This window comes from Bos indicus, chromosome 15 (assembly GCF_029378745.1).
Source record: "Bos indicus isolate NIAB-ARS_2022 breed Sahiwal x Tharparkar chromosome 15, NIAB-ARS_B.indTharparkar_mat_pri_1.0, whole genome shotgun sequence".
NCBI classification, from domain to species: Eukaryota; Metazoa; Chordata; class Mammalia; order Artiodactyla; family Bovidae; genus Bos; species Bos indicus.
In genome coordinates this window covers 51,357,961-51,429,639 of record NC_091774.1, presented here as the reverse complement: position 1 = coordinate 51,429,639, position 71,679 = coordinate 51,357,961, and the positions used below count along the sequence as shown (strand labels likewise).

At 42.7% G+C, this 71,679-nt stretch overlaps 4 protein-coding genes and 2 pseudogenes across 4 annotated transcripts; 3 read left to right on the top strand and 3 right to left on the bottom strand.

Moving 5' to 3' along the window:
* The first annotated feature begins 13,583 nt into the window (after positions 1-13,583).
* Positions 13,584-14,848, top strand: LOC139187175 (olfactory receptor 52B4-like; annotated as a pseudogene).
* A 10,491-nt stretch (positions 14,849-25,339) lies between these two features.
* Positions 25,340-25,924, bottom strand: LOC109569563 (RNA polymerase II subunit A C-terminal domain phosphatase SSU72 like protein 3-like). Its single transcript, XM_070803183.1, has one exon. The coding sequence runs from the start codon at positions 25,922-25,924 to the stop codon at positions 25,340-25,342; it is 585 nt and encodes a 194-aa protein (XP_070659284.1).
* Positions 25,925-31,238: 5,314 nt separating this feature from the next.
* Positions 31,239-31,862, bottom strand: LOC139187173 (RNA polymerase II subunit A C-terminal domain phosphatase SSU72 like protein 3-like). Its single transcript, XM_070803182.1, has 2 exons — positions 31,839-31,862; positions 31,239-31,799 (listed from the first exon to the last, which is right to left on the bottom strand). The coding sequence occupies exons 1-2, from the start codon at positions 31,860-31,862 to the stop codon at positions 31,239-31,241; spliced, it is 585 nt and encodes a 194-aa protein (XP_070659283.1).
* Positions 31,863-48,530: 16,668 nt separating this feature from the next.
* Positions 48,531-50,737, bottom strand: LOC109569895 (FAS-associated factor 1 pseudogene; annotated as a pseudogene).
* Positions 50,738-62,643: 11,906 nt separating this feature from the next.
* Positions 62,644-63,228, top strand: LOC139187172 (RNA polymerase II subunit A C-terminal domain phosphatase SSU72 like protein 3-like). The gene has a single exon (XM_070803181.1). It carries the CDS (start codon positions 62,644-62,646, stop codon positions 63,226-63,228), a length of 585 nt encoding a protein of 194 aa, XP_070659282.1.
* A 5,220-nt stretch (positions 63,229-68,448) lies between these two features.
* Positions 68,449-69,033, top strand: LOC139187171 (RNA polymerase II subunit A C-terminal domain phosphatase SSU72 like protein 3-like). The gene has a single exon (XM_070803180.1). It carries the CDS (start codon positions 68,449-68,451, stop codon positions 69,031-69,033), a length of 585 nt encoding a protein of 194 aa, XP_070659281.1.
* The last annotated feature ends 2,646 nt before the right edge of the window (positions 69,034-71,679 follow it).

Below are 71,679 nucleotides of genomic sequence, written 5' to 3'. Positions count from 1 at the left end.
TTGACCTGAGATCAAACTATGGTGGAGGTAATGGAGATAATGGCAACCTCCTTCAAAAGGTCCCATGCACACACTGCCACACTCAGTGCTCCCGACTCTGCAGAGGGTCACAACTGATCCACACTTCCAGCAGAAACTCTTGGACACTCACAGGCAAGTCAGGGTCAGTCTCTGTGGGGTCATAGCTCCTTTCCCCTGGGTCCTGGTGCACACAAGGCTTTGTTTGTGCCCTCCAAGAGTCTGTTTGCCCAGTCCTGTGTAAGTTCTGGGGGCTCTATGTTGGGGTTAATGGCGACCTCCTCCAAGAGAGCTTATGCCATACCCAGGTCTGCTACACCCAGAGCCCCTGCCCCTGTGGCAGGCCACTGCAGGAGACAAACACTCAAAGGCAGGTCTGGCTCAGCCTCTGTGGGTTCTCCTGGTTGCACAAGGTTTTGTTTGAGCCCTCCAAGGATCTCTGGTGGGTATGGGATTTGAGTCTAAATGGGATTTTGCCCCTCCTACTGTCTTGTTGGGGCTTCTCCCTTGCCCTTGGATGTGGGGTATCTTTTTTGGTGGGATCCAACATTCTCCTGTAAATGGTTATTCAGAAGTGAGCTGTAATTTTCAAGTTCTCACAGGAGAAGATGAGTGCAAGTGGGCCCAAAAGCCCACTTTTAGTCAACAAAAGAGTCTGAAATGTAGGACTTGGATGCAATCCCCAAAATGACAGTGTGATCTCCGTTTGTTTCCAAGGCAAACTGTTCAATATCACAGTGATCTAAGTCTATGCCTCAACCAGGAATGCTGAAGAAGTTGAAGTTGAACGGTTTTATGAAGATCTACAAGACCTTCTAGAACTAACCCCCAAAAGATGTCCTTTTCATTATAGGGGACTGGAATGCAAAAGTAGGTAGTCAAGAGATACCTGGAGTAACAGGCAAATTTGGCCTTGGAGTACAAAATGAAGCAGGGCAAAGGTTAATAGAGTTTTCCCAAGAGAACACACTGATCATAGCAAAGCAAAGATGTTCTCCCCTCCTCACTTGTTCTTTGATTATAAAACTATAGGCCAGTAAGTTTCAGGGTTGTGGATTTTTGAGTTTTACCAAGAGAATGCACTGGTTATAGCAAACATCCTCTTCCAACAACACAAGAGAAGACTCTACACATGGTCATTACCAGATGCTCAATACTGAAATCAGATTGATTGTATTCTTCACAGCCGACTCTGGGGAAGCTCTATACAGTCAGCAAAAACAAGACTGGGAGCGGACTGTGGCTCAGATCATGAACTCCTTATTGTCAAATTCAGACTTAAACTGAAGTAGGGAAAACCAAAAGACCATTCTGGTATGACCTGAATCAAATCCCTTATGATTATACAGTGGAAGTGACAAATAGATTCAAGGGATTAGATATGATAGACGGAGCACCTGAAGAATTATGGACAGAGGTTTGTGACATTGTACAGGAGGCAGTGATCAAGACCATTGCCAGGAAAAAGAAATGCAAAAGGGCAAAATGGTGTTCTGAGGAAGCCTTACAAATAACTGAGAAAAGAAGAGAAGCTAAAGGCAAAGGAGAAAGGAAAGATATACCCATTTGAATGCATAGTTCCAAAGAATAGCAAGGAGAGATAAGAAAGCTTTCCTCAGTTATCAATGCAAAGAAATAGAGGAAAACAATAAAATGGGAAAGACTAGAGATTTCTTCAAGAAAACTAAAGATACCAAGGGAACATTTCATGCAAAGATGGGCACAATAAAGGACAGAAATGGTATGAACCTAACAGAAGCAGAAGATATTAAGAAGAATTGGCAATAATACACAGAAGAACTATCCAAAAAAGATCTTCGCAACCCAGATAATGAAAATTAAATAGAAAATGCAAAATTCTAAAACTCCTAAATGACAACAGAAGAGAAAATCCAGATGACGTTGGATTTGGTAGTAACTTTTGTGATAAGACAATATCATAATCACTGTAGAACTGAACACTAAAACAACAATGAGATGCCATTGCACACCTAATGAGATGGAGAAAATCCAAAACGTTGACAGCAGCAAATGCCAGCATGGGTGTATAGTAACAGGAATTCTCATTCATTGCTGGTGGGAATTCAAAATGGTACAACCACTTAGGAAGATAAGCAGTTTCTTACAAAACTAAGCATACTCTTACCATACAGTCTAGCAGTTGCACATCCTGGTATTTACCACATGAACTAAAATGTATATACACAAAAAAACTGGTTCATGGTTATTTATAGCAGCTTTAGTTATAACTGCCAAAACTTTGAAGCAATCAAGTTGTCCTTCACCGAGTGAATGGAAAATACACTATTAAAAATGAAATAAAAGATATTCAGGTTGGAAAAGGACACTTAAACCACTATTTCAGTTCAGTCGCTCAGTCACGTCTGACTCTTTGGGACCCCAGTGACCACACTGGGGTGTGGCCTCCCTGTCCATCACCAACCCCTGGAGTTTACTCAAATCCATGTCCATTGAGTCAGTGATGCCATTCAACCATCTCATCCTCTGTTGTCCCCTTCTCCTCCTGCCTTCAATCTTTCCCAACATGGAGATCTTTTCAAATGAGTCAGTTCTTCGCATCAGGTGGCCCAAGTATTGGAGTTTCAGCTTCAGCATCAGTCCTTCCAATGAATATTCAGGATTGAGTTCTTTAGGATGGACTGGTTGGATCTCCTTGCAGTCCAAAGGACTCTCAAGAGTCTTCTCCAACACCACAGTTCAAAATCATCACTTCTTTGGCGCTCACTATTAATAAGCCACTATTTGTTAATAGATTATTAACAGATAGAATGATTGAGTATATAGAAAATGCTAACAATCCATACAACACTGAAACAGATTTAGCAAGGTTTTAGGATAAAAGTTTAGAAAACAAACTATATTTTTAAATACTAGTAGCAAATAGTTTCGGAGAAGGCAATGGCAACCCACTCCAGTACTCTTGCCTGGAAAATCCCATGGACAGAGGAGCCTAGTAGGCTGCAATCCATGGGGTCGCTAAGAGTCGGACAAGACTGAGCGACTTCACTTTCACGCATTGGAGAAGGAAATAGCAACCCACTCCAGTGTTCTTGCCTGGAGAATCCCAGGGACGGGGGAGCCTGGTGGGCTGCTGTCTATGGGGTCGCACTGAGTCGTACACGACTGAATCGACTTAGCAGCAGCAGCAGCAGCAAATAGTTTAAAGCAAAATTATAAACCATTTCATTTATTATAGCACAAAAGTAAAGATGATTTCCAAAAGAAACTCTACAAGCCAGAAGAAAATGGCACGATATATTTAAAGTGAAGAAAGGGAAGAAGTACAACCAAGAATACTCTACCCGGCAAGACTCACATTCAGGTTTGGTGGAGAAATTAAAATCTTTCCAGACAAGCAAAAGTTAAGAGAATTCAGCACCACCCAACCAGCTTTACAACAAGTACTAAAGGAACTTCTCTAGGCAAGAAACACAAGAGAAGGAAAAGACCTACACAAAATAAACCCAAAGCAATTAAGAAAATGGTAGTGGGATTATACATATTGAAGTGAGTGAAGTCACTCAGTCGGTCCGACTCTTTGCGACCCCATGGACTGTAGCCCACCAGGCTTCTCCACCCATGGAATTTTCTAGGCAAGAGTACTGGAGTGGGTTGCCATTTCCTTCTCCAGAGGCTCTTCCCGACCCGGGGTCTCCCGCATTGCAGGCAGACGCTTTACCGTCTGAGCCACCAGGGAATCCCATACATATTGATAATCACCTTAATTGTAAATGGATTAAATGCACCAACCAACAGACAGATTGGCTGGGCAGTTGAAAACATGTGCATGTATGCACTTCCACATACCACATCACTCCATTTCACTCCCCAAACTGTATGTATTTATTTTATACTGTTAGATTAATCATGTTTCCATTATGGCTTGCAACTGTAATTATCTTCTTTTTTTTTGTTTTGGTCTGGCTATTGATTGTGAAAACTGATAAACATCTTTACTATTGTGATTATGCAACTATTATTCACTTAATATCATTGTATCATGATTGGTCAACAGAAAATAATACAATTCTATTTCACTAAAACTACCATTTAATAGAAAAACTCGTAATCATTTTTTAAAGTCCAGATGCATATCAGGATTATCTTGAAATATTTTGAAAAATACCGATGTCCAGGTACTGCTACTCTTCTACAAAACACCAGATGTGTTTCTAATAAGCAAGAATGTTTAAAAACAAGTGGACTATATGATGATCTTTTACTATTATCTAGTTTGTTTCACTTTTTTTATTTCATATTCAGTCCTCCCATTTCATTTAGTTTGTTTTCCAATTTCTCTGTCTCTTTTTGATGTTATTGTTCTTTCTTAAGCCTTTATCAAGCATAGTAAGGCAGCTTTATATGCTATATATATGGGTATACATACATATATATATACATACATATACCCATACATATACATACATATACCCATATATATAGCATATGTAATATATATATTTTAGAAAATTTATGAATTTTGCCTAGCTAAAAAATTTATGACATTTCGATTCCAACTTGTTCGACTTAGTATAAATAGAATGTTAGATTTCTAATTTATATTCGTTCAAACCCTTATAGTTCCATGTATTTTGGCATCTAGTATTACTGTTAACATTCTAGAAAATTTATTATCTTCAGTTCAGTTCAGTCACTCAGTCTAGTCTGACTCTTTGCGACCCCATGAATTGCAGCATGCCAGGCCTTTCTGTCCATCACCAACTCCCGGAGTTCACTAAAACTTATGTCCATCGAGTCAGTGATGCCATTCAGCCATCGCATCCTCTATCGTCCCCTATTCCTCCTGCCCCCAATCTCTCCTAGTATCAGAGTCTTTTCCAATGAGTCAACTCTTCGCACGAGGTGGCCAAAGTACTGGAGTTTCAGCTTTAGCATCATTCCTTCCAAAGAACTCCCAGGGCTGATCTCCTTTAGAATGGACTGGTTGGATCTCCTTGCAGTCCAAGGGACTCTCAAGAGTCTTCTCCAACACCACAGTCCAAAGGCATCAATTCTTCAGCACTCAGCTTTCTTCACAGTCCAACTTTCACATCCATACATGACCACAGGAAAAACCATAGCCTTAACTAGACACACTTTTGTTGGCAAAGTAATGTCTCTGCTTTTGAATATGCTATCTAGGTTGATCATAACTTTCCTTCCAAGGAGTAAGCGTCTTTTAATTTCATGGCTGCAATCACCATCTGCAGTGATTTTGGAGCCCCCAAAAATAAAGTCTGACATTGTTTCCACTGTTTCCCCACCTATTTCCCATGAAATGATGGGATCACATGCCATCATCTTCGTTTTCTGAATGTTGAGCTTTAAGCCAACTTTTTCACTCTCCACTTTCACTTTCATCAAGAGGCTTTTGAGTTCCTCTTCACTTTCTGCCATAAGGGTGGTGTCGTCTGCATATCTGAGGTTATTGATATTTCTCCTGGCAATCTTGATTCCAGCTTGTGCTTCTTTCATTCCAGCATTTCTCATGATGTATTCTGCATAGAAGTTAAATAAGCAGAGTGACAATATACAGCCTTGACGTACTCCTTTTCCTATTTGGAACCAGTCTGTTTTTCCATGTCCAGTTCTAACTGTTGCTTCCTGACCTGCATATAGATTTGTCAAGAGGCAGGTCAGGTGGTCTGGTATTCCCATCTCTTAGTGATTAAAAAAAAAAACAAACTTGAATGAGGCTTCAAAATTAACCCAATATTGAGAATATAAAGAAATACTTTGCTGTTAAAGAAAACAGGAAATTAACAAGTGATATAGTATTATTAACTGAAGTACAGATTTTTTGTTCATCAAATTTTGTACATCTTCCCTCATAGCTCAGTCGGTAAGATTCTGCCTGCAATGTAGGAGACCTGGGTTCAATTCCTGGGTTGGGAAGATCCTCTGGAAAAGGAAATGGCAACCCACTCCAGTGTTCTTGCCTGGAAAATCCCATTGACAGAGGAGCCTGGCAGGCTACAGTCCATGGGGTCACAAGAGTTGGACATGACTTAGCAACTAAACCACCACCACTACTACAGATTTGATTCAAATTTCACAAAATTTTATGATACTGTCCATTATTTGTTTTCATATTAAATTGCACTGAGCAGCTTCAGCCTCATGAAACAAAGTCTGTCAAATTCTGTTTTCACTTTTATTCTATTACAAATAATTTCTAATTTTCCTTGTTATGGCCCTCTTAGGTACACCCATCGTTTAAAAGTGGACATTTAATTTCTAAATACAAGGGATCTTATTTAAGTTATCTTTAATATTAATTTCTCATTTTGATTCTAGTTTCTCATTTAAATGCTTTCTTCGTTGCAATCACCCTTGGTGCCTTTTTCAGTCTAACTTACCGAGGCTTTCGAAGGCTAAGTTCAAAGTCTCTCTTGGTATATGTCACATTGCACTTGAAAATATGTGGGTTATTTTCAAATATCTTTTAATGTTGATTTCTAACGTAATTTCACAGTGATAAGAGAACAGATTCTGTATGATTTCAATACCTTTAGAACATAAAAGTTTTGCACCTTGCTTTATGTCCCTACATATTTTCCAGGGCCTTCTAGTTTACAGTCTATAGGGACTTGAATAGAATTTGTATGCTACTGCTGTGTGAAAATTGTATAAATTTCAAATATGTTGAATTGGTTCACAGTGCCTTTCAGGTCTACTATATCCTTCTCCTTCTCTGTATATTCATTCTATTAATTTTTGAGAGTTTGATATTGAAACTCCAACTAAAATCTTAATTTACCTACTTAAAAAAATAAGCACAATATATAGAGGAACTACATGTATTTCCCAAGTCTCCTGTAAATGTTATCATACTTTCATAATTAAAAAAAAAATAAAAATTTTAAAAAATAAATATATCGCAGTAAAGTCATTTTGAAAGGTAGACATGATAAATTACCCCAAAACTTATACAAGTTAATAGCTGTATGTGGTCAAGAAAAGGACATGGTCCAGTTGGAAGGGTGGTCAACTGAGCAGAAAGCAGCTTTGAAAGAGCAAAAAGTCTAATGACCCTGAAGAGCACTGGGAAGTGTTAATAGACGTGGGGTACTTCTGCAGCCTGTCAATGAGTCTCAGGGATTGCTAACAGAATGTTTACAAAACCTACTGAGTTCTATGATTTTTCCGGTAGTCATGTACAGATGGGAGAGTGGGACCATAAAGAAGGCTGAGCTTCGAAGAAGTGATGCTTTTGAACTGTGGTGCCGGAGAAGACTCTCGAGTGTCCCTTGGACAGCAAGGAAATCAGTCAATCCTAAAAGAAATCAACCCTGAATATTCTTGAAAGGACTGATGCTGAAGCTGAAGCTCCAATACTTTGGCCAGTTGATCTGAAGAGCTGACTCATTGGCAGACTCTGATGCTGGGGAGGATGGAGGGCAGGAGGAGAAGGGGGCGACAGAGGATGAGATGGTTGGATAGCATCACCGACACAATGGACACGAGTTTAAGCAAACTCTGGGAAATAGTGAAGGATAGGGAAGCCTGCAATGGTGTGGTCCATGGGCCACAAAGTGTTGGACATGACTTAGCGACTGAACAACAACAATCTTAAATTCAAGTCTATTTTAATAAGTCTGCATCCCCCCCCCCCCCCACACATTCATTTACTATTTGACATCATATTTTACATCTTTTTGTTTTATTTATTCCCTAACAAATTATTTGGATATACAAAATTTTACTCCTTTAGTCTTTTATTTGCCTTGGTTGCACTGGGTCTTTGTTGCTGCTCATGGACTTTCCCTAGTTGTGGAGAGCGGGGGCTACTCTTCATTTTAGTATGAGGGCTTCTCATTGCTGTGGCTTCTCTTGCTATACAGCATGCGCTCTCGGGCCTGGTGGCTCCTGCAGTTACTGGCTCACAGGTTTAGTTGCCATGCAACATGAGGTATTTTCCCAGACCAAGGATCCACTCTATGTCCCTGCATTGGTGGGCAGATTCACAACCACTGGACCAGCAGGGAAGTCTCTCCTTTTCTCTTTGTAACCTTCCTGTTAACTTTTTTTTTAATATAAATTTATTTTAATTGGAGGCTAATTACTTTACAATATTGTATTGGTTTTGCCATACATCAACATGAATCCACCACAGGTGTACCTGTTAGCTTTATAAATTGTTGATATACTACGTTACCTCATATTTGATGTACCATTGAGATTTTTCCTTTTGTAATTTTCACATTTCTAATTGCAATATTTTCTTTTCTACTTAAAGAAGTCCTTTTAACTTTTATTATAAAGCTGGTTTGCTGGAGCTGAACCTCTTTAGTTTTTGCTTGTTTGAAAAATTCTCTATCTCATCTTCAAATCTGAAAATAGCCTTGCCAGGTACAGTATTTTGGTTTTTTCCATTCATTACTTTGAATATTATTATGCCACACTCTCTTCTGACCTGCAAAGCTTCTGCTGAAGAGTCACCTGATGGTGTCATGGGAGTTCCCTTGTATGTAGCTATCAGTAGTTGTCTTTATCTTGCTGCTTTTAAGACTGTCTCTTTATCTTTAATTTTTTCCATTTTAATTAAAGTGTGCGTGGATGTGGACATCTTTGGGTGCATCTTGTTTGCAACTCTGTGCTTCAGGGACCTGGATGTTTGTTTCCTTCCCCAGGTTAGGAAAATTGTCAGCTATTATACCTTCAGATAAGTTCTTTCCCATCATTATCTCTCTTCTGATTCTGAGACTTCTATAATGCAAAAGTGTACTTGAGATTGTCCTAGAGGTCACTTAAAACTTCATTTTATTTTATGCTTTTTTTTTTGTTCATCTTAACTGATTTCCACTACTGTGTCTTCCAGCTCACTGATTACTTCCTTTTTTCAGTTCAGTTCAGTTGCTCAGTCCTGTCTGACCCTTTGCAACCCCACGAACTGCAGCACACCAGGCCTCCCTGTCCATCACTGCCTGGGACCAGCCCCGGCTGATCCAGGGTATTCGAAGTGGGGACAGTGTCGGTGACCTATTTATTTAAATATTTTATCAAAGATATAAAGAGTAATAGGATGAGGATAGCTCAGTAGGAAAATTCAGTGGAGAAAAGAGGCTGAGTAGCTTGGTTTATGTGGGAGACCAATAAAACTTCAAGACAAGAAGTTTGCACCACTTACGTAGGCCGCAGGTGTCCTTACATTCTCCGGAAGGAGAGGAGACACTGAGGCCTCCCCGGTCGGATCTTAGAAGCCCAGGCATAATTAGTAAGCATGGCGGGTTCCGCGCTCCAGATGGAGACTCAGCCAGAATTTGGGAGAGAGAGAGACATGGGGAGACCAAGTTTCGGTGAACAAGGCCCGCACCTTATTTTCCAAAGTAGTTTTTATACCTTAAGTTGTGCATAGAGGATAATGAGGGAAGGGGTGGAGTCATGCAAGGACAGCAGTTCCTGGTCCTAATCGAAGCCAGGCTTTCAAACTTATCATATGCAAAAGTTCAGGTGAATTACATCATCTTCTGGCCAGGAGGCCTGTTAACATTTTAAGAAACTTATCTTTCTCTAAAGGTGATTATTCCAAAGTCAGGCACCAGCCTCCAAAAAAGCACTGGACAAAGCTGTATTCCTATAGGGCAAAGGTGAGGTGGGCTCAATCAAGAAAAGAATTAACTCAAGGGCCCAAGGTTACAAACATTGAGGCTACTACTTACATTTCTATACACCCATTATATCAATCAATACACTGCCAAGGACACAGTAGGTAAGGAGTATGGAGACTTAGCAGCAAACATTGGCCCAATAAGTGAAAAACCCTTCACCAATACAATTTCTAATCAATCTTTTACTACTCAAAGGAATCTGTGTTTAGACAGTTTAGAACATCTCCTCCCTCTCACAGTTGGGAGGCTCTGAACAATCACATGTGGCGGAAAAAACCTATTCAGGCAGGCTAGAGGATTTCCAAAGGAGTTTGTAGGTTAAACACTGTCACACCCAGGAATTATTAACTGGAGCTGTAAGCTAACTCTTTTTTCAGAGAGAGGTAGTGGGGGACAGCCCCCCGTAAAGTCAGAGGTGTAGGTGAAAGCACAAAGCAGAAAGTAGGCAGACTCTGGTTTTGGGGGTAGATGCTCGAGAATTTCCAGGGAGACTCCTGAGGCTTGATCCCGCCTTTGCATATGCCAAGCCTCCTTCCTCATGACCTTTGCCACGGGCGGAGCTCGCTTCCCGAACATCACCAACTCCTGAGTCCACCCAAACCCATGTCCATGAGGTGGAGAGCTAGGGGTCTTCCTATTCCATCATCTTGGCCATGAAACACAATACAAATTTAATTCAAGTCTGTTTAAATTACAAAGAAATGCTTTTTGTGTAATGTGTTTTTAAAATAATTAACATGTAAATCTTTAAATTGTGCTGATTGAAAACAGGATTGATATTTATTAATTTCCATAAAAATAGAAACACAAATATTTGGAGTAGTAATACTAACACTTGATTTATTAGAAATAAGTATGTGAGCACATCTGATCAAGGGATGTATAGAGAAAAATAGTGGAAAACGAAGGCTAAGAGACCTAAAGACATGATCCACATATGTGGGATAAAGAGTGTTGTTGAAAAGGCAACCTGAAATCTGTTCTCCCTAGGGTGATCGCTGCCCCCGAGGCTTTCAGGCAAATGCATAAAAGCTCAGTTCGTGGCACCCATCACTCTGAGAACCCTGTTGGGACTTAATCCATTCTAACCCATGTGAATTCACTGAAGCAGGTGACATTTATTATTGCTGTGGAGTGATATTTCAGGCAATAAGACCGTTACAAGACTAGATATTATGCAGCCTAAAGAAAGTGGTTGAAAATATTAGGACCGTTGTCTAGAGTAAAGGAATCAGATTTAGAGAGACAAGAGCAGTTGCGTGCTGGATCCACTTGTACGGGCCCCTGTGCCCATTCCATGCAACTCCACACTCAGTGATATCACCTTGTACCATGAAATACACCTTGCGGGAGTACATACACAGAAATTGGCAAGCACTGCAAATCAGGACTATTTATTCATTTACTTATTTATCTACATATTAGGTATATATATATATACACATATATGTGTGTATGTGTATGTATATATATGTATATATGTATGTGTGTGTATATATATATATATATATATATATATATATATATATATAGGCATTTGAGCTGGGTTACCAGCACACCACTGAACCACAATCATACATATGAGCTATCCCAGTAGAACAGAAACTGCTGTCTGGGAAAGGAGAGTATAAAGAAGTGGGAACCATCATTAGCTCTCACTGTGCCAGGGATCCTTAAGAGCTTCCAGAGGAGGTTCTATGTTGGCCCCAGATCCTCACTGGTGTCAGTATCTGAGGCATTAAAGAGGGTTATTCACGGCCACCCTGAACTGATCCTTCAGCACACCTACCTGATATTTGTCATTTGTTCGCTTTGTTAAGCACTTTGAGAAGCTACACTTGGCCTTGATATGCTGAGGTCTAGAACTGCACAAAGGAAGAAGACAATTCCCAGACCACAGAAAGTTTAAAATCAATACAAGAAACACAGTCAGGTAATCAAATTTTCTCCTATTCTTGAGACACGTGTTTTGATGATTAGATCCCTTGTGAAATCAGAGGAAATAAATGACATATGGGGAGAAGACTTTCACAAGCACATGGCTGACATAGTGGGCAGATGGTGAACAGTATCCTGAATAGGGTCAGCTCTCTCAGGAACACAGCAGGGAGAAGCAAGTAAATTCTCCATGATACTGAAGCTCTCTGGATCCAGCCTGGGGGAACCAGCATGAGGCAGTTTGGAGAAATTGCTTTAGGTTTGATTCAGTAAACAAATAGCTATCAAGTACTCACAATGTACCCATAGACCACAACACAAACATTGAGCTCCTCAGCATCTCTCCTCTGGCTCCTAGAATAAAAATTCCTCTTTATTCCCAAATATCCAGGGTCCATCATCATCTCTAAGCTGGTCCTCATCAGCTCCTCTTAATAATCGCATAACATTTATGTTGCTTCATTTTTATAACCTTTTCTTGCTACAAGCTTCTCAGCATACGGCACATACATTATTCCCTTGCCACCCCCCCCCCCCCTCCAGTGGCATTTTCATGTCTATTTTTGTGTCTTCCATCTCCTTCAGGAGGATGGCCTTCCTCAGGGCATGATCTATTCTCAAAATGGCTGTTTGGTCACAGACTGACCTGGCTTTAGTAGCTGCCCACAGCAGGAACATCTTCACACACCTCTACTGGGTTTCTGTTCCACGATTGTATTTTTAGGACAACTTTAGTCATTACTTAGAAGGTAACAGGAATAAAAATAGGAGAGGAATTTCCCAATCTGTTAAATAAATTCAGAGGTGAGAAGTGTCAATCCTGGAAGGGCAGAGAACACTCAAGTCACAAGAACTTGTGACTTACTTTGTGCTGGATCTTCAGTTATGCCCTGTTAAAAATGCAGATCTTGAAAGTTGTTGATCAGTATACTTCATTATTTCATGGATTCCTGAATTTGCAACTCCCTGAGTTTTGCACCAAGCTTCTATCTTGAGAATGCAGATAGACATGGGAGTCAACTTCAGTCATAGTGAGAGAGGGCATGGAAAGGGTATGCCTTTGAGTTTGGCCTTCAAAGTATAAAAAAACTCCTTTTACAAATAGCAATTTTGGATATTGATTCAGGGGGAAAAGAGACCTTTGTCCACTAAACCACCTGTGTTTCTTCTAGAAACTGTAACAATTGAACCTTTCTTTCTTCTTCTCCATTAGCTCTTAGAATTTGGGCCCACTGCTCCTCCCCCTACTCCACTAATCTTGCCTGGAAAATCCCATGGATGGAGAAGTCTGGTGGGCTGCAGTCCATGGGGTCGCTAAGAGTCGGACACGACTGAGCAACTTAGCAGCAGCAGCTCCTCCTTCCATGTGACCTCACAACTCCTCTTTCTTATGTAGTACAATAGATAACGGGACTATATTATGAACTCCTCAGCCTTCAGCTGGCCTGGATACATGGTGCACAAGTCTTTTAGGTCTTTACCAGAATTTTTTCACTGTTGCCTAGAAAGAAATTGACAAGGGACACAATAAATATTGATGAGGTAACAAAACTCATATTATACTACCCTACTCCTTATTCTGTAGTCAAAACAATAGGACATAGCTACCTGCTCAGGGAAAGCCTTTGTTCTGCTCCTCCCCTGATTTCCTACCCATAGTCACAAAAGTATTTTCAAAGGTAAGTTCATAAATAACTCATTCTTAAAACCAACACAAATACAGAATAAATTATTCTTTCCATTCTGTTTGTGTATTGGCTTAATTTTGGACAACAAGATGTTAATCATTACCATACTCATTTAATTTTCTCTACTGCTTTATGAGTCTATCTTGATCCTGAAATTAAGGCTTCATTCAGATAGCAAGTCATACCTTACTTATCTTTATTTACATATATATCCAAAATTCCTGACATCATCAGAATGGAATGGGATGAAGTAGGAACCAAAATCAAATGATAATTTGAAAGAAATGTTTGCATATATTTTGGGTTTTCCTCTGTCTCCATGAATAGGCATGAGATTCTGGGAGAACTTCCCAAATATGAGGACCTTAAACCACACTGGTGCTAGCCACACAATCTTCTGCTTGCTGGGCATCCCTGGCCTTGAAGACCACTACATGTGGATTTCCATCCCCTTTGTTATTTCCTATGCCGCTGCCTTGCTTGGAAACAGCCTGTTCCTCTTCATTATCCTCACCGAGCACAGCCTCCATGAACCCATGTACCTCTTCCTCTGCATGCTGTCCGGAGCAGACCTTGTCCTCTCCATGTGCAGAGTCCCTCAGGCCTTGGCGATCCTCTGGTTCCATGCTGGAGAGCTCTCCCTGGATCGCTGCATTTGTCAGGTATTCTTCCTCTCTTCCACTTTCATTTACAAGTCTGAGATCTTGCTGGTGATGGCATTTGACTGCTACACTGCCATACGCTACCCCCTGTGATACACCACTGTTCTTACACATACACTGATAGGGAAAATTCATATATCCATCTTCCTAAGAAGTTATTGTACAGTTTTACTGTAATATTTCTTCTGAAAAGACTGACTTTTTATAAAAGTAACATCCTCCCAAACACTGCTTGTAAACATTGTCCTGGCAAAAATTTCCTGCAACGATATCCAACGAAACGCTGGAGAAGGAAATGGCTATCCACTCCAGTATTCTGGCCTGGAGAATTCCACGCACTGTGTAGTCCATTGGGTCGCGAAGAGTTGAACACATCTGAGCGACTTTCACATAGAACATCTGGTTTGATTTTTTGTCCTGATGTCGACCTTGGTCTTAGATGTTGTGCTAATCTTTGTTTCATATATGCCTATTCTCCATGCTATCTTCCACATCCCTTCCCAAGATGCTCCTCACAAAGCTCTCAACACGTGTGGCTCCCATATCTGTGTCATCATCCTCTTTTATGGACCTGGGATCTTCTCAGTTCTCACTCAGTGGTTTGAATACCACATTCCACTCCGTATTTACATTCTTCTGGCCAGTGTGTATATTCTCATTGCACCTACATTCAATCCCACGGTTCATGGGATTAAGACCAAGCAGATTCGGGAGCTGGTAGTTCATTTGCTGTTTCCAAAGCAGATATGACTATAATAATGGAAACTACCCTTGTGCTTTCCTCAGTAATGCTCATCATGCTTTAGGTTAGCTTTTGTATCAAGACGTGGAAGGGTACAGTGGAAATACTAATCAAATAACTCTGTATCTTGTTGTCATAGAGCAATTTTATCAGGGATGGGTTTGTAAATGTTTCTTGCAATGTTTTTAGTAACTCATTAGATATCAGTGCCTTTGGGGTCTTAGTTCACTTTCTTATACATAGAATTCATAACTAGATTAGTTCACCTCCCTACTCCTAGGCTGGAGGTTAGTAATGCCCTGGAAACAGTGACCTTTCCTGGGTAATTGTTAAACTCTTATTTAGTAGGGTATTCTATGCTTTGAATGGCTACACTTGTTTTATTCCTCTCATTCAGACATTTTCCTGCCATTTGCCCCCATGTTGTAGCTTTCTTCATATTTTTGCTTTGTAGACAATTATAAAATTCATATATATCTTAAAATTCATATGTATTCACCATTAATGCAATGTTACCATAAATAATGAACATATGTATCAGTAAATCTTTATCCTTTCAAAACATTAAACATAGCAAATGTTTACTAATTCTTTCATTTTATTTGTATTATCAACTGTTTGGAAGAAGGTACTCAACATGAGAGCAAATACAGTACAAACATGTAAGAGTACACTGAGCAAGCGTACGTAAGAAACACACTGATATATGTAGAGGTGTAGCCAATGTGGCAGAGTCGGAAGACCCTAAGCTCACCTGCTTCCATGGGCAATCCCAAATTGCAACCATTTACAGAACAACTATCAATGAAAATGACTCTAAGACCAGCAGAAAAGCATCTCCACAACTAAAGATGTAACGAAAGAACCACAACAAGATGCGTAGTGGTGTCCTGTGTCTCCTGCATTGCAGGCGGATTCTTTATCATTGAGCATCCAGAAAAGCCCAGGAGAAAGAGAGGGTAGGACAAATTCAGAGAGTAGTGTTGACATATATGCACCACCATTTGTAAAATAGATAGCTAGTGGGATGCTGCTGTATAACACAGGGAGGTTATGTGTGATAACCTAGAGAAGTGGAACACGGAGGAGGTGGGAGGGAAACTTAAGAGGGAAGGGATATATGTATACTTATGTCTGATTCACATTGTATGGCAGAAACCAACAAAACATTGTAAAGCAATTATCCTCCAATTAAAAAAATATATTTTAAAAAAGGTCCCCCCCCCCCAAAAAAAAGGTCTCTCTATTTTTCTGTATTTTTTGTCTCTTCTCCAGTTGGATAACTCTGTTGAAAGATCTGTGGTCTATTTCTGCAAGTGGGGGCACCTTGGTCCAGGGGTAATGCATTTGTAGTTTTGTCCTATGTGGAAAGATTCCCTTTGTACAGCCTATACTATTTTTCATGACTCCCAGCAATATTTGAGAGTAACTTAGTCCTCACACGATGCCTGCAGACTATATTGTTAAGCTTTCAGACATTTTCAGTCGGATAGTGTTTCCAATAGGGCTGACTATCTGCACAAATGCATGCCAATAATCCTTCCCTACCCAACCCCTCCACTGTCCACACAAGCCAATTCGTCCTCCATGAGGTGCAGTCTGTTCCCCACTCCCTTGCACCTGTGAACGCCTCATGTCTTTCTTTGGCCAGTGGAATAATGTGGAAGTATTATATCCTCTACCCTGTGGATTTAGAGTGAAGTGAAGCAGGAACAACAGTCAGAAGGGGGATATACATCAAGAAACAACTGAAATGAGGGATTTTAAATAATTACGAATGAAGCTACTGACACACATATTGTTAGGCTGTTGGCTCTTAGACTATAAAGTCCAATATCATCCAGATCAAGAAATACAGCTTGCTCTGACATACCCACAGCCATGTCCATGTGCCCCATCAAAGAGTCCCAAAGCTATCACTGGCATACTTAACATATATAATTACATGTACATTCATGTCTTTCAACAATTTGCATTCAAATGCTGCCATTTCACCTACAACAACTGTCTGAATATTTCATTTGCATCTGTGTCTTAACTGGAATTATATTTGTCTAGTCAAGAAAAAACCTCTGTATGTCCAGTAGCACATCTAATTCTTTATTTTTCCATTCCTCACACCTAGAAACATATTATTGTTAGTTAGCATTAAAAATGACAAATTTCGCCTCCCTTTAGGAAAGCCACCAACACCAGTGGTGTTAATAGGACCTGGAAATGATTCTCTCACCATATTTAACAACACCTGTTCTAGTCCCAGCCCCCCAGTTCTGTTTTTTTTTTTTTTTTTTCAAATGGAGTGCCAGAAGTCCCGCAGAGAATTTACCAGCACTCTGTTCCAAACTGTGGCTGATTTTGGTGGATCTGAAGCTGAAAAGACCTTGCCACTGTGAGGAGCATTCTGCTGCTGCTGCTTCTGAGTCGCTTCAGTCGTGTCCAACTCTGTGCGACCCCGTAGACGGCAACCCATCAGGCTCCCCCATCCCTGGAATTCTCCAGGCAAGGACACTGGAGTGGGGTGCCATTTCCTTCTCTAGTGTATGAAAGTGAAAAGTGAAAGTGAAGTCTCTCAGTCGTGTCCAACTCTTTGAGACCACATCCTAAGAGACTGGTAAAAGGATCATCCAATGACGAAGATCAGGACTCAGCATCCTGGGACTGCAATCACCTTGATCAGATCAGATCAGATAAGTCGCTCAGTCATGTCCCACTCTTTGCGACCCCATAAATCACAGCACGCCAGGCCTCCCTGTCCATCACCAACTCCCAGAGTTCACTCAGACTCACATCCATCGAGTCAGTGATGCCATCCAGCCATCTCATCTTCTGTCGTCCCCTTCTCCTCCTGCCCCCAATCTCTCCCAGCATCAGAGTCTTTTCCAATGAGTCAACTCTTCGCATGAGGTGGCCAAAGTACTGGAGTTTCAGCTTTAGCATCATTCCTTCCAAAGAAATCCCAGGGCTGATCTCCTTCAGAATGGACTGGTTGGATCTCCTTGCAGTCCAAGGGACTCTCAAGAGTCTTCACCAACACCACAGTTCAAAAGCATCAATTCTTTGGCGCTCAGCCTTCTTCACAGTCCAACTCTCACATCCATACATGACCACAGGAAAAACCATAGCCTTGACTAGACGAACCTTTGTTGGCAAAGTAATGTCTCTGCTTTTGAACATGCTATCTAGGTTGGTCATAACTTTCCTTCCAAGGAGTAAGCGTCTTTTAATTTCATGGCTGCAGTCACCATCTGCAGTGATTTTGGAGCCCAGAAAAATAAAGTCTGTTACTGTTTCCACTGTTTCCCCATCTATTTCCCATGAAGTGGTGGGACCGTATGCCATGATCTTCGTTTTCTGAATGTTGAGCTTTAAGCCAACTTTTTCACTCTCCACTTTCATTTTCATCAAGAGGCTTTTGAGTTCCTCTTCACTTTCTGCCATAAGGGTGGTGTCATCTGCACATCTGAGGTTATTGATATTTCTCCTGGCAATCTTGATTCCAGCTTGTGTTTCTTCCAGCCCAGCGTTTCTCATGATGTACTCTGCATATAAGTTAAATAAACAGGGTGACAATACACAGCCTTGACGAACTCCTTTTTCTATTTGGAACCAGTCTGTTGTTCCATGTCCAGTTCTAACTGTTGCTTCCTGACCTGCATACAAATTTCTCAAGAGGCAGATCAGGTGGTCTGGTATTCCCATCTCTTTCAGAATTTTCCACAGTTGATTGTGATCCACACAGTCAAAGGCTTTGGCATAGTCAGTAAAGCAGAAATAGATGTTTTTCTGGAACTCTCTTGCTTTTTCTATGATCCAGCAGATGTTGGCAATTTGATCTCTGGTTCCTCTGCCTTTTCTAAAACCAGCTTGAACAACAGGAAGTTCACGGTTCACATATTGCTGAAGCCTGGTTTGGAGAATTTTGAGCATTACTTTACTAGTGTGTGAGATGAGTGCAATTGTGTGGTAGTTTGAGCATTCTTTGGCATTGCCTTTCTTTGGGATTGGAATGAAAACTGACCTTTTCCAGTCCTGTGGCCACTGCTGAGTTTTCCAAATTTGCTGGCATATTGAGTGAAGCACTTTCACAGCATCATCTTTCAGGATTTGGAATAGCTCAACTGGAATTCCATCACCTCCACTAGCTTTGTTCGTAGTGATGCTTTCTAAGGCCCACTTGACTTCACATTCCAGATGTTTGGCTCTAGGTGAGTGATCACGCCATCGTAATTATCTGGGTGGTGAAGATCTTTTTTGTACAGTTCTTCTGTGTATTCTTGCCATCTCTTCTTAATATCTTCTGCTTCTGTTAGGTCCATACCATTTCTGTCCTTTATCGAGCTCATCTTTGCATGAAATGTTCCTTTGGTATCTCTGATTTTCTTGAAGACATCCCTAGTCTTTCCCATTCTGTTGTTTTCCACTATTTCTTTGCATTGATTGCTGAGGAAGGCTTTCTTATCTCTTCTTGCTATTCTTTGGAACTCTGCATTCAGATGTTTATATCTTTCCTTTTCTGCTTTGCTTTTCACTTCTCTTCTTTTCACAGCTATTTGTAAGGCCTCCCCAGACAGCCATTTTGCTTTTTTGCATTTCTTTTCTATGGGAATGGTCTTGACCCCTGTCTCCTGTACAATGTCATGAACCTCATTCCATAGTTCATCAGGCACTCTATCTATCAGATCTAGGCCCTTAAATCTATTTCTCACTTCCACTGTATAATCATAAGGGATTTGATTTAGGTCATCACTTTGAGGAAGCCTGGAAAATACCTTTGGAATGCAGCCAGCAGTTCATGAGTGCGTGCATTATACATCACTTCAGTCAAGTCTGACTCTGTGCGACACTTTGGACTGTAGCCTGCCAGGCTCCTATGTCCATGGAATTCTCCAGGCAAGAACAGTGGAGTGGGTTGCTATGCTCTTATCCAGCCAGCAGTTCATAGTCCTGGTCACATTCTGTAGGTAACATCCACCACTCCATGTAAATGATCTCTGCATTCTCATTACCCTCTCTAATCTGTCTGCAACTCTCCACACAAGGAATCCCAGGTGCTTCGGGTTTCGGGAGGTAACATGAGCCCAGGCAGCCTCCCAGGAAACTTTTACTTACCTTCTGTTCTTATTCACAGAAACTCCAGCAACCAAAAGTTCACCCACTCAATGCCCACAATGTTCAGGGTTTTGACAACTTCCTCATCTGCATTTTTCTAACTCTACAAGAGACACCAGCTTCTATAGTTCCACAAGAAATCTACCACTAGATCAAAATGTGAAACACTAAATTCACCAACCTTAAAGTTCTAACTCCCCAAACATTTTTATATTTTTGTGACCTTTAAGGCGACTTAGACAAACCACGTTTCACAATCTACTTTATCCCCCATCCCATTTGTTTTCATTTATTCACAGACACATTGGGTGTTTTTAAGTAAATTAAAAATATATATTCTTTGGTCTATAGTTGATTTAGAATGTTATTTTAGTTTCTACTGTACAAGAAAGTGAATCAGATACACACACACTCATATATATCCCCTCTTTTCAACCTTTTTTATCCATATATATCTATATAGGTTACTACAGAGTGGAGGAGACTTCCTTGTCCTATAGAAAAGGTCCTTGAGCACGTGCATGCTCCATCGCTCGTCATATCGGATTCTTTGCAACCCCATGGACTGTAGCCCACTAGGCTCTTCTGTCCATGGGATTCTTCGGGCAAGAATACTGGAGTGAGTTGCCATGCCCTCCTCTGGGGATCTTCCCGAGCCAAGGATCAAACCTGAATCTCTTATGTCTCCTGCATTGGCAACTGGCTTCTTTACCACTAGTACCACCTGGGAAGCCCAGAAAAGGTCCTTATTGGTTTTCTATTTTATATACACTTTATATTTTGTAATTAATCACTGTTATCTCTCCATTGCAGTACCTGCAGCATTTTACTCATCTGTCATTTTTGCCATCCCTTGCCCAAACAGATAGGAACTCAATTAGCATGAAGAAAGAACTTCTTAGGAAAGAATGCTTTTCCTCCATGGAATTCACATGGATTGAACAATAAGAAACCAGAGGGCTCACTTTGTAAGATCCCTGCACTACCACAAACAAGATGACACTTTTTCTATAATTCAGAGGGTTTTATTTCATTTTACTTAATGTCATGAGCTATTTAATTGAAAAAATCATGATGGGATCTTAGTAAATGCCACCCATAATCTATGTTGTTTCTCTTAAGATTGGCATTAGTAAAAGACATACAATCTAAATATAAATATATTTCTAAGTAAAAACAATTCACTAGAATGACATCTCAATAAAAATTTATATATTTATATAAAACTACAAAAGAGAAAAAAGGTTATTGTTTTAAAATGATGAAATAGACAAGTTTCTTTCCTGATTATACTGAACAAAACACACCCACCATTCCATTATAAGCCTTCATTAGTTGATCTGAAAAGAGAGTTCTTCAGGTTCACTTCCTTGCAGAGCCATGTGAGCACTGAACTGTTCCCTCCAAGTCAAGTCCCCACACCATCATCCCTCACCTTGGAAGGTTTTTGATGGCTCCTGGTGACTCAAGTTCCATTATCCACACAACGCTTTTCTCCTGCATTTTCTTGCTTGGGTGGGGTGCACCTGAAAAAAATCATAAGGATGGCTTTTAGCAAAAAGAGCTATGAGATCCTTGCACAGCAAATACCACCTAACCCAATGTCCAGGCACAGGTTCTTAGGGACTAAGAAGCTGAAGCCAGACAAGATCTTCAGTAGAAGGAGACCCTGTGCAGAAAGCTCTTGCCTGTTTTCCACTGGGCTGCCAGGAGCACCTTAACCAGAGGGTCTTCCAGGTAGTCCACCTGCTGGAGGCATTCGCAGAGCTCACAGATGATAAGACCCAAGGGTGGCATCCTCGGGGTCATCGTCCATATGTCAATGAGAGGGTTCCTATTCTTCTGACAATTCTTTATGTGAAGTCACTAGAACAGGTCCCATTCATAGCAAACCCAACCAGCACAAAGATCACCCATTCAATACCAAAGATATTCAGTGTTGTTACATTTGCCCAACTGCTTTTGTTTACACCCTCCCCCAAGACAGCAACTTCCCAAGTTCCATCCACATCTCTGCACTACATCTAAATCTGAAGCAGGACACTCATCAACCTTCAACTGTCAACCCTCCAATCTTTTGTTATTTTTGCAGCTCTAAGGACTCTCAGACAAACCATGTCCCACCATCCATTTCATCCAGTCCCATTCCCTTTAACTTTTCCATGGACACTTTCTATGTTGAGTTTCCTCACTGGAGTCACTCCTTTGGAACACCAGCCGCACTTTTACATGCTTTATCATATTTGCCTCCTCCATTCCTCTACAGACAGGAAACCAACCAAAAATATTTTCTCAATTCCTTCCAGTGAATGTTCTGACAAAAGTAAGATCTCCTGGACAGATCATTTCTCTCTCTTATAAAGGGAGAGAAATTTCCAACATTCCCTATTTCCATTTTGTGTTCCCATCATTGGAGATGATCATCTCAACACACCATCTGATCCCTTTCCCATTTCTGCCCTGACTGCCTCAACATCAGATGAAAGACTGACCTTGAAGCTCATTGAATCTACCCGGAAAGAAACCCTCAACTCCCTACCGCCAGCACTGCCCCACGTGGATAGGTACACCCCGTCACCAGTGTGGAAAGACAGAAAATTGACTTTGCTTCTAAATTCTTCCCTCTCTCTCCTCTTCAGCATGTTCTGTCCTTTCAACTCCATCAGCTTCCTATGATCCCATGGCTTTTCCTCCTGTCCAGAGCGTCCACCTTACTGCTCAATCCACACTTCTCCTTGGGAAAACCTTTACTAGCTCATCCCATGCCTCCAGGTCCACCCTTGCTCCATCCTGCCTTTGCTCTGTAAATAAAGTCCACATCAACCTTCTGACATAGCAAGATACCTCATTCAACCAGGCCAACTCCCCTTTCCTTTACTTTCTCCTGTAAGTTTCTCCAGTAAGCCTAGGTCTCATTGCTGGTCAGACACAAGATGATTCACTTCCCTATAGACAGAATCCAAGTTTCAGTTCAGTTCAGTTCATTTGCTCAGTTGTGTCCGACTCTTTGCCACCCCATGAATCCTAGCACGCCAGACCTCCCTGTCCATCAACTTCCGGAGTTCACTCAGACTCATGCCCCTCGAGTCAGTGATGCCATCCAGCCATCTCATCCTCTGTCGTCCCCTTCTCCTCTTGCCCCCAATCCCTCCCAACATCAGAGTCTTTTCCAATGAGTCAACTCTTCGCATGAGGTGGCCAAAGTACTGGAGTTTCAGCTTTAGCATCATTCCTTCCAAAGAACAGCCAGGGCTGATCTCCTTCAGAATGGACTGGTTGGATCTCCTTGCAGTCCAAGGGACTCTCAAGAGTCTTCTCCAACACCACAGTTCAAAAGCATCAATTATTTGGCACTGAGCTTTCTTTTTTTTTTTAATTTAAAAAAAATTGTTATTATTATTTTTTACCTTACAATATTGTATTGGTTTTGCCATACATCAACATGCATCTGCCACGAGTGTACACGTGTTCCCCATCCTGAACCCCCCTCCCACCTCCCTCCCTATACCAGCCCTCTGGGTCATCCCAGTGCACCATCCCCAAGCTTCCTGTATCCTGCATCGAACCTGGACTGGCAATTCATTTCTTATATTATATTATACATGTTTTAATGCCATTCTCCCACATCATTCCCCACCCCCCACCTCCCACAGAGTCCAAAAGACTGTTCTATACATCTGTGTCTCTTTTGCTGTCTTGCATACAGGGTTGTTGTTACCATCTTTCTAAATTCCATATATATGTGTTAGTATACTGTATTGGTGTTTTTCTTTCTGGCTTACTTCACTCCGTATAATAGGCTTCAGTTTCATCCACCTCATTAGAACTGATTCAAATGTATTCTTTTTAATGGCTGGGCACTCTGCTTTCTACAAAGTCCAACTCTCACATCCATACATGACCACTGGAAAAACCATAGCCTTGACTAGACAGACCTTTGTTCGCTAAGTAATGTCTCTGCTTTTCAATATGCTATCTAGGTTGGTCATAACATTTCTTCCAAGGAGTAAGCGTCTTTTAATTTCATTCCTGCAGTCACCATCTGCAGAGATTTGAGCCTCAAATATACAGTCTGACACTGTTTCCACTGTTTCCCCATCATTTTCTATGAAGTGATGGGACCAGATGCCATGATCTTCGTTTGCTGAATGTTGAGCTTTAAGCCAACTTTTTCACTCTCGTCTTTCACTTTCATCAAGAGGCTTTTCAGTTCCTCTTCATTTTCTGCCATAAGGGTTGTGTCATCTGCATATCTCAGGTTATTGATATTTCTCCTGGCAATCTTCATTCCACCTTGTGCTTCTTCCAGCCCAGCATTTCTCATGATGTACTCTGCATAGAAGTTAAATAAACAGGGTGACAATATACAGCCTTGATGTACTCCTTTTCCTATTTGGAACCAGTCTATTGTTCCATGTCCAGTTCTAACTGTTGCTTCCTGACCTGCATATAGGTTTCTCAAGAGGCTGGTCAGGTGGTCTGGTATTTCCATCTCTTTCAGAATTTTCCACAGTTTATTGTGATCCACACAGTCAAAGGCTTTGGCATAGTCAATAAAGCAGAAATAGATGTTTTTCTGGAATTCTCTTGGTTTTTGATGATCCAGCGGATGTTGGCAAATTGATCTCTGGTTTCTTTGCCTTTTCTAAAACCAGCTTGAACATCTGGAAGTTCACGGTTCACGTATTGCTGAAGCCTGGCTTGGAGAATTTTGAGCATTACTTTACTAGCATGTGAGAATCCACGTTTAGAGGAGTTCAATACTCAATGAACCTTTTATGCATGAAGAAAATCTGCTTGAGGAAAGAGCGCTTTACCCTGTGGAATTCATTCAGCTTGAACAGTAAGAAACCAAGGTGCTCCTTTTGTAAGTTCCAACCCCTACAACAAATTAGGAGATCCATTTTCTATAAACTAGAAGCTTTTATTTCATTTAATGAATATTGAATTGAACAGATTATGCTCAAATTTTAGCAATCAATGCCTACTATTATCGAACCTGAGTTTCTAAACTAAAAATAGATTTCTAAAGTCCAAACATTAAATATAATCCTATCTCGCTAAAAAGAAAAATTCATTTATACTGATGCACAATACAAAAATGACAAAAGGAAATTGTATTAAAATGATGAAGTAAAAACAAATGATGGAATGGAAATGGTGTGGGGTTTGTTTGTTCTTCTTCCCTGAATGTCCTTCAACGCATCACTGGCCCATTGTAAACCTTGGTCTCTTGATGTGGATAATGGAGTCCTCTAGGTTAACTTCCTCGAAGAGCCCTGTGTGCCCTGAAGTGTTCCTTCCAGGTCAAGAATGCATACCATCGTCTCCCACCGTGGAAGGGTTTGGATGCCTCCAGGGCATTCATGTTACTTTGCAGAAAAAGATTTCCTTCTCCACTTCCTTCCCAGGCTGGAGTGTACCTGGAAAAATTTATGTAGATGGCTTTTAGCAGAAAGGCCTTGGAAGCCGCTTCTGACAGAAAATACCACCTAGCCCAATGTCCAGACACAAGTGCTTACCAAGAGGACCTGCAAGCAGACAAGATCCTCAGTAGAAGCAGACCGTGTGCAGAAAGCTCTTGCCAGTTTTGCGCTCGGCTGCCAGGAGCACCTCGACCACAGAGTCCTCCAGGTTGTCTGCCTGCTGGAGGCGTTCGCAGAGCTCACAGATGATCAAAGACCCAAGCGTGGCGTCCTCCGCGTTGTCGGCCATGTCCACGTTGATCACGTGCACAGGCTGGAAGGTCTCCTGCTCTCGGACCCACAGCTCCTCCACCACCTTGTCGTAGACGCTCTCCTCACAGGTGAAGATGACGTCAAAGCGATCTCGGCACTCTTGAAATCTTTCCGGGCGAGGCTTGATTCTCTCGTTTCTTCCCAAGATGTATAAGATGCCGTTGCTGTTATAGCGTTGTCCGTCTTTGCGCACAAGATCCTTGCGCATCTCCTCATAGGTAGTGGAGAAATCGTAAACCACGGGGAGGTTGCGTGCCCTTCCTGGGAGCCTGACTCGAGATCCAGCTCCGAAGGACCTGACTCGGAATCCTTTCCTCCTGAGGATGCGGTGGGCCTCCATGCTCCTGTTCATGTTGCTCATGCAGACCACAGCCACACTGAGCGGGTATGAGGGCATGGTGGCGGCCACTTGGGACTCTAGTCAGACGCCCGGACTTCAGGGGCTCAGGGAACTCTGAAGGCCAGGGGATGACCGACTGGGTCCAGCTCTTCCAAGGAGTGTTAGAGTCAAAGAAGAAAGAAGGCGTTTATATGGAGGCACTTGTCCTCAGTGGGAGGGGAAATCTTGATTGATGATTGGCTTAACTCTTGACTGATTGGATTTGAATGGTGGGCTGGGAGCAGAGAACCCAGTGCTGTATTCTGAACAATTCCATTGATGCAATCACCCAACCTCAATGCCATTGTGTGCCCACCCAACCCCCACCCCCTCCTGAGCATTTTTCCATCTCCAGTTAACTCCATCTGTGCCTGTGTTTATGGGGCTATACTTGGTATCAGGCAAAACAGCTAGACTACTCACTGGCTTCTCACCAGCCTTCCAAAGAACTGAAGACGTGTATGTGGAAAAGGTCTTTGAGATTCCTGATCCTCCTAATCCAATGATGCAAGAATCACAGTGGTTGCTCCCCAGATTTTCATATTAGAATTGATACTCTGGCAGAGCAGTTGTGAACCGTGAACTTCCAGATGTTCAAGCTGGTTTTAGAAAAGGCAGAGGAACCAGGGATCAAATTGTCAACATCTGCTGTATTATCGAAAAAGCAAGAGCATTCCTGAAAAACATCTATTTCTGCTTTATTGACTATGCCAAAGCCTTTGACTGTGTGGAGAACAATAATCTGGAAAATTCTGAAAGAGTTGGAAATACCAGACCACCTGACCTGCCTCTTGAGAAACCTATATGCAGGTCAGGAAGCAACAGTTAGAACTGGACATGGAACAACAGACTGGTTCCAAATAGGAAAAGGAGTACATCAAGGCTGTATATGGTCATCCTGCTTATTTAACTTCTATGCAGAGTACATCATGAGAAACGCTGGGCTGGAAGAAGCACAAGGTGGAATGAAGATTGCTGGGAGAAATATCAATAACCTGAGATATGCAGATGACACAACCTTTATGGCAGAAAATGAAGAGGAACTGAAAAGCCTCTTGATGAAAGTGAAAGACGAGAGTGAAAAAGTTGGCTTAAAGCTCAACATTCAGAAAACAAAGATCATGGCACCTGGTCCCATCACTTCATGGGAAATAGATGGGGAAACAGTGGAAACAATGTCAAACTTTATTTTCTTGGGCTCCATAATCACTGCAGATGGTGATTGCAGCCATGAAATTAAAAGACACTTATCTTCGGAAGGAAAGTTATGACCAACCTAGATAGCATATTGAAAAGCAGAGACATTACTTTGCCAACAAAGGTCCATCTATTCAAGGCTATGGTTTTTCCAGTGGTCATGTATGGATGTGAGAGTTGGACTGTGAAGAAAGCTGAGTGCCGAATAATTGATGCTTTTGAACTGTGGTGTTGGAGAAGACTCTTGAGAGTCCCTTGGACTGCAAGGAGATCCAACCAGTCCATTCTAAAGGAGATCAGTCCTGAGTGTTCTTTGGAAGGAATGATGCTAAAGCTGAAACTCCAGTACTTTGGCCACCTTTGAAGAGTTGACTCATTGGAAAAGACTCTGATGCTGGGAGGGATTGGGGGCAGGAGGAGAAGGGGACAACAGAGGATGAGATGGCTGCATGGCATCACTGATTCGATGGACGTGAGTCTGAGAGAACTCTGGGAGTTGGTAATGGACAGGGAGGCCTGGCGTGCTGTAATTCATGGGGTGGCAAAGAGTCGGACATGACTGAGCGACTGAACTGAACTGAACTGAGAGCAGTTGTGCTAAATCCTAGGAAGGCATTCATGGTTCTTCCTATCAGTCAATAAAAGCATGCACCAGTGTCAAAAGCAATCTCTGGAAAATATGACTGCCATTTGATAGGGTTTCACAAGTTGCAAGAACACCGCATTTTCTCCTTTCTCTTTTCTTCAATTCATCAGAATTCTGGAGCAAACCGACCTGATCCTCCTCCCTTATCTTGTCTCCAAAAGCAGCTCAGTCTGAGTGCTCCATACTCAAAATAGGAGCCTTTTCATTGATTTCTCCATTTGCATAGCTGATGAAGCAACTGTACAGATATTAAACTTGGGGTTGGGACATTGACCACTAAGGAGACTTAATGCTGTCACTTCAAAATGACGAGGGCAAAGATCTCTTCATAGAGCCACAGACTGAGTGTTCAGTCCATTGCAGTGATTCTCTGAGTGCAGAGTCCTATGTCAGTAAACAGCCCAAGTCTACTCAAAGTGTGACCCCCAGAGCATCAACATGAACTGAAGGGGAGCTTGTTTAACCTGGGAATTGGACTCCCAGACCACTGAATTGGATCGCAGGGATGTGCAGTAAAGATTGAGAGCAAGTAGATTAATAGCAGGGATTTCAGAAACTTGACTGGACCTTGGAAGTCCCTGAGAAGCATTGCCTCTAGATGGGAGGTTGAATATTCTGAAGAGAAAAGCCAGATTAGAGAAAAGGCCAGGCATACCTGAAAAGGTAGTCAGCTCTCAAATATGATATGAAAATGTTTTTTAACAGTCACTGCCTGAGACCTAACTCATCCTGCCTGGAAAAACAGAGAGAGAGAGAGAGAAGAAAGATCTCAGAGCCCAAACTACATTCATGATACTACAGGAGGAAGTTATTTCATCATGGTCCTTTCTCTTCATAAGATGGCTCTAGGGTCACACAGTGGCAAAAACCTCTGCTTCTGATCTGCTTTGTGTGCTCCTGAATTTCTCTCTGAGACTCAGGGTGGGGAAGGGGGGTTTTTGTTCAGCATGCCAGCACTGTGGCAGTCAACAGTTGAGCTCTTAGTGCTAGAGCAGTGCTCCTGTGTCACTTCATAAGCCTTCCTGATATCTGCAGTGCTGATAGAGGAGACCTTACAGGGCAGGGTTCCCTTCATTTTCTGCCAATTCTGAGCCCTATTTAACTGAACACCATCCCTGTTTTTTCACCTTGAGATAACCTTGAATATGTTTTCATTTATATGAAGATTGATTTCCTTTAGAGTCAGTTCTCTTTTGAATGATGTCAACATCTTTTTTATGACTACTACCTCTTTTCTTTCTTTTTTAATCGATCCTGTAGACAAAATCTCTTCTCTGTCTTTCTGGACTTACCACTCTGAGGAACCCATATTCTGTCAATTCTGGATGTAAAATCAGAAGATATAGGTCAAGTACTTAACAAACCCTACAAGTACACACATCACCCATTCAACACCAGCAAACTTTTGTATTGTCACTTCTTCCCCAGCTGCCTTTTTCTTCACACTCCCCTGTGACAGGAGCTTCCATACATCCACCCAGATCTCTGCCACTACATCAAAATCCAAAGCAGAATATTCACCAACATTCAACCACCCACCTTCCAATCTTTTGTTTATTTTTTTCAACTCTAATAGCTCTTAGACAAACTATGCTTCAGCATCCATTTCATCCAGTTCCATTCCCTTAATTTTTCCATGGATACATACTATGTTAGGAGACATTACTATAGTTGCTCCTGTGTAACATCTACAGCACTTTGAACCAGTTGCACTCTCTCATATTTTCTTCCTGCATATCCCTACGGGCAGGAATTCAAGCAACAGCTTTTTCTGCATATGGATTTTCTGGCAAAATAAGTTCACCTGGACAAATCATTTCTCTTTCTTTCAAGGGGCTCCTAAATGTCCCTAATTCAATTTTGTGGTCCCATCATTGGAAAAGATGATCTCAGCCGACTCCTACTCTCTCTCCATTCCTGACCATGACTGTCCACCCTCAGGTAAGAGACTGATCTTGAATACCACTGACTCTACCAGGAAAGAAAACCGTCATCTCCCTACCACTGCCACTTTCAGATATAGATGCACCTGCTCACATGTGGGGAAAGACAGAAATTGAGTGCTTCTATATCCATCCCTCTCCCTTCTCTTCATCATGTCTTGTCTTTTCAACTCCAACACCTGCCTCTGCTCCCACAGCTTCTCCCCCTATGCAGAGCCACCTCCCTACTGCTCAGTGCACTCCTGTCCTCAGGATGTCCTGTACTCCCTGATCCCTCCAGATCCATGGCACTCCATGCCACCTACACAGATAACAAAGCCCACACTTACTTTCTGATAGTCAGTAAACTACTTCACCATCCCAACCACCTCTCCTTTATTTTCTTCTGTGAGTCACACAGGACTTGGTGGCACAGCTGGTCAGAACCAAGAATGTTTCACTGCCAAATAATGAGGATCCATTTTCAGAGGAGCACAAAACACAAAACAGCGAATGTTTGAAGCAAGAAGTAAATTCTCAAGAGAAAAGGATGCTTTTCTACATGGGATTTATAGGCTTTGAAAAAAAGGAACTCAAGATACCCATCCCCTATGACAAATGAGAAGACGCCTTTTCTTAAAGAGTTTTATTTTGATTTATTTCATTTTGTTTTATTTAAATACGCTACATAGTTCAACAGATAGGGCTTGGATTTTAGTAAAAATGTGACCATGGACTACAGTGATTTCTTTTTTTTTTCTCTTTCTTTTAAAAAAATTTTTTTAAACTTTACAATATTGTATTGATTTTCCCATATATCAACGTGAATCCGCCACAGGTATACATATGTTTCCCATCCTGAACCCTCCTCCCTCCCCATACTATCCCTCTGGGTCGTGATTTCTAATTTTATTTCATAAATAAGCCATTGGATTAAACAAATCATGCTTGGATTTTCCCCTAAAAAAGCCACACATGGTCTACCCTGAGTTTCTAATAAAGTAGGCATTCATCAAAGACAAACACTCTAAAAGCAAAAATATTTCTAATTCAATATAATTTCCATTCAATGTATTCCCATCCCACTTAAGAAAAAACAACCCGTCGTATTGATACACCACACCAAAAGGACAAAAGGAAATTAGTATCCATATAGATCAATATATAGACACTGTTCCTTTTTCTCAGAATATCCTTCAATGCATTGCTTGTCCTGGGCTCTGTGATCAGTCTTGATAGTCCATCCAGTAAAGAGAGTCCTCGAGATTAACCTCCTTGCAGAACCCTGTGAGCATTGAGTTCTTCCTTCCAGGTCCAGTTCCACACCATCGTTCCCCACATTGGAAGGGTTGGCATGTCTACCGGTGTTCCATGTTCCCCGTGCCATGTGATGCTGTCCTCCTCCACCTCCTTCACTGGGTGGGGTGTACCTGACAACAGATCATACAGAGATGGCCTTTAACAGAAACGGTTTTGAAGAAGCCTCTCCCAGAAAATACCCAGCAGCTCAAGAGTCCAGGCACGGGTTCTTACCAACAAAGGAGCTGAAACCAGCCAAGATGCTTCCTCAGTAGAAGCAGACCATGTGCAGAAAGCTCCTTCCTGTTTTCTCCTTCGCTGCCTGGAGCAGCTCAGCCAGATGACTTTGCGTGTCGTCTGCCTGCTGGAGACCCTGGCAGAGCTCACAGATGATCGAGGCTCCAAGGCTGGCTGCCTCCAGGGTGTCGTCTATGTCCACGTTGACGCCTGGCACAGGCTGCCAGGTCTCCTGATCCCTGGCACATAGGTCGGCCACCACCCGGTTATAGGCCCTCTGCCCACAGGTGAAGATGACGTCAAAGGGATCTGGGCACTCTTGAAACCTTTCTGGGCCAGGCTTGATTCTCTCATTTCTTTTCAGGATGTGTAAGACTCCATTCCTTTTGTAGTGCTTTTGGTCTTTAGAGGAGAGGTCGCTGTGCATCTTCTTGTAGGACGTGGAGAAGTCGTAGAGCACGGGTGGCTTGCGTGCCCCTCCTGGGAGCTTCACGTGGGATCCGGCTCCGAAAGACCTGACATGGAACCCGTTCTTGCTGAGGATGCGGTGGGCTTCCATGCTCCTGTTGACATTGCTCATGCAGACCACAGCCTCCATGCTCCTGTTGACACTGCTCATGCAGACCACAGCCACCCTGAGTGGGGAGGAGGGCATGGCGGCAGTCTCTTGGGACTCCAGCTGGACACGAGGACTTCAGGGTCTGAGGGGGACTCTGAAGGCCAGGGAGATGACTGGCTGGGTCCACTTTTGAAATGAGCATTTGAATCAGAGACGAGAGAAGGCCTTCATGTGGAGGCCTGGGCCCAAGGTGGGCAGAGACCTCTTTGGTGATTGGCTTAACTCTTGAGTGATTGGATTTAGATAATGGACCCAGTGGTGTGACTGGAACGACCCGGTGATCCAATCACCCAATTCAACTGCCAGGAGATGCCCATCCAGCTTCCTTGCCACCCCAGAGTCCTTTGCCAGGTACAGTTAACCCTGTATATGCCTGTGTATATGGGGCTAAGTTTGGTAATTCAATTACCTGAACGTCTGTTCTCCACCCTGGTCTGGATCCCTGGTGGGAGTATTTTGTAGTCTCCACTTCATCCTCTGGGCCACATTTGGAAGAGGCTACTATGCATATAAGACAATGTGTCCAGGGTACTTCCAAGCTTTTCATCATTCTCTCTACTGACCAGAGAACATGCATGTGAAAAGTGTGTTTGAAGTTTTCAAACTTACAGTAAATTCATTATATGTATAATTGCAAGAGTTGTTTCATATTTATTTCCTACAATTGATAATCTAGAATTGTAATTTTGTTAAATTATAGGGGAAGCACATAATTTTGCCCATAAAGAATAGCATGATTCACCAGTGTACAAAGCAACTGTTTGGAAAACATCCCTCCTGTTAGTGTTGCAGGAGTTTCAAAACATGCACATCCTCCATTTGATTTTCTTGAGTTCATGATGTTCCTTCAGGGACTGGAGCCACCTCCATGGCTTTCCCATGTTGTCAAGTACAGCTCTCTCTGAACACTCTATACTGAAATATAGAAATTTTAAATTCTGTTTCTTTTGTCAGTTTGGAGAGGTGACCTATCAAGGTTATAGACCTAAAAATTATGAACCGTACACCAAACAGTAAGGAGACACAGTCTTATCTCTTCAAAATCGTTCAGAAGAAGCATCCATTTAGAAACTCACAGTTTTTTTTTTTCTCTGTGCCTCTGTTAATTGTAGTGATTGTCACATTGAAGGAATCCTCAGTGAACACACTTTATCTTCTCCAAGTATGAGTCCCAAAGCCAGGACATTAACATTCACCCAGAATGTGGGATAAAGTAACTCTGGACCCCAGGCCACCAAATTGGAAAATCTTGGAGTGAAGCCCAGATATCTGGGATGTACAAAGCCCTTTAGATGATTGCAATGTACACCAAGGTTTGAGAGCAACTGACTCAAAGCAGGTGTTTCTGAGCCTCGATTGATACTTGGAAGCTCTGAGAATTTGTTCAAAACAGGGCATCAAGAATACAAGGGAAGCAGGACATTCAAAAGATAAAGATCTTGTCAAAGAAACTCCAGGCATAAATGAAAAGGTAGTCAGAAGCTACATACAGCATGAAATTTTATTAGAGTAGCGACTCAAACCTGAAGGCGTCTAAAAAACCTTGTAGAGCAAGATCTTGGGCTCAAAGTGAAGCAGAACAGGACCCTATGGTCTTTCCCCACTATGTCCTCTGCCTGCTTTTGTCTGTGAAAAATATTAGCTAAAGGATAAGCTTAATCAGTGAAGCGAGAGAATGCAGAAATAAAGGAGAACAGTCCATCTAACTAGACTAATAATAATAGTTGAATCATTAAATATCAAAACATCTACTACTGCTTCATTGACTATAGTACAGTAAAGCCTTTGACTGTGCAGATCACAAGAAACTGTGGAAAATTCTTAAAGAGATGGGAATGCCAGACACTGTTACTGCCTCCTGAGAAACCTGTATGCAGGTCAAGAAGCAACAGTTAGAACCAGACAGATGGGGAAACAATGGAAATAGTGAGAGCCTTTATTTTCTTGGGCTCCAAAATCATTGCAGATGGTGACTGCAGCTATGAAATTAAAAGATGCTTGCTCCTTGGGGAAAAAAAAAAAAAAACTGAAAAATTTAGCATATCAAAAAGCAGAGACATTACTTTGCCATCAAAGGTCTGTCTACACAAAGCTATGGTTTTTCCAGGAGTCATGTATGAATGTGAGAGTCGGACCATAAAGATGGCTGAGTGCTGAAGAATTGATTCTTTTGAACTGTGGTGTTGGAGAAGACTCTTGAGAGTCCCTTGGACTGCAAGGAGATGCAACCAGCCAATTCTGAAGGAAGTAAGTCCTGGATATTCATTGGAAGGAGTGATGCTAAAGCTGAAACTCCAATTCTTTGGGCTCCTGATGCCAAGAACTGACTCATTTGAAAAGACCCTGATGCTGGGAAAGACTGAAGGTGGGAGGAGATGGGGATGACAGAGGATGAGATGGTTGGATGGCATCACCAACTCAATGGACATGATTTTGAGTAAGCTCTGGGAGTTGGTGATGGACAAGGAAGTCCTGCACAAGGCATGTTGCACACCATGGGGTCCCAAAAAGTTGGATACAACTGTGCCACTGAACTAAACTGAACTGATATAAATTCCAGGGAGAAAAGCATTCTTTCCTCAAGAGAATTTTGTTCATGCTTAACATTCACTGTTCTGAGTATTATGCTCTTCTGAAAGTGCATCCTCACTATTGGGAAATGAATTATTCTTGGTTGTGATCAGCAGTAACACCAAGGCCTGTGTATCTTAAAGGAGAAAATAAAGGAGAGGGAGTTGGCATGATTGAATTAGGTTATTTGCTATGTCACCAAGTAGATGACTTTCTCTACACATTGTAGGCATATTGGAGTGAAGGGTGGACCTGGAGATGTATCAGTTAGTACAGTAATTCCTGAGGAAAAGAGTGGACCCAGGAGTAGGGTTGTGGCTCTGGACAGGTGGAGTAGATGTGGGATCAAGAGAGATGCTGAAGTGAAATAAGAGGACTTGCTGAAGAGGAGAGAGGGTAGTAATTTAGAAACACTCAATTTTCTTTCACCACAGGTGATTATGTGTATATATCTGCATGTGGCAGTGCTGGTGGTAGGAACGTGAGGGTTTCTTTCCTAGTAGATTCCTTGGGCTTTATCATTAGTCTTTCTGCTGCTGGTGGGTAGTCAGGGTCAGGATTGGTGACTGGAGGGGATAATCTGTTGAGGCTATCATTTCATGTGATGGGAACACCAAATTGAAGTAGGTTTTAAGGTAGTGTTGAATGTTCTTCTGAAGATAGAAATGTGTTATCCAGCTGATATTATTTTCACCAGAATACCCATTTTGAGGAAAATGTAATATGTTTCTGAGTTCCTTTTTGTTGAGACAGGCAAGGCAAATATGACAGAGGATTAAAATGCTGCAGGTGCTTAGATGGAGAGATTATAGTGATGAATTACAAAATATAAAGTGCATAAAATAGTTAACTACTAAGGACTTACTCTAGCACAAGGAACTCTCTGAAGGTCTCTAATGACCTATATGGGAAAAGAATCCTAAGAAAGTGGAGATATATTTAGTTTGTTGTACAGTAGAAGCTAATACAACATTGTATTCTTTTGCAGTGTAAAAGAAATTAAAAATAGAATTTGTTTACTTAAAAAATATAAAGTGTACTTGAATAAATTAAAAAGAATGGTACTGAATTAAAAAGGTTTTGGAACATGGTTTAAGAATCCTCTCTGTTGTTTAGTCGCTAAGTTGTTTATTACTCTTTTGCAACCCTGTGTAGTGTAGACGGCCAGGTTCCTCTCTCCATGGGACTTCCCAGGCAAGAATAGTGGAGTGGGTTGCCATTCCTTCTCCAGAGGATCGTCCCAATCCAGGTGTCAAACCCACATCTCCTGCAATGGCAGGTGGATCTTTTACTGCTGAGCCACCAGGGAAGCCCTATAGGTTATAAAAATATAAAAAAGATTGGAAAGTTCGAACTTTAATGGTGGTGAATTTATTGTTTATATTTTGATGGTGTCTATTGTAGAGTTAGAAAAAAGCAATTGAGGGACTTCCCTGGTTGTCCAGTGGATGAAACTTCACCTTCCATTGTAGGGGGTACAGGTTTCAGCCCTGCTTAAAGAGCTAAGATCCCACATCCCTCAAATCCAAAGAAGAAGAAGAAGAAAAAAAAAAAAAGCAGTATTGAAACAAATTCAGTAGACTTAAAAAAAATGTTCCACATCCAAAAAAATCTTAAAAAAATGTAGTTGAGGAAGACATCAAGCCCTGAACATTGTGGACACTGAGTGGGAAATGTGTTGGTTGCTGAAGTTGCTAAGAATGAGAATAGTATGTGAGTAAAACCTGATGCGAAGAACTGACTCATTTGAAAAGACCCTGATTCTGGGAAAGATTGAGGGCAGGGGGAGAAGGGGATGACAGAGGATGAGATGGTTGGATGGCATCACCAACTCAATGGACATGAGTTTGAGTAGATTCCGGAAGTTGGTGATGGATAGGGAGGCCAGGCGTGCTGCAGTCCATGGGGTCGCAAAGAGTCGAATATGACTTGACTTAACTTAAAAGGTTGCTTGGACCCACATTTCCTCTCAAACCCTGCAGCACCTGGGGCTTTCTTGCCTGGAAAATAGGAGACAGATTAGAGGAGGTGATCAGAACTCAGAGATCATTTACATGGAGCTGTGGATGTTACCTATAGAATTTAGCCAGGACTGAGAGCTGCTGGTCGGAGAAGGCAATGGCACCCCACTCCAGTATTCTTGCCTGGAAAATCCCATGGATGGAGGAGCCTGGTAGGCTGCAGTCCATGGGATCTTGAAGAGTCGGACATGACTGAGCGACTTCACTTTCACTTTTCACTTTGATGCACTGGAGAAGGAAATGGCAATCCACTCCAGTATTCTTGCCTGGAGAATCCCAGGGATAGGGGAGCCTGGTGGGCTGCCGTCTATGGGGTTTCACAGAGTCGGACACGACTGAAGCGACTTAGCAGCAGCAGCAGAGAGCTGTTGGTGGCATTTCGAAGGCATTTTCAGGTCTCACTTGGGGTGTGTGGGTTCCCAGGATGCTGAGTTCTGATCTCCATCATTGGACGTTCCTTTTACCAGTATCTTAGGATGCTTCTGGTCCGAGGTCAGGGGCAGCGGCCGGGAGGAGCTACCCCACGTCTATGGTCTGGGGCGGTGGCAGAGAGTGCCAGGCTGTGACAGCACAGGAGCAGTAGAGAGGAGCTACCCTACACCCGAGGCCAGGGGGAGCGGCTGGAAAGAGCAACCCCATGCCTGAGGCCAGGGGTGGCAGCCAAGAGGAGCAACCCCACGTCCAAGGAGCGCTGGCTGCACGGGCGCAGGAAGGCCTAGAGGAGCTATTCCATGTTCAAGGTCAGGAGGGGTGGTGCTGAGGAGATACCCCTCGTCCAAGGTAAGGAGCAGTAGCTGCGCTTTGTTGGAGCAGCTGTGAAGAGATACCCCACGTCCAAGGTAAGAGAAACCCAAGTAAGATGGTAGGTGTTGAAAGAGGGCATCAGAGGGCAGACACATTGAAACCATAATCACAGAAAACTAGTGAATCTAATCACACTAGGACTACAGCCTGGTCTAACTCAATGAAACTAAGCCATGCCCCTGGGGCCACCCAAGACAGGAGGGTCATGGTGGAGAGGTCTGACAGAATGTGGTCCACTGGAGAAGGAAATGGCAAGCCACTTCAGTATTCTTGCCTTGAGAACCCCATGAACAGTATGAAAAGGCAAAATGATAGGATACTGAAAGAGGAACTCCCCAGATCAGTAGGTGCCCAATATGCTCCTGGAGATCAGTGGAGAAGTAACTCCAGAAAGAATGAAAGGATGGAGCCAAAGCAAAAACAATACCCAGTTGTGGATGTAACTGGTGATAGAAACAGGGTCCGATGCTGTAAAGAGCAATATTGCATAGGAACCTGGAATGTTAGGTCCATGAATCAAGGCAAATTGAAAGTGGTCAAACAGGAGATGGCAAGAGTGAATGTCGACATTCTAGAAATCAGCGAACTCAAATGGACTGGAATGGGTGAATTTAACTCAGATGACCATTATATCTACTACTGCGGGCAGGAATCCCTTAGAAGAAATAGAGTAGCCATCATGGTCAACAAAAGAGTCTGAAATGCAGTACTCGGATGCAACCTCAAAATGCTGTGATGCTGTGAATGTGATGCACTCAATATGCCAGCAAATTTGGAAAACTCAGCAGTGGCCACAGGACTGGAAAAGGTCCGTTTTCATTTCAATCCCCAAGAAAGCAATGCCAAAGAATACTCAAACTACCGCACAATTGCACTCATGTCACACGCTAGTAAAGTAATGCTCAAAATTCTCCAAGCCAGGCTTCAGCAATACATGAACCGTGAACTTCCAGATGTTCAAGCTGGTTTTAGAAAAGGCAGAGGAACCAGAGATCAAATTGCCAACATCCGCTGGATCATCGAAAAAGCAAGAGAATTCCAGAAAAACATATACTTCTGCTTTATTGACTATGCCAAAGCCTTTGACTGTGTGGATCACAATCAACTGTGGAAAATTCTGAAAGAGATGGGAATACCAGACCACCTGCCCTGCCTCTTGAGAAACCTGTATGCAGGTCAGGGAGCAACAGTTAGAACTGGACATGGAACAACAGAAGGGTTCCAAATAGGAAAAGGAGTACATCAAGGCTGTATATTGTCACCCTGCTTATTTAACTTATATGCAGAGTACATCATGAGAAACGCTGGGCTGGAAGAAACACAAGCTGGAATCAAGACTGCTGGGAGAAATATCAATAACCTCAGATATGCATATGACACCACCCTTATGGCAGAAAGTGAAGAGGAGCTGAAAAGCCTCTTGATGAAAGTGAAAGAGGAGAGTGAACATGTTGGCTTAAAGCTCAACATTCAGCAAATGAAGGTCATGGCATCTGGTCCCATCACTTCTTGGAAAATAGATGGGGAAACAGTGGAAACATTGTCAGACTTTATATTTTTGGGCTCCAAAATCACTGCAGATGGTGACTGCAGCCATGGAATTAAAAGATGCTTACTCCTTGGAAGAAAAGTTATGACCAACCTAGATAGCATATTCAAAAGCAGAGACATTGCTTTGCTAACAAAGGTCCGTTTAGTCAAGGCTATGGTTTTTCCTGTGGTTATGTATGGATGCGAGAGTTGGACTGTGAAGAAAGCTGAGCACTGAAGAATTGATGCTTTTGAACTGTGGTGTTGGAGAAGACTCCTGGGAGTTCCTTGGACTGCAAGGAGATCCACCCAGTCCATTCTAAAGGAAATCAGTCCTGGGTGTTCTTTGGAAGGAATGATGCTAAAGCTGAAACTCCAGTACTTTGGTAACCTCATGCGAAGAGTTGACTTATTGGAAAAGATTCTGATGCTGGGAGGGATTGGGGGCAGGAGGAGAAGGGGACGACAGAGGATGAGATGGCTGGATGGCGTCACTGACTCGATGGATGTGAGTCTGGGTGAACTCCGGGAGTTGGTGATGGACAGGGAGGCCTGGCGTGCTGCGATTCATGGGGTCGCAAAGAGTCGGACACAACTGAGCGACTGAACTGAACTGAACTGAATATCCTATTGTATATATGTACAATCACATCTTTATCCATTCCTTTGTTGAGGGACATTTAGGTTGCTTCCACATGTTGGCCATTGTAAAGTGCTGCATCCAATACATACATTGGAATGCATGCATCTTTTTGATTTATGGTTTTCTCTGGATATATGCCCAGAAGTGGGATTGCAGGACCAGGTGTGTGTACGTGCTAAGTTGCTTCAGGCGTGTCTGACTCTTTTCGACCACATGGACTGTAGCTACCCAGGCTCCTCTCCATGAAGTTCTCCAGGCAAGAATACTGGAGTGGGTTGCATGCCCTCCTCCAGAGGATCTTCCTGACCCAGAGTCTTCCATGATTCCTTCATTGCAGGCAGATTCTTTACTGTCTGAGCCACCAGGGAAGACCTGCAGGATCATATGGTATTTCTATTTTTAGTTTTTTAAGGAAACTCCACACTGTTCTTCATAGTGGCTGTACAATTTTACATTTCCACCAACAGTGTAGGCGGGCTCCCTTTTCTCCATGCTCTCTCCAGCATTTATTGTTTGTAGACGTTTTGGTGATGGCCATTCTGACTGGTGTGATACCTCATTGTGGTTTGATTTGCATCTGTATGATCAGTAGTGATGTCTCCCATCTTTCCATGCACCGTTAAGTCTTTTAACAATCACTGATAGATAAGGGTGGGGACAGCAGGGTGAGGAACTCTGTTCTGAGTGTCTGGTCTGTCCACTGTGGGGACAGAGTGGCAAAACCTGGCAGGTCCTCAGCTGTAGTAAAGGGGTTGTGAGTGCCAAGTCCAGCCCCCTGGGGTTCCCACAGGCTCTGGCATCTCCTCTCCTGGGCAGGGCCATCTGTTTGGCAAAGCACACCCCAGTTGCCTGGGTTCCCTGCTTGCTGTCCCTGGCACAAACCCCAGGCTGCAGTCCTGGGAGCCTAGTCCTGCTGGGAGCTGGTGCCTCCTGGAGGCCGTGGGCCATTTCTTCCTCTGCCCTCTGCAGGTGGAGCAGTTGGCAGGCTGAGTCCCTGCTTCTCTTGGCCAGTTCCTGCCACAGCTAATATCTTCCCTGTGGCCCACTCCTGGCAATGAGTCCTCTGGGGCAGAGCTGCACCTGGGATATCTTTATGAGGGAAGCCTGCTTCCATCACTGGTACTGGACCCATTTTTCTGGAATCTTTCCTGGGTGGTCCCATTCCCTGTAGTATTTCCCTGGGGGCCTCCAGAGCACCTCTCTTGCTAGTCCGTCACCTGGTCACTTTCCTGGATTTTTCCCCTTAAACTCTCCTGGTGTTGGCAGGGTGCTTTAACTGTTCACAAAGCATTTTCTTTATTTTTTTTTTTTTAACTTTTATTTATCTATATCTTTGACATATAGGATGTTCCTCACTTCATGTGGGATCTTGTGTAGTAGGCCGTGGGCTCTCTGGTTGTTTCGTGTAGGCTCCAGAGAACATAGGCTTCGGTAGTTGCCACGCTTGGGTTTAGTTGCCCCACGCCATGTGGGATCTTAGATCCTAGACCAGAGATTGAACCCAAGTCCCCTGCCGTGCAAGGTGGATTCTTAACCACTGGGCCACCAGGGATCAGATTAGATCAGATCAGTTACTCAGTCGTGTCCGACTCTTTGCGACCCCATGAATTGCAGCACGCCAGGCCTCCCTGTCCATCACCAACTCCCGGAGTTCACTGAGACTCATGTCCATCGAGTCAGTGACGCCATCCAGCCATCTCATCCTCTGTCTTCCCCTTGTCCTTTTGCCCCCAATCCCTCCCAGCATCAGAGTCTTTTCCAATGAGTCAACTCTTCGCATGAGGTGGCCAAAGTACTGGAGTTTCAGCTTTAGCATCATTCCTTCCAAAGGACACCCAGGACTGATCTCCTTTAGAATGGACTGGTTGGATCTCCTTGCAGTCCAAGGGACTCTCAAGAGTCTTCTCCAACACCATAGTTCAAAAGCATCAATTCTTCGGCGCTCAGCCTTCTTCACAGTCCAACTCTCACATCCATACATGACCACAGGAAAAACCATAGCCTTGACTAGACGAAACTTTGTTGGCAAAGTAATGTCTCTGCTTTTGAATATGCTATCTAGGTTGGTCATAACTTTTCTTTCAAGGAGCAAGCGTCTTTTAATTTCATGGCTGCAGTCACCATCTGCAGTGATTTTGGAGTCCCCCCAAATAAAGTCTGTTACTGTTTCCACTCTTTCCCCATCTATTTACCCTGGAGTGATGGGCCTGGATGCCATGATCTTTGTTTTCTGAATATTGAGTTTTAAGCCAACTTTTTCACTCTCCTCTTTCACTTTCATCAAGAGGTGCTTTAGTTCTTCGCTTTCTGCCATAAGGGTGGTGTCGTCTGTATATCTGAGGTTATTGATATTTCTTCCAGCAATATTCATTATGGCTTGTGCTTCATACAGCCTGGCATTTCACATGATGTATTCTGCATATAAATTAAATAAGCACTCTGACAGTACACAGCCTGGACGTACTCCTTTCCTGATTTGGAACCAGTCTGCTGTTCCATGTCCAGTTCTAACTATATACAGATTTCTTGACCTGCATAAAGATTTCTCAGGAGGCAGGTAAGGTGGCCTGATATTCCCATCTCTTGAGGAATTTTCCACAGTTTTTTGTGCTCCACACAGTCAAAGGCTTTGGCATAGTGAATAAAGCAGAAATAGATGTTTTTCTGGAACTCTCTCGTTTTTTCGATGATCCAATGAATGTTGGCCATTTGATCTCTGGTTCCTCTGCCTTTTCTAAATCCAGCTTGAACTTCTGGAAGTTCGTGGTTCACATAGTGTTGAAGGCTGGTTTGGAGAATTTTGGACATTATATTGCTAGCATGTGAGATGAATGCAATTGTGTGGTAGTTTGAGCATTCTTTAGCATTGCCTTTCTTTGGATTGGAATGAATACGGACCTTTTCCAGTCCTGTGGCCACTGCTCAGTTTTCCAAATTTGCTGGCATATTGAGTGCAGCACTTTCACAGCATCATCTTTCAGGATTTGAAACAGCTCAACTGGAATTCCATCACCTCCACTAGCTTTGTTCATAGTGATGCTTCCTAAGGCCCACTTGACTTCACATTCCAGGATGTCTGGCTCTAGGTTGAGTGTTCATACCTTCGTGATTATCTGGGTCATGAAGATCTTTTTGTATAGTTTTTCTGTGTATTCTTGCCACCTCTTTTTAATATCTTCTGCTTCTGTTAGGTCCATACCGTTTCTGTCCTTCATTGTGCCCATCTTTGCATGAAATGTCCCCTTAATATCTCTAATTTTCTTGAAGAGATCTGTAGTCGTTCCCATTCTATTTATTCCCTCTATTTCTTTGCACTGATTTGTGAGGAAGGCTTTCTTATCTCTCCTTGCTATTCTTTGGAACTCTTCATTCAAATGGGTATGTCTTTCCTTTTCTTCTTTGCCTTTTCACTTCTCAGATGCTCAGAAGCCCCTCAAAAAGGAAGTGATGCTCTAATATCAAAGGCCCAGGTTTCCTGACTGATTTGTTCTGACTCTGCCTTTAGGCCCTCGGCCAGGGCTTCATGGGAGCCTGTGTCCTGAGGGTCTTGATGGGGCACATGTGTGGCTGTCTATTAAGGGTGTCCATGGGGCCTCTTCTTCTGGGGAAGGCACCCGAGGGGTGAGAAGAAGCTGCAGCTGCTGTGGGGCCCACTGGGCGGCTCTGAAACTGACAGGGAAGTTCTCTTACAAGAGCAGCAGCTTGGCGGTTGATCTATAGGGGCCGTGAGAAAGCGCAGTCAGGCTGGTCTCCTGGATCTTAGGCCTCATGGGACGTTCGGGGCTGAGAGTGGCTGGGAAGCTGCCGGATGGGGGGGCACTCATAGACACAGAGGTGAAGGTGGTGCCGGGGTGGGCTAGCTGACCCGTCAGTTGGTTCTGCACCACATCCTCAGGGCCAAAATTTGGGGAAATGCTGTTTCCCCAAACTGAAGGAGGCAAACTGAAGTTTGCAGGATTTGGTGAACTAGCTAATCCTTCTTGGGTGGTTTGTATCAGACTCTGTGATGATTCAGTGATGACCTTGGCTCCCTGACCTGACCTGCCCATCCTTCAGTGGGTCTGCCTGGCCCCAGGGCTGATGGGGGCTTTGTGGTATGGGGGTTCTTCCTCTGGTGTGCCCTGTGCATTTGGGCCATCCTCTACCAGGCCTCCCACAGTGGGACTGAATTCCATCAGGCTGCCCTGGTGGCTCAGAAGGTAAAGAATCTGCCTGCAATTCAGGAGACCTGGGTTCAATTCTTGGGCTGGGAAGATGCCCTGGAGAAGGGAATGGCTAGCCATTCCAGTATTCTTCCCTGGAGGATCCCATGGACAGAGGAGCTTGGTGGGCTACAGTCCATGGGGTCAAAAAGAGTTGGACATGACTGAGTGACTAACACTAACACTTCTACCAGGCCTTCCACGGTGGGACTGGTTCCAGCAGATCAATTTGTGGACTCCAGGGCTTACTTCCTCCCATCCACCCTGCTCCACTGCTGCATCAGGACCTGAGAAGAACTTCTCCTCCACCAGAAGAGGAGAGTGGTGTCTTTGTGGCCTGAGGTTAGTTGCTTAGAGGCCAATGGGTGTGGCCGAGGCAGGTGCTGCTGTCCAGGCTCAGAGGAAGATGCCAAAGTCCAGAGGACCCTTATGAAGGTGGTGGGGGGCAGTATGGAATTGACAACTCAGGGAGGGAGCTGGGACCCTAAGGATGCAACTGTTTACTGGGAGCGGCTTCCTTTCCTTGGGGGTGGTGGGTCCAAGGGGGACCCTTGGTGCTCTCCTTGGGCAGAACTCAAGCCCCAGTCCTCACTGAGGTCACCCTGAAAAGCCACAATCCAGGTTCAGTCCTGCAGCTGCTGCAAGAAGCTCTCAGCTCCTACTCATCCTGTTCCCCTCATCTCTACCTCCCCCTCCCCCTACCAGTGTAGGTGTGTGTGTTTGTGCTTGCTCAGGTTTGGGGTGGGTCCCTATCCCATTACTATGGGAGCCACGAGGCAGTTTGGTTCACGCTGGTTTACACTGAAACCCCAAACCTTTAGCAAATGGTTAGATCTTTAAGTAAGACTTGTTTGGCGGGTGAGTGAGATGACAGGGAGGTTTGGGACCCACCTGGGGATGAGGCCACCCTGCAGTGGTCCTGGCGCAGTGGAATCTTGGCTGATTCTGGCTCTAAGTTCTCACTTACACGAAGGTGAAACCTGGGGAAAGCTGATGATTCCTCTGACACCAGCTATGTGCCTATTGACACTGTGATTGTGTGTGTGTTAGTCACTCAGTTGTGTCTGACTCTTTGTGATGTCATGGACTGTAGCCCACTAGGCTCCTCTGTCCATGGGATTCTCCAGGCCAGAATAGTGGAGTGGGTGGCCATGCCCTTCTCCAGTGGATCTTCCCGACTCAGGGATCGAACCCGGGTCTCCTACATTGCCGGCAGACTCTTCAGAATCTGAGCCACCAGGGAAGCCCATTGGAACTACAAAGAGGAATATGATTAAAACTCTCTGCCTCCCATAGTCCTGAAGTCTGTGCATTGCCCTGGCCTGTGTTCCTAAACAGAGGAGCAAAAAGTCCCATCCCAGGTCCATGATTCAGGGGCTCCTAGAAGTGTGTGAGTTTGTGGGGTAGGAGATTTGCTGCTTATACAAACATCTGGACGAGCTGTGGTCCCACCTTGTCACCCTTCCCCCCACTTCTAGGCAGGCACTGCAGAGTTGAGTGGGTTGGTGGTGCTGGCCAGCGGTCAGCGTCTGTGCTGTGAGCATGGGGCAGGTGTTAAAGAAGGAGATGGATGTGATCAGCTGCCCCAGAGTTGGGGGTCCTTCGGGTTTACCAGAGCTATCTGGTGATCAAAAACCCTCCCTGCTGTGTGTTTTGTTTCCTGAGATCATACTCTTCTTTTTCCTTATGCATTGTATTTATTATTATTATTTGCCCATGCTGGGTCTTAGCTGCAGCACTCAGGATCTTTGTGGTCATGTGCAGGATTTTTAATTGCGGCATGTGAGATCCAGTTCCCCGAGCAGGAATTGAACCCAGGAGCCCTGCATTGGGAGTGTGGAGTCTTAACCACTGGACCACCAAGGAAGTCCATATCCTCTGATTTTTCCTTCCAGTGTTGATACCCACAGTCTGAATCCAGGGCTGCTCCCACCACTGCCAGCCTGGAGACAGAGAAGGCAGGGGCTCCCCTCCCAGTAGCTCCACAGGCATTCCTTTGTCTTCCAAGAGTGGGAAAGTGAGATGGAGGAGGACTGTTGTTTTTGAAATGTCACAGTTAATTACATATGGTCTGTGCCCCTTCTAAGGGATTTCTGGAAGCCTTCTGCTTCCCCACATCTGCCCAGTTCTTACCCCTGAGTTTGAGGTCCTCCAGGTGGACTCCTGTGTCCCTGTGTCATGGCCCCATCCTTCTCTGAGCACTTCCCTGCTTTAAGGCATAGCAAGCTATTCCAGGGTCATCTTGTACTTTCTCTGCCCAAGCTCTGTAAAAAGGTACTTTTCTAAGAAATGCTGTTGCTTGTTAGTAGAAAATGAATGTTTACATATGTGTGTATGTGATGTATTAATATATATAAACTCTATATATTCTGGAGAAGGAAATGGCAACCCACTCCAGTATTCTTGCTTGGAAAATTCCATGGATGGAGGAGCCTGGTAGGCTATAGTCCATGGGGTTGCAAAGAGTCACACACGACTGAGCGACTTCACTCTCTCTCTCTATCTATATACACAAATATATAGTTAAATATACACATACAAACACAGTTACCCACATTGATCAATCATCTTATCTGTTTTTCTGTGTATCTTCTCTCTATCCATCTTAACAAGGAGGAGTCCATACCTCCAGGTCCACTCAACCAATATTCGTTTTAACGTCCTAGCACTTAATGTCTTTTCTTTCTCTAACAGTGAAGAATCAGACTCCAGTTATCTACAATATATTTCCATGTTTGCTTAATCCTAGAATATACAGGATGTAGTTTCAGACTTGCTAACTCATTGTGCTGTTGAAACAAAATCTACTATCTAGAACCCAGTATTTGTTAGAACCTGGAGGTTTCAAGGCAAAATATTGGTTCAAAACTTACTTTTTCGTCCCTTTCATTGTAAATAAAGTTAGGTTCACTTGCCCCCATTTGTAGTCTACATTAGGGTTTCTCCATTTTCTCCTTGATTTTTGTTCATTAAAAATTAGAGTATGTGAAACATTTGCATGAACTCTAAGAACATAAAACCACAAACTCTACTAAGTGTCACCCCTCCACGTTTCCTACCCTGTTGTTACCGTCTTATTCTTCTCACCCATTTCTACCCACTCCCTGGATAAGATCAATCTCAGTAGTTTCTGGGTTACCTCCCTAAGTTTTTATTGGTATACTTGTGCAGATTGCAAATATATTTTTTTCTCCCTTCTATCTTTTATAAAAAGTGAACACACCATAAATATTCTTTCTTGCTTTTTTAATTTTGAAGCTTCAATATATTTTTCTACTTCTGTATGTTTTTCAAAACCAAGCATACTTTCATATATTATTCTTTAAAAACTTATTCGTGTATTTATTCATTTTTTGGCTGTGCTGGGTCTTTGTTGCTGTGGGTGGGCTCTCTCTAGTTGCAGTGAGCAGGGGCTGCTTTCTAGTTGCAGTACATCTGGGTTTCTCATTGAGGTGGCTTCTTCTGCTGTGGTGCATGGGCTTAGCTGCCCCTAGGCATGCAGAATCTTCCCAGACCAGGGATTGAACCTGTGTCCCCTGGCAGGTGGATTCTTAATCACTGGACCACCAGGGAAGCCCCACGTATCAATTTTATAGTGGCCAGTGAATATACAACATGAAATAGAAAAGAGCTAGGAGGCCTGCTACCTAGTACTTATTCAAGAAATTTAATTTTATGAATGTGTAAATCAATATCTATGAGTACTGAACCAGAAATCTTTCATGTACCATTTCAGATCCTCCTGGCTCATCCACTTCTTTTTCCACCTTCTTTTACAGTGGCTGCTGGGGCCAGCAGCTCTGTCCAGCTTCACACAGCCTGGTAGCACCTCTCCAGCCTGTGCTGTGAGCCTCTGGGCTCCACCTGGGGGCCTCCCTGTTAAGGCTGTTGCTGGACTGCCCTTACAGTTCAATTAGGTTCAGTCACTCAGTAGTGTCTGGCTCTTTGTGACCCTATGGACTGTAGCACGCTAGGCCTCCCTGTCCATCACCAACTTCTGAAGTTTACTAAAATTCATGTCCATTGAGTTGGTGATGCCATCCAACCATCTCATCCTCTGTCATCCCTTTCTCCTCCTGCCCTCAATCTTTCCCAGCATCAGGGTTTTTTCCAATGAGTCAGTTCTTCACATCAGGTGGCCAAAGTATTGGACTTTCAGTTTCAGCATCAGTCCTTCCAGTGAATATTCAGGACTGATTTCCTTTAGGATGGACTGGTTGGATCTCCTTGCAGTCCAAGGGACTCTCAAGAGTCTTCTCCAACACCACAGTTCAAAAGCATCAATTCTTAAGCACTCAGCTTTCTTTATGGTCCAACTCTCATAACCATACATGACTACTGGAAAAACCATAGCTTTGACTAGATGGACCTTTGTTGGCAAAGCAATGTCTCTGCCTTTTAATATGCTGTCTGTGTTGGTGATAACTTTTCTTACAAGGAATAAGCATCTTTTAATTTCATGGCTTCAGTCACCATCTGCAGTGATTTTGGAGCCTAAAGAAATAAAGTCTGTCACTGTTTCCACTATTTCCCCATCTATTTGCAACGAAGTGATGGGACCAGATGCCATGATCCTAGTTTTCTTAATGTTGAGTTTTAAGCCAACTTTTTCACTCTCCTCTTTCACTTTCCTCAAGAGGCTCTTTAGTTCTTCTTCACTTTCTGCCATAAGGATGGTGCCATCTGCATATCTGAGTTTATGCAAGGACTGCCCTTGGTGCTTGTATATAAACAACCTGCGATGCAAAACATTCATGCCCCTCTGAGCAGTGAGGGATGAAGCCTGTGAGTGCACTCTTCACTGTTTCACTGTGGATGGTCTGGAGATGCAATTTAGAAGGATTATGTAACACTCAACCCTTGCTTATTCTCACAGCTACAACTGCCTCCCTGCTCTCTCTCTCTTTTTAAAAGTCTTTATTATTTATTTATTTTTTAATTTTAAGTAGCTATGTTTATTATTACTTTTTTCCAGCAATCTTGCAAGAGGCAGAAGTGTGACATTGAGTTGAGTGAGATGAGCGTGTAAATGGGTTGATGAGGAGCCCTCCTCTTGATGCAGGCCTCTGGCTTGTCAAGGAATGGCTGGTTCCACCGCTGAGCCATGTTCACTCTTTTGCTTCAAGGAAAAGGGTTTTTTGAGGGAACAACTTTACCTCCAATAATGACTTATTTGGGTCCAGCTGGGTTACATCTCTCCTAGGAAAGGTACTCAGTAACTTGAATTCATCCCATGGAAATCCTTTGGAAGCTACGAAATCAAAGACGATCTGGAGCTTATTGCTGGCTAGGAAACGCCGCTCGAGGAACTCGCCACTTGGGGTCCGGATCCGCAGTTTGCTCACAGGCTCAGCATTTTCTTCCTTTGGCTCAGGAGGCAAGGCCTGCTCTAAGGAGAGCCTGATGGCCTCACGTTCTTCTTCTTGTTCTTTTCGAATCTGTTCCAAACAAAACTGTTCTGCCATTTCTCTCTCATGAGCTTCCCTCTGCTCTGTCAGCCTCAAGTGAAAGGCGATAGGCCTCATCTTGTTCTCTCTTCACATTTTCTCTGGCTTCTCGTTCATCCTCATCCTTTATATCTTCCTGTTGTTGGGTTGTGAAGATCTCCATTGCAGCCATGAGTCTCATCATTAACTCATCCACTGTTGTGTTACCTTGTATCACATTTAACACTTCATTAGATGATCGCTTTCCCATAATAATCAGAAAAAGTGGAAACTGATCTGTTTTTTGAGTCCGAATGGTTTGGGCAACAACACTGCCAAAGTGTCTATTGCACATTGTCAGAAATCTTGCTCTGTTGGCATCCTTTGTCAGATCCCAAGCCCAGGTTATAAAATTTTGACTCAGATAAGAGACAATAGATTCAGCACAAAGCATTTGTGAGCAGAACATGTTGGTTAATACACTTTCATCACGGTGGAGGTAGATAGCAAGAAGCTTTCTATCTCGGGCTTTCACATAGAAGGCCTCTTGAAAAGCTGCTTCTAATGAGCCAATAAAAAATACAGGATGGCAGTCACCATATCTTGAAGAAAACTCTGCTGTAAATTGTAATAAGGCATCTCCTTCATTTCCTGCGTTTTCTGGCATCATTGGAGATTTTCTCAGGGCAGATGATGCCATGTCGAATACTTCTCCATCATCCACCCCAAATTCGGAAGCATCTTCAAAGTCATCTCCATCACTATCACTAACCATATGAACATCGGTGCTTTGCTCTTCAGATTGCTCCCGGGTCTGTGCAGGTGAAGATCTTCTTCCCACTGTAAGTCGATGGCAGGGATAAGAGAGCCCTGATTCAGCAAGACACATGGAGTCATCTGTGGCAGAAGTTGGCCAGCCCTCCCATAACTGATGGCGAACAGGGATACCGTGAGGTCATACACATTTCTCTTTACCTCTTGAATGGTACTGCTTCCAGAGAAGTTCAGGTTGTACTCCCGCTGGACTTCTCGGTGGGTGATGATCAGCATGAAGTTTTGATTTAATGACTCCTGCAGGGCACCAGCATGACTAGATGATGAAGGTGGTGGCAAATCTGGGGTAAGGACATAAAGACTGTTGTTTTTTGGCAAGTGTAGTGATTTTAAGACGGTACTGTCTTCCACGTCTCCAGTCTTCAGCCTTTTAAAAGCATTTTAGACATAGGTATCTGAAGTTCACTTTCTAAAATCTGTTTAATTTCTCCAACAGTACAGCTGTCTTCCAGTACCACACCAACATTTCTGTCTCTGTACTCAACCCTGAAGTCCAGCATCCGCGGTTGCCTTTCTACAATTTGCCTAGATGGCATTACAGGTCGAAATGCTGAAGAGGAAGAGGGAGCAGGAGCTGGAGCTGGGTGACTTGCTGGATCAAATGCAGGTCCTGATATAGTCTCACCTCCATAGTCACTTTGCAGAATGCCATTTTCCTGGGGTATTACACCATTAATAGCTGCCACTAAGTCCCGATTATTTTGTTCAAGCAGTGTAATAGCTTCATCAATGTTTCAATGCCAATACATGTCTGAAAATCCGCCAGGATCATCTCCCGGTCCATGTTGGACGTCATGGCGGCCGCCGAGTTCCGCGGCTCCGGGAGCGAAGCGCGCACCTGGGAGGGAGACTGCGCCTCCTGCGGCCGTCGCCGCTGCCGCCGCCGGGCGCTGAAGGGCTGGCGGGCGAGCTGGCGGGCGGGCCGGCGGGCCCTAGAAGTCTTTACTGATTTTGTTACAACATTGTTTATATTTTATGTTTTGTTTTTTGGCCAGGAGGTAAATGGGATCTTAGCTTCTTGACCAGGGATCAAACCTGTGTTCCCTGTATTGGAAGGGGAGGTCTTAACCACTGGACCACCAGGGAAGTCCCCTCCCTGTTGATATTTGAATAATTCATAGTTGATTTCTCCCCAAGACAGTTGGTATGACTGGTCTTTCTTCCCCAAACTATGTTCCCCAGGACTGACTTGGCTGTCTCTCTCTCTTCCCTCTAGTCTTACCTTAAATCTCATATTCTCAGGATATTAACTCTGACCCTTATTTAATACCCCCAATCCTCTTACCCTCTACATTTTTCTATTTCCATAGCTCTTATTGTCTTCTAACACTTGACACAGTTGCTTATTTTTGTTTTATTGTTTATTGTATCTTTCCCCTCTCAACACGATAAGCATCACAAAGGCAGGATTTTTTTTTCAAAATGCCCCGTTTCCACTGATACCTCCCAAATGCCTAGAACAGTGTTTTGATCATAGCATGGGCTAAATTAATTTTTGTCAAGTGAATCACATTTGTGAAGTGATTAGAATAGTTTCTTGTGGAAATCAAATAATTTCTTTAACAAATTCAGTGTATACTGTAAGAAAACTGTGTGCCTCAAAGCTCAGTCTCTTGAGCTCTCTGCAGGCATGCCTATGTAAGTCACTGTCATAAAAGGTCAATAAATGTCACTTAGGAACTGTATCCATCTCATGTGGTGAAACAACCTCTTATTCTTTGAAAGATTACCTCAGTGGCACAAATTTCAGTTCAGTGAAGGGCTCTCCTTTCATCTCCCCCTCAGGGCCTCTCACTGATAACTTCTGCAGCCCCATGATGCCAGCCCCCCACCCCAATAGAACTGACCAATTGCCAAGAAGTCCTCTAGTCCCAGAAGGGAGGTGGTGGTGGGGTGTGATCTTCAAAGAATTGTTCATGAGAGTACCCTGAAGAGGGGGAAAATTGGAAAGAACAGACCGTGCTTGCAGAACGCATTTTCTGGACTCGCTGGTCCCAGGGCCTTGGCTGTGATGGTCATGCCTCACCAAAGCACAGGTCCCGCTGCATGTGGAGCCCTTGCCAGTATCTGCAGTGCTCACATTCACTTCAGGGGCCCCAGAGGGAGACCAACACACAGCCCCCATGTTTATTCCTTTTAAGCTTCTCCCTTTCAAGGCACCAACTGGATGCTGAAAACTGATGAGCCCCAAACACTTTAATACATCCTTGGTTAAAAATTCAATTCAAGGTGGAGAATACAAAGTAAAATAACATTTTATGAAAAGCATGAAAAGGAGAGATAGTAACATAAGCAGATTTGAAATTCAGTCCTCTGGGAAAACTTATCCTTTTTTGTGACAGAGAGTTACGGGTTATTTAAAAAGTCATAAAAACAGCTATGGGCTTCCCTGGTGGCTCAGTGATAAAGAATCTGCTTGTAATGCAGGAGCCATCAGATCAGATCAGACCAGATCAGTCACTCAGTCGTGTCCGACTCTTTGCAACCCCATGAATCGCAGCACGCCAGGCCTCCCTGTCCATCACCAACTCTGGGAGTTCACTGAGACTCACGTCCATCGAGTCAGTGATGCCATCCAGCCATCTCATCCTCTGTCGTCCCCTTCTCCTCCTGGCCCCAATCTCTCCTAGTATCAGAGTCTTTTCCAATGAGTCAACTCTTCGAATGAGGTGGCCAAAGTACTGGAGTTTCAGCTTTAGCATCATTCCTTCCAAAGAAATCCCAGGGCTGATCTCCTTCAGAATGGACTGGTTGGATCTCCTTGCAGTCCAAGGGACTCTCACAAGTCTTCTCCAACACCACAGTTCAAAAGTATCAATTCTTCGGCGCTCAGCCTTCTTCACAGTCCAACTCTCACATCCATACATGACCTCAGGAAAAACCATAGCCTTGACTAGACGAACCTTTGTTGGCAAAGTAATGTCTCTGCTTTTGAACATGCTATCTAGGTTGGTCATAACTTTTCTTCCAAGGAGTAAGCGTCTTTTAATTCATGGCTGCAGTCACCATCTGCAGTGATTTTGGAGCCCAGAAAAATAAAGTCTGACATTGTTTCCACTGTTTCCCCATCTATTTCCCATGAAGTGGTGGGACCGGATGCCATGATCTTCGTTTTCTGAATGTTGAGCTTTAAGCCAACTTTTTCACTCTCCACTTTCACTTTTGTCAAGAGGCTTTTGAGTTCCTCTTCACGTTTTGCCATAAGGGTGGTGTCATCTGCACATCTGAGGTTATTGATATTTCTCCTGGCAATTTTGATTCCAGCTTGTGTTTCTTCCAGCCCAGCGTTTCTCATGATGTACTCTGCATATAAGTTAAACAAATAGGGTGACAATACACAGCCTTGACGAACTCCTTTTCCTATTTGGAACCAGTCTGTTGTTCCATGTCCAGTTCTAACTGTTGCTTCCTGACCTGCATACAAATTTCTCAAGAGGCAGATCAGGTGGTCTGGTATTCCCATCTCTTTCAGAATTTTCCACAGTTGATTGTGATCCACATAGTCAAAGGCTTTGGCATAGTCAATAAAGCAGAAATAGATGTTTTTCTGGAACTCTCTTGCTTTTTCTATGATCCAGAAGATGTTGGCAATTTGATCTCTGGTTCCTCTGCCTTTTCTAAAACCAGCTTGAACATCAGGAAGTTCATGGTTCACATATTGCTGAAGCCTGGCTTGGAGAATTTTGAGCATTACTTTACTAGTGTGTGAGATGAGTGCAATTGTGTGGTAGTTTGAGCATTCTTTGGCATTGCCTTTCTTTGGGATTGGAATGAAAACTGACCTTTTCCAGTCCTGTGGCCACTGCTGAGTTTTCCAAATTTGCTGGCATATTGAGTGCAGCACTTTCACAGCATCATCTTTCAGGATTTGGAATAGCTCAACTGGAATTCCATCACCTCCACTAGCTTTGTTCATAGTGATGCTTCCTAAGGCCCACTTGACTTCACATTCCAGGATGTCTGGCTCTAGGTCAGTGATCACACCATCGTGATTATCTGGGTTTTGAAGATCTTTTTTGTACAGTTCTTTTGTGTATTCTTGCCACCTCTTCTTAATATCTTCTGCTTCTGTTAGGTCCATACCATTTCTGTCCTTTATTGAGCTCATCTTTGCATGAAATGTTCCTTTGGTATCTCTGATTTTCTTGAAGACATCCCTAGTCTTTCCCATTCTGTTGTTTTCCTCTATTTCTTTGCATTTTTCTCTGAAGAAGGTTTTCTTATCTCTCCTTGCTATTTTTTGGAACTCTGCATTCAGATGTTTATATCTTTCCTTTTCTCCTTTGCTTTTTGCTTCTCTTCTTTTCACATCTATTTGTAAGGGCTCCCCAGACAGCCATTTTGCTTTTTTGCATTTCTTTTCTATGGGAATGGTCTTGATCCCTGTCTCCTGTACATGTCACGAACCTCATTCCATAGTTCATCAGGCACTCTATCTATCAGATCTAGGCCCTTAAATCTATTTCTCACTTCCACTGTATAATCATAAGGAATTTGATTTAGGTCATACCTGAATGGTCTAGTGGTTTTCCCTACTTTCTTCAATTTAAGTCTGAATTTGGCAATAAGGAGTTCATGGTCTGAGCCACAGTCAGCTCCTGGTCTTGTTTTTGCTGACTGTATAGAGCTTCTCCATCTTTGGCTGCAAAGAATATAATCAATCTGATTTCGGGAGACTCATATTCAATTCCTGAATTGGGACGATCCCATGGAGGAGGGCATGACAACCCACTTCAGTATTCTTGCCTGGAGAATCCCATGGACAGAGGAGCCTGGCAGACTCCTGGTAGTCCAGTGGGTTGAAAAGAGTCGGACACAACTGTGCTACTGAGCCGGCAGGCACAAAAACATCTATAACATTATTAAGATGGGAGTGGGACAAATTTCCTATTTATATTAGATACATGCATATTCTCTCCTTTGTCATCATAAAATTGATTCCCAGGTTAATCCTTTTGCAAGAAGTTTTCTTGTAATAAATTTTTATTAAGTTAAAAAATGCATTCGTTGTGAAATGTAACCCTTCATATTAGGATTCAAAGATTATATGGATGCTTATAGTAGGAAACTACATTTATGAAAATTACATATTAGAGAAAATAAACTATAGAGAAAGGATCTTGCTCAGTTATACTGAGCTTCACTGGTGGCTCAGTGGTAAAGAATCTGCCTGCCGATGCAAGAGATACAGGTTCGATCCCTGGGTCGGCAAGATCCCCTGGAGAAGGAAATGGCAACCCACTCCAGTATTCTTGCCTGGAAAATCCCATGGACAGAGGAACCTGTTGGGCTACAGTCCAATGGGCCTGCAAAGGAGTCAGGCATGACTTAGCAACTAAACAACAACAACATATACATCCTTATTTATTTATTTAACATTCTCTTTCTTTATAGGTGATTACAAGATATTGAGTATATTTTCCTGTGCTATCTAGTAGGTCCTTATTGATTATCTGTTTTATATATAGCACTGTGTATATTTTAATCCCAAACTTCTCATTTATTCCTTCCCCCCCTTTGTAATCATGTTTGTTTTCTATGTCTGTGAATCTATGTCAGTTTTTCAAACAAATTTATTTGTATTCCTTTTTTAGATTCCACATATAAGCAGTATTATGTGATATTTGTTTTTGACTTACTTCACTTAGTATCATAATCTCCAGGTCCATTCATGTTGTTGCAAATGGCATTATTTCACCTTTTTATGTCTGAGTAATATTCCATCATATATATGTCCCACATCTTATTTATCCAGTCCTCTGTTGATGGACATTTAGGTTGCTTCCACGTCTTGACTATTGTAAACAGTACTGCAATAAACACTGGGGTGCATGTATCCTTTCAGATTACGGTTTTCTCTGGATATATGCACAGGAGTGGGCTGGCTGGGTCATGTGGTAGCTCTATTCTTAGTTTCTTTAGGAATCTCCATACTGTTCTCCGTAGTGGCTGTACCAATTTACATTCCTGCCAACAGTGTAGAAGGGTTCCCTTTCCTCCACACTCTTTCCAGCATTTACTGTTTGTAGACTTTTTGAGGATGGTCAATCTGACTGATGTAAGGTGATACCTCATTGTAGTTTTGATTTGCATTTCTCTAATAATCAGCAATATTGAGCATCTTTTCATGTGCTTTGGGTCATCTGTATGTCTTCTTTGGAGAAATGTTTATTTAGACCTTTTGCCCATTGTTTGATTTTTTTTTTTTTTTTTCATATTGAGCTATATGAGCTGTTTTTATGTTTTAGAGGTTAATCCCTTGTGGGTAACTTCATTTGCAAATATTTTCTCCCATTGTGTGGGTTGTCTTTTTGTTTTATTTATGGTTTTCTTTGCTGTGAAGAAGGTTTTGAGCTTAGTTAGGTTCCATTTATTTATTTTTGCTTTCATTTTCATTACTCTAGGAGATGGATTCAAAAAGATACTGCTGCGATTTATGTCACAGAGTCTTCTGCCTATGTTTGTCCCTGGGATAAGTTCTACTTGATCATAGAGTATGATTCTTTTATTTATTTATTTATTTATTTCAGTGGAAACAATGGCAGACTTTATTTTTTTGGGCTCCCAAATCACTGCAGATGGTGACTGAAGCCGTGAAATTAAAAAATGCTTACCCCTTGGAAGAAAAGTTATGACCAATCTAGAAAGAATTTTAAAAAGCAGAGACATTACTTTGCCAACAAAGGTCCATCAGCCAAGGCTATGGTTTTCCCAGTAGTTATGTATGGATGTGAGAGTTGGACTATAAAGAAAGCTGAGTGCCAAAGAATTGATGCTTTTTTTTTGGGGGGGGGGAGCATAATTACTTTTATTTTATTAATTTTTAAAAAAATATAAATTTATTTATTTTAACTGGAGGCTAATTACTTTACAATATTGTATTGGTTTTGCCATACATCAACATGAATCTGCCACAGGTATACACGTGTTCCCCATCCTGAACCCCCTCTCCCTCCTCCCTCCCCGTACCATCCCTCTGGGTCATCCCAGTGCACCAGCCCCGAGCATCCTGTATCCTGCATCGAACCTGGACTGGCGATTTGTTTCTTATATGATATTATACATGTTTCAATGTCATTCTCCCAAATCATCCCACCCTCTCCCTCTCCCACAGAGTCCAAAATACTGTTCTACACATCTGTGTCTCTTTTGCTGTCTCGCATACAGGGTTATTGTTACGATCTTTCTAAATTCCATATATATGTGTTAGTATGCTGTATTGGTGTTTTTCTTTTTGGCTTCTTTCACTCTGTATAATAGGCTCCAGTTTCATCCACCTCACTAGAACTGATTCAACTGTGTTCTTTTTAATGGCTGGGGAATTCTCCATTGTTTATATGTACCACAGCTTTCTTATCCATTCATCTGCTGATGGACATCTAGGTTGCTTCCATGTCCTGGCTATTATAAACATTGCTGCGATGAATATTGGGGTACATGTGTCTCTTTCAATTCTGGTTTCCTCAGTGTGTATGCCCAGCAGTGGGATTGCTGGGTCGTATGGCAGTTCTATTTCCAGTTTTTTAAGGAATCTCCACAGTGTTCTCCATAGTGGTTGTACTAGTTTGCATTCCCAACAGTGTAAGAGGGTTCCCTTTTTGTATGATCCTTTTAATGTTTTGCTTGCTTGATTGATTTGATAGTATTTTGTTGAGGATTTTTGCATTTTTGTTCATCAGTGATATTGGCCTGTAATTTTCTTTGTTTTTATGATATCTTTGTCTGGTTTTGGTATCAGGATGATGGTGTCCTCGTAGACTGAGTTTGAAAGTGTTTTTTCCTCTGCAATTTTTTGGAATAGTTTAAGAAGAATAGGTGCTAACTCTTATTTAAATGTTTGATAGAATTTGCCTGTGAACACTTCTGGTCCTGGACTTCTGTGTGTTGAGAATTTTTAAATTGCAGACTCAGTTGTAGTACTTATAATCAGTCTGTTCACATATTCTATTTCTTCCTGGTTCAGTCTTTGGAGATTGTACCTTTTTAAGAATGTGTCCATTTCTTCTAGGTTGTCCATTTTATTGGCATATAGTGGTTTGTAGTAGTCTCTTTTGGTTCTTCGTATTTCTGTGATGTCGATTGTAACTTCCTTATTTTTATTTTCCACTCTTATTGATTTGAGCCCTCTCCCCCTTTTTTCCCTTGATGGATCTGGCTAAAGATTTATCAGTTTTATTTATTTTCTCAAAGAACCATCTTTAAGTTTATTGATTTTTTCTATTGTTTGTTTTAAATTTCTATTTCATGTATTTTGCTTCTGATTTTTATGATTTCTTTCCTTCTGATAACTGTAGGCTTTATTTGCTATTATTCTCTACTTGAATTCGATGTATTATTAGGTTATTTGTTTGAGATTTTTCCATAGCCATTTTAAATAAAAATAGAAAAATAATCCTAAAATTCATATGAAACCTGAAAAGACCCCAAATAGCCAAACAATACTGTGTGAGAAGAACACAACTGGAGACATAACACTTCCTGATTTCAAAATATATAGAAAGCTACAGTATGGCACTGGCAGGTACTCATCTTTAACAAGGGTGCCAAGAACACACAATGGGGAAAGGATAGTCTGTCTTCAATAGTTTTGCGAAGACTGGATATCAACATCCAAAAACATAAAATTGGACCCTTATCTTGAGTCAACTATTAACTGGGAAAAGTCAAACAACTGCACTACAAAACTTTCTGTAAGAAATTCAAAGAATTCACATGAACACGTGTAGCTTTAAAAAATTTCAGTTCACTGATGTCCCAAAGTACATGAGGCATAAACTGTGGCCTGTGTTCTTGAAGTAATTTGGACATAAACTATTCAGCCACAGAAATACTAATACAAGAGAGTGTCCACTGACTTCACATAAAAAAGTGTCTGGAGAATACGGATTTTTTTTGTAGGGGTAATTACAAAAAGACATAAGAATTTTTAGGGCAATGTACTTTTTCCAGAATAGATTTTAAAAAAAGGAAAAAAAAGTGATAATAAAGACACTTATAACATTCAAAACTTACTGGCTATAGGGAAAAAAAAGCTTAAAAAATCGAAGTCTGGTTGATGTACAATATTGTGTAAGTTTTCAGGTGTACAGCAAAGTGATGCAGTTGTATACATACATATACATGTTTCCAGATTTTTTTCTGTTTTGGGTTATTTCAAGTTATTGAATATAGTTCCCTGGGGCATATAGTAAAATTTTGTTGCTTATTTATTTTTTGTATGTAGTTTGTATCTGTTAACCCCATTCTCCTAATTTATACTCCCCCCTCTTTTCCCTTTGGGAAACATAGATTCAGGTAGAGGAAACCCAAGCCTTCTCATGCCCAAAGACTTTGTTTTCTCAGGTGGCCACTTATCATTCAGATATTTGGGACCATGAACAGTAACATACAGTGGCTACTGTTCCTCATTCTTTTACTCCAAGACTGTCTTCCAGCCAGATCTGGGCTTATTTCTGAGGTTAAAATCTGAACTATGGGCTAGAACCCACTTTAGTGTCTCAAGGATATTTTCAGGGATAAGAGCGTTTGGAACTCAGGAAGCTGAGGAGAAAGCTGACAGAAAAAAGTAATTCTGAATACTTGTGGTCAATAGATTAATTCCTTGTACAAAATGACAGTGTTTAATGTGGAAGGAAAAATTAGAGAAAAAAATTAAATGTTGGTATGCTGGTGCATCCATTGGTATATCTATGTTGTTTCAGAAATTCTGCATTTGGGGCCTCAAACAAGTAGGGAAATGTTTTCATTGCAAGAAAACAATGATTTTCTTGTATTTCTACTCACTGCAGTATTCCAGCTCTATACTGGATGACATCCTAACACGAGAGCTTTTCTTTCAACTCTCTGACTGTCCTTCAACTTAGGAGGTTGAACAAGAAATTATGGTTAAAGTTGAAAACCTGGGCTTGCAAAGCTTTGAAATAGATTTTTCAGAGCTCCAGAGGAAGATATATACCATGAATTCCTGTGTATTTTCTCAAAGTTCAGTTCAGTTCAGTTCAGTCTCTCAGTCGTGTCCGACTCTTTGCAACCCCATGAACCGCAGCACGCCAGGGCTCCCTGTCCATCACCAACTTCCGGAGTCCACCCAAACCTATGTTCATTGAGTTAGTGATGCCATCCAACCATCTCATCCTCTGTCATCCCCTTCTCTTCCTGCCCTCAACCTTTCCCAGCATCAGGTTCTTTTCAAATGAGTCAGCTCTTTGCATCAGGTGGCCAGAGTACTGGAGTTTCAGCTTCAGCATCAGTCCTTCCAATGAATATTCAGGACTGATTTCCTTTAGGATGGACTGGTTGGATCTCCTTGCAGTCCAAGGGATTCTCAAGAGTTTTCTCCAACAACACAGTTCAAAAGCATCAATTCTTCAGCATTCAGCTTTCTTTATAGTTCAACTCTCACATCCATACATGACTATTGAAAAAACCATAGCTTTGAGTAGACGGACCTTTGTTGGCAAAGTAATGTCTCTGCTTTTTGATATGCTGTCTAGGTTGGTCATAGCTTTTCTTCCAAGGAGTAGGTGTCTTTTAATTTCATGGCTGCAGTCACCATCTGCAGTGATTTTGGAGCCCAAGAAAATAAAGGCTCTCACTGTTTCCATTGTTTCCCCATCTATTTGCCATGGAGTGATGGAACTGGATGCCATGATCATAGTTTTTTGAATATTGAGTTTTAAGCCAGCTTTTTCCCTCTCCTCTTTTACCTTCCTCAAGAGGCTCTTTAATTCCTCTTTGCTTTCTGCCATAAGGGTGGTGTCATCAGCATACCTGAGGGTAATGATATTTCTCCAGGCAATCTTGATTCCAGCTTGTGTTTCATCCAGTTTGGCATTTTGCATGATGTGCTCTTCATAGAAGCTAAATAAGCAGGGTGACACTATACAGGCTTAACGTACTCCTTTCCCAAATTGGAACCAGTCTGTTGTTCCATGTCTGGCTCTAACTGTTGCTTCTTGACCTGCATACAGGTTTCTCAGGAGGCAGTAACAGTGTCTGGTATTCCCATCTCTTTAGGAATTTTCCACAGTTTGTTGTGATCCACACAGTCAAAGGCTTTACTGTAGTTAATAAAGCAGAAGTAGATGTTTTGATACTTAATGATTCAACTATTATTATTTAGTCTTGTTAGATGGACTGTTCTCCTTTATTTCTGCATTCTCTCGCTTCACTGATTAAGCTTATCCTTTAGCTAATTTTTTTCACAGACAAAAGCAGGCAGAGGACATAGTGGGGAAAGACCATAGGGTCCTGTTCTGTTTCACTTTGAGCTCAAGATCTTGCTATACAAGGTTTGTTAGACCCCTTCAGGTTTGTGTCACTACTCTAATACAATTTCATGCTGTATGTAGCTTCTGACTACCTTTTCATTTATGCCTGGTGTTTCTTTGACAAGATTTTTCTCTTTTGAATGTCCTGCTTCCCTTGTATTCTTGATGCCCTGTTTTGAACAAATTCTCACAGCTTCCAAGTATCAATCGAAGCTCAGAAACCCCTGCTTTGGGTCAGTTGTTCTCACACCTTGGTGTACATTGTGATCATCTGATGGACTTTGTACATCCCAGATCTCTGGGCTTCACTCCCAGATTTTCCGATTTGGTGGCCTGGGGTCCAAAGTTACCTTACCCATCATTCTGGGTCAATGTTAGTGTCCTGGCTTTGGGTTTCATACTTGGAGAAGATCAAGTGTGTTCACTGAGGTAGGACTCCTTCAATGTGACAATCACTACAATTGACAGAGGCACAGAGACCAAAAATCTGTGAGTTTCTAAATGGGTGTTACTCCTGAACCATTTTGAAGGAATAAGACTGTCTCTCCTTATTGTTTGGTGTATGGTTCATAATTTTTAGGTCTATATCCTTGCTATGTCAACTCTGTAAATTGACAAAAGAAATGGAATGAAAATTACTGTATTTCAGTATAGAGTGGACAGAGCTATACTTGAAAACATGGGAAAGCCATGGAGGTGGCTCTAGGCCCTGAAGGAACATCATGAACTCAAGAAAATCAAATGGAGGATGTGCGTGTTTTGAAACTCCTGTAACACTAACAGGAGGGATGTTTTCCAAACAGTTGTTTTGTACACTGGTGAATCTTGTTATTATTTATGGGCAAAATTATGTGTTTCTGCTGTAATTTAACAAAATTACAATTCTAGATTATCAACTGAGGGAAATAAATATGAAAAAACGGTTGCAATTCTATGTATAATGAATTAACTGTAAGTTTGAAAACTTCAAACATACTTTCCACATGCATGTTCTCAGGTCACTAGAGAGACTGATGACAAACTTGAAAGTAGTCTGGATAAGTCTAATATGCTTAGTAGCCTCTTGCAAATGTGACCCAGAGGACGAAGCAGAGACTATAAAACACTCCCACATGGGAGGAGGCCAGGGTGGAGAGCAGATATTCAGGTGATTGAATTGCCAATCTCAGCCTCATACACACAGGCACATACAGGGTTAACTGTACCTGGCAAAGGCCTCCAGGGTGGCAAGGGAGCAGGATGGACACCTACTGGCAGTTGAATCAGGCGATTGGATCACCGAGTTGTTCTGGTCACCCCATTGGGTCCACTGTCTAAATCCAATCACTCAAGAGTTAAGCCAATCACCAGTCAAGAGGTCTCCGCCCACATTGGGCCCATACCTCCATATAAAGGCCTTCTCTCTGATTCAAATGCTCATTACAACTGGACCCAGCTGGTCATCTCCCTGGCCTTCAGAGTCCCTCTCAGACCCTGAAGTCCTCCTGTCCAGCTGGAGTCCCAGGAGGCTGCCGCCATGCCCTCCTCCCCACTCAGGGTGGCTGTGGTCTGCATGAGCAATGTCAACAGGAGCATGGAAGCCCACCGCGTCCTCAGCAAGAATGGGTTCCATGTCAGGTCTTTTGGAGCCGGATCCCACGTGAGGCTCCCAGGAGGGGCACACAGGCCACGTGTGCTGTACGACTTCTCCACGTCCTACAAGAAGATGCACAGCGACCTCTCCTCTAAAGACCAAAAGCGCTACAAAAGAAATGGAGTCTTACACATCCTGAAAAGAAATGAGAGAATCAAGCCTGGCCCAGAAAGGTTTCAAGAGTGCCCAGATCCCTTTGACGTCATCTTCACCTGTGGGCAGAGGGCCTATAACCGGGTGGTAGCCGACCTGTGTGCCAGGGATCAGGAGACCTGGCAGCCTGTGCCAGTCGTCAACGTGGACATAGACGACACCCTGGAGGCAGCCAGCCTTGGAGCCTCGATCATCTGTGAGCTCTGCCAGGGTCTCCAGCAGGCAGATGACACGCAAAGTCGTCTGGCCGAGCTGCTCCAGGCAGCGAAGGAGAAAACAGGACGGAGCTTTCTGCACACGGTCTGCTTCTACTGAGGAAGCATCTTGGCTGGTTTCAGCTCCTTTGTCGGTAAGAACCTGTGCCTGGACTCTTGAGCTGCTGGGTATTTTCTGGGAGAGGCTTCTTCAAAGCCATTTCTGCTAAAGGCCGTCTATGTATGATCTGTTGTCAGGTACACCCCACCCAGTGAAAGAGGTGGAGGAGGACAGCATCACATGGCACGGGGAACATGGAACACCGGTAGACATGCCAACCCTTCCAATGTGGGGAACAACAGTGTGGAACTGGACCTGGAAGGAAGAACTCAGTGCTCACAGGGTTCTGCAAGGAGGTTAATCTCGAGGACTCTCTTTACTGGATGGACTATCAAGTCTGATCACAGAGCCTGGGACAAGCAATGAAGTGAAGGATATTCTGAGAAAAAGGAACAGTGTCTATTTTATTGATCTATATGGATACTAATTTCCTTTTGTTCTTTCGGCATGGTGTGTTGATACGACAGGTTGTTTTTTTCTTAAGTGGGATGGGAATACACTGAGTGGAAATTATATTGAATTGGAAATATTTTTGCTTTTAGATTGTATGTCTTTGATGAATGACTGCTTTATTAGAAACTCAGGGTAGATCATATGTAGCTTTTTGGGGGAAAATCCAAGCATGATTTGTTTAATCAAATCACGCATTTATGAAATAAGATTATAAATCGGTGTAGTCTGTGGTCACATTTATTACTAAAATCCAAGCCCTATCTGTTGAACTATGTAGCTTATTTAAATAAAACAAAATGAAATAAATCAAAATAATACTCTTTAATTTAATAAAATGTATCCTCTATGACCCTTTTCCCAGAATATTGGAAATAAAAGCAAAAATCAACAAATGGGACATAATTAAACTTAAAAGCTTCTGCACAACAAAGGAAACTCTAAGCAAGGTGCAAAGACAGACTTCAGAATGGGAGAAAATAATAGCAAATAAAGCAACTGACAAACAACTAATCTCAAAAATATACAAGCAACTCCTGCAGCTCAATTCCAGAAAAATCAATGACCCAATCAAAAAATGGGCCAAGGAACTAAATAGACATTTCTCCAAAGAAGACATACAGATGGCTAACAAACACATGAAAAGATGCTCAACATCACTCCTTATCAGAGAAATGCAAATCAAAACCACAATGAGATACCATTTCACACCAGTCAGAATGGCTGCGATCCAAAAGTCTACAAGCAATAAATGCTGGAGAGGGTGTGGAGAAAAGGGAACCCTCTTACACCATTGGTGGGAATGCAAACTAGTCCAGCCACTATGGAGCACAGTGTGGAGATTCCTTATAAAAACTGGAAATAGAACTGCCTTATGGCCCAGCAATCCCACTGCTGGGCATACACACTGAGGAAACCAGAATTGAAAGAGGCACGTGTACCCCAATGTTCATCCCAACACTGTTTATAATAGCCAGGTTATGGAAGCAACCTAGATGTCCATCAGCAGATGAATGGATAAGAAAGCAGTGGTACATGTACACAATGGAGTATTACTCAGCCATTAAAAAGAATACATTTGAATCAGTTCTAATGAGGTGGATGAAACTGGAACCTATTATACAGAGTGAAGTAAGCCAGAAAGGAAAACATCAATACAGTATACTAATGCATATATATGGAATTTAGAAAGATGGTAATGATAACCCTGTATGAAAGATAGCAAAAGAGACACAGACGTATAGAACAGTCTTTTGGACTCTGTGAGAGAGGGAGAGGGTGGGATGATTTGGGAAAATGGCATTGAAACATGTATAATATCATATGAAATGAATCACCAGTCCAGGTTCGATGTATGATACTGGATGCTTGGGGCTGGTGCACTGGGACGACCCAGAGGGATGGTATGGGGAGGGAGGTGGGAGGGGGGTTCAGGATGGGGAACATGTATATATCTGTGGCAGATTCATGTTGATGTATGGCAAAACCAATACAAAATTGTAAAGTAATTAACCTGCAATTAAAATAAATAAATTTTTATAAAAAGAAAAAAAAAAAAAGAAAAGGTGTCTTCTCATTTGTGGTAGTGGATAGATCTTACCAACTGGGTGTCTTGATTTCCTTTTTTCAAAGCCTATAAATCTCATGTAGAAAAGCATTCTTTTCTCTTGAGAATTTACTTCTTGCTTCAAACATTCATTGTTTTGTGTTTTGTGCTCCTCTGAAAATGGATCCTCATTGCTCGGCAGTGAAACATTCTTGGTTCTGAGCAGCTGTGCCACAGGGTCCTGTGTGACTCACAGGAGAAAATAAAGGAGAGGTAGTTGGGATGATGAAGTCGTTTACTCATTATCAGAAATTAAGTGTGGACTTTATTATCCGTGTAGGTGGCATGGAGTGCCATGGATCTGGAGGGATCAGGGAGTACAGGACATCCTGAGGACAGGAGTGCACTGACGAGTAGGAAGGTGGCTCTGCATAGGGGGAGAAGCTGTGGGACCAGAGGGAGGTTTTGGAGTTGAAAAGACAAGACTTGATGAAGAGAAGAGAGAAGGATGGATATAGAAGCACTCTCAATTTCTGTCTTTCCCCACACGTGAGCAGGTGCATCTATATCTAAAGGGGGCAGTGGTAGGGAGGTGACGTTTTCTTTCCTGGTAGAGTCAGTGGTATTCAAGATCAATCTCTCATCTGATGGGGGACAGTCACGGTCAGGAATGGAGAGGGAGTAGGAGTCGGCTGAGATGATCTTTTCCAATGATGGGACCACAAAATTGAAGTAGGGAGATCTAGGAGCCCTTTGAAAGAAAGAGAAATGATTTTTCCAGGTGAACTTATTTTGCCAGAAAATCCACATGCAGAAAAAGCTGTTGGTTGAATTCCTGTCTGTAGGGATATGCAGGAGGCAAATATGAGACAGTGCAACTGGTTCAAAAACTGTAGATGTTACACAGAAGTGACTATAGTAATGCCACTTAACATAGTATAGTAAGTATCCATGGAAAAATAAGGGGAATGGAACTGGATGAAATGGATGCTGAAGCACAGTTTGTCTAAGAGCTATTAGAGTTGAAAAAAAAAAAATTGGAAGGTGGGTGGTTGAAGGTTGGTGAATATTCTGCTTTGGATTTTGATGTAGTGGCACAGATCTGGGTGGATGTATGGAAGCTCCTGTCACAGGGGAGTGTGCAGAAAAGGCAGTTGGGGAAGAAGTGACAATACCAAATTTTGTTGGTGTTGAATGTGTGATGTGTGCACTTGTAGGGTTTGTTAAGTATTTGTCCTGTTTATTGTTTGTTATTTATTGATCTTACGGCCAGAATTGACAGAATATGGGCTTCCTCATAGTGGTAAGTCCAGAAAGACAGAAGATAACTTTGAGAAGAAATTTTGTCTACAGGATTGATTAAAAAAATAAAAGAAAGAAAAGAGGTAGTAATCATAAAAAAGATGTTGACATCATTAAAAAGAGAACTGACTCTAAAGGAAATCAATCTTCATATAAATGAAAACATATTCAAGGTTATCTCAAGGTGAAAAAACAGGGACAGTGTCCAATTAAACAGTGCTCAGAACTGGCAGAAAGTGAAGGGAAACCTGCCCTGTAAGGTCTCCTCTACCAGCACTGCAGACATCAGGAAGTCTTATGGAGTGACACAGGAGCACTGCTCTAGCACTAAGAGCTGGCATGCTGAGAGCTGGCATGCTGAACAAGAACCCCCCTTCCCCACCCTGAGTCTCAGAGAGAAATTCAGGAGCACACGAAGCAGATCAGAAGCAGAGGTTTTCGCCACTGTGTGACCCTAGAGACATCTTATGAAGAGAAAGGACCATGATGAAATAACTTCCTCCTGTAGTATCATGAATGTAGTTCGGGCTCTGAGATCTTTCTTCTCTCTCTCTCTATCTCTCTCTCTCTCTCTCTGTTTTTCCAGGCAGGATGAGTTAGGTCTCAGGAAGTGACTATTAAAAAACATTTTCACATCATATTTGAGAGATGACTACCTTTTCAGGTATGCCTGGCCTTTTCTTTAATCTGGCTTTTCTCTTCAGAATATTCAACCCCCCAACTAGAGGCAATGCTTCTCAGGGACTTCAGGGGTCCAGTCAAGTTTCTGAAATCTCTGTTACTAATCAACTTGCTCCGAATCTTTAGTGCACGTCCCTGCAATCCAATTCAGTGGTCTGGGAGTCCAATTCCCAGGTTAAACAAGCTCCTCTTCAGTTCATGCTGATGCTCTGGGGGTCACACTTTGAGTAGACTTGGGCTGTTTACTGACATAGGACTCTTTGCACTCGGAGAATCACTATAATGGACAGAACATTCAGTTTGTGGCTCTATGAAGAGATCTTTGCCCTCGCCATTTTGAAGTGACAACGTTAAGTCTCCTTAGTGGTCAATGTCCCAACCTCAAGTTTAATATCTGTACAGTTGCTTCATCAGCTATGCAAATGGAGAAAAGCAATGAAAAGGCTCCTATTTTGAGTATGGAGCGCTCAGACTGAGCTGCTTTTGGAGACAAGACAAGGGAGGAGGATCAGGTCGGTTTGCTCCAGAATTCTGATGAATTGAAGAAAAGAGAAAGGAGAAAATGCGGTGTTCTTGCAACTTGTGAAACCCTATCAAATGCCAGTCATATTTTCCAGAGATTGCTTTTGACACTGGTGCATGCTTTTCTTGACTGATAGGAAGAACCATGAATGCCTTCCTAGGATTTAGCACAACTGCTCTACTGGAGTTTCAACTCTAACATGAAAATCTGGGGAACAACCACTGTGATTCTTGCATCATTGGATTAGGAGGCTCAGGAATTTCAAAGACCTTTTCCACATACACGTCTTCAGCTCTTTGGAAGGCTGGTGAGAAGCCAGTGAGTAGTCTAATTGTTTGGCCTGATACCAATTCTAGCCCCATAAACACAGGCACAGATGGAGTTAACTGGAGATGGAAAAATGCTCAGGAAGGGGTGGGGGGTTGGGTGGGCACCCATTGAGGTTGGGTGATTGCGTCACTGGGATTATTCTGAAAACAGCACTAGGTTCTCTGCTCCCAGCCCACTGTTCAAATCCAATCAGTCAAGACGTAAGCCAATCATCAATCAGGATTTCTCCTCCCACTGAGGACAAGTGCCTCCATATAAATGCCTTCTTTCTTCTTTGAGTCTAACACTCCTTGGAAGAGCTGGACCCAGTCGGTCATCCCCTGGCCTTCAGAGTTCCCTCAGCCCCTGAAGTCCAGGCCTCTGGCTGGAGTCCCAAGTGGCCGCCACCATGCCCTCGTATCCGCTCAGTGTGGCTGTGGTCTGCATGAGCAACATGAACAGGAGCATGGAGGCCCATCGCATCCTCAGGAGGAAAGGATTCCGAGTCAGGTCCTTCGGAGCTGGATCTCGAGTCAGGCTCCCAGGAAGGGCACGCAACCTCCCCGTGGTTTACGATTTCTCCACCACCTATGAGGAGATGCGCAAGGACCTTGTGCGCAAAGACCGACAACGCTATAACAGCAACGGCATCTTACACATCTTGGGAAGAAACGAGAGAATCAAGCCTCGCCCGGAAAGATTTCAAGAGTGCCGAGATCGCTTTGACGTCATCTTCACCTGTGAGGAGAGCGTCTACGACAGGGTGGTGGAGGAGCTGTGGGTCCGAGAGCAGGAGACCTTCCAGCCTGTGCACGTGATCAACGTGGACATGGCCGACAACGCGGAGGACGCCACGCTTGGGTCTTTGATCATCTGTGAGCTCTGCGAACGCCTCCAGCAGGCAGACAACCTGGAGGACTCTGTGGTCGAGGTGCTCCTGGCAGCCGAGCGGAAAACTGGCAAGAGCTTTCTGCACACGGTCTGCTTCTACTAAGGATCTTGCCTGCTTGCAGGTCCTCTTGGTAAGCACTTGTGTCTGGACATTGGGCTAGGTGGTATTTTCTGTCAGAAGCGGCTTCCAAGGCCTTTCTGCTAAAAGCCATCTACATGACTTTTTCCAGGTACACTTCAACCTGGGAAGGAAGTGGAGAAGGAAATCTTTTTCTGCCAGAGTAACATGAATGCCCTGGAGGCATCCAAACCCTTCCACTGTGGGGGTTGATGGTATGGATTCTTGATATGGAAGGAACACTTCAGGGCTCACAGGGGTCTTCGAGGAAGGTAACCCAGAGACATCAAGAGACCAAGATTTACAATGGACAAGTGATGTGCTGAAGGACATTCAGGGAAGAACAAACAAACCCCACACCATTTCCATTCCATCATTGGTTTTTACTTCATTTTAATGCAATTTCCTTTTGTCATTTTTGTCTTGTGCATCAGTATAAATGAATATTTCTTTTTAGTGAGATGATTATATTTAATGTTTGAACTTTAAAAATCTAATTTTAGATTGTATATATTTTGGTAAATGCAAGTTTCATAGAAACTCAGGTTTGATAATAGTAGGCATTGATTGCTGAAATGTGAGCATGATCTGTTCAATTCAATATTAATGAAATGAAATAAAAGCTTCTAGTTCATAGAAAATGGATCTCCTAATTTTTGGTAGGGGTTGGATCTTGCAAAAGGAACATCTTGGTTTCTTACTGTTCAAGCTGAATGAATTCCACAGAGTAAAGCACTCTTTCCTCAAGCGGATTTTCTTCATGCATAAAAGTTTCATTGATTATTGAACTCCTCTAAACGTGGATTCTATGTGTAGGGAAGTGAATCATCTTGGGTCTGACCAGCAATGACACCTAGGCATGTGTAACTTACAGCAGAAATTAAAGGAAGGGGGAGTTGGCCTGGTTGAATGAGGTATCTTGCTATGTCAGAAGATTGATGTGGACTTTATTTACAGAGCAAAGGCAGGATGGAGCAAGGGTGTACCTGGAGGCCTGGGATGAGCTAGTAGAGGATTTCCCGAGGAGGAGTGTGGATTGAGCAGTAAGGTGGACGCTCTGGACAGGGGGACAAGCTGTGGGATCATAGGAAGATGGTGGAGCTGAAGGATGGAACATGCTGAGGAGGAGAGAGAGAAGGAAGAATTTAGAAGCAATGTCAGTTTTCTGTCTTTCCACACTGGTGACAGGGTGTACTTATCCACATGGGGCAGTGCTGGCAGTAGGGAGGTGAGGGTTTCTTTCTGGGTAGATTCAATGAGCTTCAAGGTCAGTCTTTCATCTGATGTTGAGGCAGGTAGGGCAAGAATGGGAAAGGGATCCGATAGTGTGTTGAGATGATCATCTCCAATGATGGGAACACAAAATGCAAATAGGGAATGTTGGGGACCCTTTATAAGAGAGAGAAATGATCTCTCCAGGAGATCTTACTTTTGTCAGAACATTCACTGGAAGGAATTAAGAAAATATTTTTGGTTGATTTCCTGTCTGTAGGGGTATGGAGGAGGCAAATATGATAAAGCATGTAAAAGTACGGCTGGTGTTCCGAAGGAGTGACTCCAGTGATGAAACTCAACATAGAAAGTGTCCATGGAAAAGTTAAAGGGAATGGGACTGGATGAAATGGATGGTGGGACATGGTTTGTCTAAGAGTCCTTAGAGCTGCAAAAGTAACAAAGATTGGAGGGTTGACAGTTGAAATTTGATGCCTGTTCTGCTTCAGATTTAGATGTAGTGCAGAGATCTGGATGGGTCTTGGGAAGTTGCTGTCTTGGGGGAGTTTGTAAACAAAAGCAGTTGGGCAAATGTAACAACACTGAATATCTTTGGTATTGAATGAGTGATCTTTGTGCTGGTTGGGTTTGCTATGAATGGGACCTGTGTCTAGTCACTTCACATAAAGAATTGTCAGGAGAATAGGAATCCTCTCATTGACATATGGACGAAGACCCCCAGGATGCCACCCTTGGGTCTTATCATCTGTGAGCTCTGCGAATACCTCCAGCAGGTAGACCACCTGGAAGACCCTCTGGTTGAGGTGCTCCTGGCAGCCCAGTGGAAAACAGGCAAGAGCTTTCTGCACACGATCTGCTTCTACTGAAAATCTTGTCTGGCTTCAGCTTCTTAGTCAGTAAGAACCTGTGCCTGGACATTGGGCTAGGCGGTATTTGCTCTGCAAGGATCTCATAGCCCTTTTTGCTAAAAGCCATCCTTATGATTTTTTTCAGGTGTACCCCACCCAAGCATGGAAATGCAGGAGAAAAGCGTTATATGGATAATGGAACTTGAATCACCAGGAGCCATCAAAAACCTTCCAGAGTGAGGGATGATGGTGTGGGGATTTGACTTGGAGGGAACAGTTCAGTGCTCACATGGCTCTGCAAGGAAGTGAACCTGAAGGACTCTGCTTTTCAGATCAACTACTGAAGGCTTATAATGGAGTGCTGGACGTGCTTGTTCAGTATAATCAGGAGAGAAACTTGTCTATTTCATCATTTTAAAACAATACCCTTTTTGCTCTTTCGTAGTTTTATATAAATATATAAATTTTTATTGAGATGTCATTCTAGTGAATTGTTTTTACTTAGAAATATATTTATATTTAGATTGTATGTCTTTTTTTCCCCAATACA

Bases quoted from the DNA above. Each gene is read 5' to 3' on its own strand.
- LOC109569563 (XM_070803183.1), bottom strand. From the start codon at position 25,924: ATGCCCTCATACCCGCTCAGTGTGGCTGTGGTCTGCATGAGCAACATG.
- LOC139187173 (XM_070803182.1), bottom strand. From the start codon at position 31,862: ATGCCCTCCTCCCCACTCAGGGTG. The intron at 31,800-31,838 runs GCTGTGGTCTGC...AGGAGCATGGAG, and splicing joins CCTCCTCCCCACTCAGGGTG to GCTGTGGTCTGCATGAGCAA.
- LOC139187172 (XM_070803181.1), top strand. From the start codon at position 62,644: ATGCCCTCCTCCCCACTCAGGGTGGCTGTGGTCTGCATGAGCAATGTC.
- LOC139187171 (XM_070803180.1), top strand. From the start codon at position 68,449: ATGCCCTCGTATCCGCTCAGTGTGGCTGTGGTCTGCATGAGCAACATG.